This window comes from Bacillus rossius, chromosome 14 (genome assembly GCF_032445375.1).
Source record: "Bacillus rossius redtenbacheri isolate Brsri chromosome 14, Brsri_v3, whole genome shotgun sequence".
In the NCBI taxonomy this organism is placed as follows: Eukaryota; Metazoa; Arthropoda; class Insecta; order Phasmatodea; family Bacillidae; genus Bacillus; species Bacillus rossius.
This window is the reverse complement of record NC_086341.1, coordinates 34,412,792-34,484,880: the sequence shown is the minus strand read 5'-3', so window position 1 is coordinate 34,484,880 and position 72,089 is coordinate 34,412,792. Positions and strand designations below refer to the sequence as shown.

Sequence of the window (72,089 nt, the reverse complement as noted above, 5' to 3'; positions counted from 1 at the left end):
TTGAAATTTTTGAATGAAAGGTAAAAAGGTTTTTTATTTTGTTTGTTTAAAACAAAGTTTTGAGCTTCCAATTAAAAAATTTTTCGGAAAATTTAATTCAAACATTTGAATAATTTATGCTAATATAAGATTTGGTGTGACAAATTACTGTGCTGTTACATGACTGACCCACGCACAGAAAGTGTATTGTTTTTATTATAAATAACATGTTTTTTTATTATTATTATTTGTTTAAATGTTAATGTTTTGCTCTATTGTTGTGTATTTGGACATATCTACGACGACCATACTCTTGGCGTAGCCCAAGTGACTTTGAACCTCAATTAGCAAGACCCCTCTATGGAGAAATTGACTGAAACGGCAAATTGAACCTTTTATACGTAATTTGCATAACAAAACTTTCATTGTTGAAAAATCAAGTTTTAAATTTAAGACATTTCAGCATATTAAGTTGTATTGTTAAGTGTCTGTATTTTGTTTTGATGTGGTAATTAAGTCAACGATCTTTGTGTCTCGGCCAATGAGAGGCCATGTTACTTAAGATAGGCGTCATTACTGAAATTAAGAAAAAAGTCTTGAAATGACGACGGCGTTGGCTAGACAGCCTGGGTTTCAATCCCCTTAAAAATCTGAAATATCCACGAGCTAATTAGATCATCCCATTACTAGGATGTTTTCAATCGTCGTTTGAATATAAATTACATGTTATTTAAATAGGGCACGTCCTATATGACGTGTAATTAAGAGTGAATTGCCGTGAGTAAAATACTGACTCATGATGCTATCCTGAATGAACTGTCTTTCTGCATACACGTATTTTAATATTGCCAACGGACATATAAACATTGAGTTTTGTGCTGAACACATTAAAGCCCTACTGAGATAAACATTTGCTAAAGCCAATTACCATTCTGATCTACACTTTAAATAGTTCTAACCCAGAGGTGAAATGAGACGGAGCTCTAATGATACTCTAACACATCTATACACTGAATTCAGCCGCGGTACACTAAATTAAATTAAATTACGAAGATAATAAAAAGTATTTTTTTCACACTAAAATTCGATCCTAGATTGAGAGTAACAGACACAATTAATTTGAACTTATGAACTTTTGTTGTGTTTTATCATGTGTGCGACATATCTCCTGTTATTTAAGAAAACATAATAGTATACCACTGGTCCAACCATTAATTATCTATATTTTATCTGAATAAAGATTATTTGTTTAATACTATGTTACCCTGTTATTATTTTACTTTGTATATGTTTGTTTTCTTAATGACCTTAATTTACATGTTGTCAATCTCATGCCAATTCTTGATTTGAAGTGTGAAATTATTTCCTTTTTCTCTTATGTACCACACTACACTAGCCATATCCTGGTAACGAAGCTAAGTTGTACATAAGGGTGGCGCCCAGATATATATTTAAAATAACCCAAGAGTCTATACTCGACAGTGTATTAATAATCAGAGTAATTAATATCCAGAGAGAGAACTATTAATATTCAGTATTTACATTTATTATTTATTATTATTTCTGACAACAGTTTAGTGCAGATAATAGTTCAGAGCTGATTTAGTTCATAGACTATACTCTGCTTTAGTTAGTTACCTACTTTCTGTTTTACAGTATTTTTTCACTTATGGAAATGGTTTAATACACTTAAAAGTAGTAAACATTTTTTTAACAATAACTGAAAAGTGTTTCTGACATATTATATTACAAACAATGTATTACCAGGCGTTCATAAAAATAAAAATAAAAATAAAATAAAAAACTTAACTTTAGCTTACACACGTACCTTAACACAGACCCTACAGATCAATCACATCTTGAGGTTGAAGCAACAGTCTGTTTACTACAACCCATAAAAGGTACACCGAAAAGAATAAAAAGTTTGAATTATCATTTAAGAAACCAAATTATTTCAATTTACATTACTTAAATATAAAAATACAAGTTATAATTGGCACAATGAGGGACAACATAAAAAACATTATTTTATTCTAATTGTTTCGTTTATGTCTACATTATTATTTAAACTTTACCACTCAGAACATGGGTACTTGTGTAGATTTGTTTTTGCCTCAAGTTAAGTAAAAGGTTCTAATGATGTTAGTAAAAGATAAGAGATATGTGCTCATTTATAATGAGAAACAGATATAAAATACCAATCAGAGAATGAGGTCACAAAAAACATACACATTTTTATTGATAAACTGTGTTCTTGCAGTTAAATTTTATGTCTAGACTGCAACCCGGTTTAAACTTTGTATTCTGTACAATGTTGAAGTGGTAATGGGTTAGTATGCAAATATACATTGAACGGAAATAAACAGTGGTAGTTCAAAAACTGAAAATTATGAATGTTTTTTATATTGTAGAAATCTATAACATCCTTATTAGATAACACTTAAAATTTATAGCGACCTCAATTCAGCATTATAAGCCACGCGTTTTATTATATTTCGATATAACAGACACGCCTGTGAAATAAACTAAGTTCAGTGCTATCAAATGTTTTGTTGCTGTACTTTAAACTTGTCTTACGATAAACGCCTGTAAATGAAATAAGCTTCAGCATGAGATAAAAATGTAACAAACTTAATTTCTTGTTATTAAATTAACCATTACTTTGAATGTTCGATATCAAAATAGGTATTTGACGCCCTAACAGCCCTAGTGTAACGCATAAATGGTAAAGATTTTAGCGTTAGATGTGAAACTACTACCTTTAGCTGTTCAGATATTATATTTAGCTGTGAAGATATTACTTTATGCTGTGAAAGATACGCCTCCGACGAAATAAAAGACAATGTAATGCCAAAAGCTTAATAGCATGACGTGACTGATACAATTTATCAGCCAATCGCGTTCGACGCATCTGTAAACGCCAGCGCGGTAAAATTAGCAGTTTTGACAGTCTTTATACAATTAGAACAATTTTCTATTTTCATAGCTTCGCGGACGTGACGTTACTGAAATAAGCGTGAGAATTGTAGCTATGTGAAGATGGTTTAACTGGGGCATTGTTAATACTATTAAAATCGTGTTTTATAGCAAGGTTTGTTTAATATAATTATCTATGAAATCCTTGAAATGTGTACATGAACAGTGACTGTTTTCCGAATAATTCTTAAATATGAATTAAATACATTTTACATTGAAATGCCGAATTAATGTAAAATAAGATAAGCATTTACGGTTGTTTAACATCTTTAATAACTATAAAAAATTTATATGTAATTTTATTTTTTTATTTTTTGAAGTGATAACGTCTTATAAATCGATGAACACCGGCTGCACACACAAACAATTGTCACGTTCCGCCTGAGCCGAGCGTGCAAGAACCGGCCAACCACCGTACGAGAAAGTCTTCTATAATACAAACAGGTTAAGGCAGGCTTTTTAACTAACTAATTGTTCTTGATAATATTTAAACAAATTATTTAAATTAAATTTGCAGAAATTGTAAATAATATTTGAAAATTAAAAAGTATGCAATTTTTCATCAATATTTTCTTATGACGTTATCACGTAAAATTATCGTCCGTAAACCGACTTTACAGGCAATCCCGTTTTTTTTAACCCCCACGAGGTACACAACACAACAATAATTTTTCGTGTTTCGCGTCACGCTTGTCGCGTTATTATGATCCCAGCGTAGTGCGGAAGATTTGAAACAAAGCGGGAACAAAGAGCTCTCGGAGGGTGATGAAGGCCAGGGAAAAGTGGCGAACTAAGAAACGAAAGAGAAGTGCGCAGAGATTATGATAGATCGCCTCGTGCTCCCCTTTGTCCCAGCAACAGAGCTTCCTCCCAAGAAGAAAACATAACCACTTCCAAGAGAACACGTGAAGCAATAAAGTGAAGGTTTGAGTTTGGTTTCCACTGGCAAAAAAAAATCTCTTGCTTAATGTGTCGTATTCTTGGCTTTCAAAGTCTCATAGCTCTAGTCCAATGTTCACACTATCATCAATTATATTCTGTTTACATCGTTCGTGCCAAATAATGTAATAATTGGCGAAGTCAACTATAGGAAATACGTGCAGCTTAAATAAATTAATACAGATTTACTATAAAAAATATAGCTTGAGTAGCCTAACATTTAAATACCTATTTTATGTAGTTCTCTTGAGAAACATTGCTTATAAAATATTTTTAAAATTGCATATTTTAAGATAAAAAACCGTCCAAACTGTTTATGAATTGGTGTTTTCAGCTAAATAAGCGCTAATATTAAATAATAAAAAATATCCCTTTATTAAATTCTTTGCGATTGCATGATCATTCATATTTTGATATTAAATTTAATTGAATATATTTAGCGAAAAATAAGAATTTAAGATATAACGAATTGGTATCAAAAAAATAGTACCTACTAATGGGCATAAATGGTTTTTATATCAAAATATTTCACCCAAATTATTACAATTGAAACATTTTTGCTTATTTAGAGAATGCTTTTTTTTTCTGTTTGTATGACGTACCTAAAAGAAATTTTTCTTTATTAATTCACTTACTTACGCTTATTTTTTTTATTTCAAAAAATGTACAATCCTTAGTTTAATAAAAAAGTTTTACTTTCTCTTCAGTATTGTATCTTTCTCAGAAACGTAACAATAATTAGATAAAATCTTTGTTTGTATTTTTTTCTATGTACGTACAGAAAATATGACAAGAATAAGTAGCAAGGTAAAACGTACATGGTACTTGGTCAACGGGAATTGTCATAATATTAATTACTTCTTGTTGTTCATAGGTTTTATTTTATTGCATGGCACAAAAACCACAGTGTTAAGCTTAAAACCTTCTTTGAAGTCAACATTCGTTACCCACTCGTGAAATAATGAGCATTATAATTTCTTCTTTGTTTACATGCTGAAATCTGTTCAATAATCCCAGATGGCAACAGCGTAAATCAGGTTTGAAAAGATATTATTTTTGACGTCTAATATCTTAGCTCTTCCATACGACATCTGGTGGGAGTAATTTCCTGAATGTCACGGCAGTCTTGAAACATACATGTGTAACAACTACGGCGTTGCCATCTGTGGCGGATGACGTAAAAAAAACAAAGAGAAAGTTTATAGTATACTAGCTGCAATACCCGGCGTTGCCCGGGCTGAACACAGGGTGAATGGGGCCTTTTTCGAAATCAGATGTAGTTAGTAATTGTCTTCTTAATTTGAATGTCAAGTGTGAAAATTAATTTATATCTCTTTCAGATAACGACATACGTTGTCCTGCCAGTTTATAGTTGTTTACCTGTTCTGTATATAATTTAGACTTTATAAAGCAATATAGAAAAAAGCTGAAAAATAAGAGATTACTAGTATTGAAAAGATTCCATTAATGCTCGGCCTGCATTGCAATGCCTCATTCAGTTTTGGTTTGTAATATGTTTGAAGTAGTTCCACATATACAAATCATCTATCCATCTCTCTGTATATATTTATCTCTATCTACATCTATATACATTTATGTATCTCTCTATCTCTATTTATCTCTTTATATCTACGTGTATAATTCCCGCTATCTCTAAATCTTGTATATATAAGTCTCTATATAGCTTTATACATATATAGGTATATCTCTTTATCTAACCCATTTCATTCTCTATACCTTGCTCTATCTCAATTTATCTCTCCATCTCTATCTCACTCTCTATATATATCACTCTATCTCTGTCTCTCTTTTATATTTAAATAAATTGTGTCATGCGTGCTCACTTATACAACAAAAGCAGACGAAGTGCCGCTATATAAAATGAAATAAACACATTTTTTGACACAATTCGTGCTCCAACTATTGAAAAATAGTTATACCGTTTCAGTAACCTTCATGGGTATGCGCTTAACAAATCACCAAAATTTCATCGCAACCGGATGAATGGTATATGAACGCAAACGGCACAAACAAACGAAAATTAAAGACATGACAAACGCATCAAACGATCGTGCGTTTAAAATTCAAGGCAACTCTATCTATTGACGAAGTTAAGATCAAAACTGTTTTTAGCGCCTTTATTTGCTAGCCGCTGCGAGCTCTACTAAGCGGACTGGTCTCACCAAGGAGAAAAATATTAATTTGCCAGACCTTAGGTACTATGTGTATGATCGTGTGTCAGACATAGATAAATGACACTCACTCACTATTTGTATGTCTATGACCTATGATTTTTGACGTCTAATAAATCGATGAACACCGGCGGCACGCACGAAAAAGTGTCCCACTACGGATGTCTTACTACGGATGTGTCCTTTATGCTCATTGTATGCATGCGTGGCATCTCTCTTCATGCTCATTGTACGCATGCGTGGCATCTCTCTTCATGCTCATTGTACGCATGCGTGGCATCTCTCTTCCACTCGATTGGAATAACTATCGATTTGACTTTTCAATCATATTTTCGTCGTTTGAATTATTAATATTGTGTATTTTAACGATCGTCCACCATTTTCAGCACAATCGGTAGGGTTATTTAAAAGTAATGTTGAAAATTCAAATACGTTTTGAACCAACAATGGTGTTTTACAGTTACACATTATAATTCAAATTACACCCAGGATCTTTTCCACGACGTTTTAAAAAATATTGTGACACATTATCAATAAGTTTGGTGTATTTGGGATGCGTATTTGTTATCAAATCGTGTTACAAAAACGAAATAATATTATTCCCCTATCGTGAACAAAATTTTTATAAATCTATATATAACATCTGAAACTACAATTTTTGAAGTATGGACTCGTGGGCTTGCGGTTAGCGTAGCTTACTCTAAATCAAAAGGTTATCGGTTCGAATCCCGGCAGCTCCAAGGTTTTTTTTTGTACATGTAAAAATAAAAAATGCCCACGCAACATTTTAAAAGTAATAAATATATTTGAATTAATGAATACAAATAAAAGTAAATTTATTAATTAAATTGTACATTTCATTTCAATCCTTTGTATCCATACAAAATAATTATAATTCAATAAAAATTATTCAATTTTATTCATAAAAGTATGCAGAGGTAGATTTTATCATACAAAAGATAGAAAAAATAAAAAAAATTCTTCCTCAAAGAATATAATTTTAATGCCTAAATGGTTTGGTTGCAAAAACCTATTACGGCTCAGTCTCAGGCCGTATATGATATTTCCTTTTCTTCTGGATCAATCATTTCATCAATGTTTTGTTATGACGTCACGTTAAACTATCGTCCGTAAACCGACTTTACAGACAACCAGTTTTTTCTGTTATAAAATGAAATTATCACTTTTTCACTCCCTTAGGGATGGAATTTCATATTAATAAGGGGTCTTTTTGTTAATCCAGGATATAAGTTAGCTGTAGGCCAAAATTCATTCAAATCCATTTAGTAGTTTTTACGTGAAAGAGTAATAAACATCCATCCATCCATACTTACAAACTTTCGTGTTTATAATATTAGTGGAATTAATTTTTCAATGAAATTTAACATAATGGGCAGCATTTTAATATAATTCATTGGAAAAAATAATTAGATCCAAAGCCGGGGTTTAGTATTTTTTTATATATTTTTCTCTTTGGTCGCTCTGAAAATCGAATGATTCGATAGTAAACGTAGCTGATACGGCTGCAAATTCTAGTAGCGGGTAAGGAATCTACGTGCGATTAGCATTCAGAAATGAAGTTTAAAACACAATTTGTCTATATTTAACACGCTAGGCAATATTTTAAAGAATTACACATTACATTTTGTGTCCGAGGCCGAGTTTCATATTATAATATATATTATTTGCAACTGAGAGCAAATGAATTTCCTTGTTACGAGTTAAGATGTTACATACAAGACTCGCTCAAATTTTTTGTTGTTATTTTATCTCACAAACATTTATGAAGTTTCAACAGAATATAAAACAAAACTTTTTCAACTAAGTTTACCCAATGAGAGTCACAAAAATATAACAACTCCTCTCAGATACAACAGTACGATACGAATCAAATTTCTATCAAATAAACTTAAACATATTTAAATAAATATTATAAATATAATTTTATGAATAAGGAACTAGAAACTTAATTAATAAGAAAACGGATGTAATATTATAAACGACTAATAAAAATTTATTTCAAAAACAAAAAAAAATTGCATTACTTTAATTTTAACTGAAAAAACATTAATTTTCGTTCCTTTTCCATTAAAAAATAACAATTAACTAAATATTCTTAAGACAATGACACATTCTCTAATAAACTAACATAAACTAACGTTCAAGTATGTGTTTGTGAACACAGGAGTTTATAAAATACCTAAATATTGTTTTCAAATACATCGTATTACTACTGTTAGAGGGAAGGAATTAGAATTAGATATAAACTTTCCAATTTTAAAATATTGAGTTATATTCTATCTTAGGGCTTGGTCGCACTCCCCTGGTTGACAGATTAATTTTCCTATGGTTTTGCCGTAAATTGTGTCTCCAGATACCAACCGAAAATTAATTGTGTTATTCATTCATGATAATCATAAAAATACCTACAATAAATTTTTTAAGCTGTATCTAATATGTACTATTAAACGAGAAATTCTTGCAGCATATACATACATACACACTTTGGCATCTCGGAAACAGTTATAACTATTTGGAAGAAAATTTTTAGTTTTACAAAGTTTGGCTCATCAAGTTTATCTATATAGGTGTCTTCCCTTGAAAAAAGGCGATTTTAAACAATTTTTTTCTAAATGTTGTTCCTAATAGCTAGATAGCATTTACTTCAAGAGTTAACTTGGCTAAGATATCTAACACCAACTCCCTTACTTCCTACCACCATGTTTTCAAAACTTTTCTGCCGCCAAAGATATATAAAGAGAGCACTTACGAGTCCAGGTTTGAATTGCCAAATAAATTTCACTTCTACACATGCACTGAGTTACACGTGCTAATTTTGACTAATTTTTAAAATTTATTATTTTTATCATATTAAAAAAACGCGCGTATAGGAATACAGCTTTGGGTAAAAATTTCAAACGAATCGGTAAAGAAATTTTGGAGATTAGCTATTTTTTAAAAAAAAATAATTTTTTTATATAAAATGTGTTGAACAATCAACGTGTCGTGTTATCTATGTGTTATATCTAATTTATTTTTCGATAATGTGTGCACTTCTAAATGCTTTGGAAACCTTTAAGAAAAACAATTTAACTTTAATCAAACTTCACGCAACCAAGACTCATCTCAAGAAAATCTAGAAGAAAATCATCCCAAACAAGGTTTATCGAACTTCTTCCAGTCAAGAATCATCTTAAAAAATCCTCGATGAAAATCATCCCAACAAGGTTTCACGAAATTTTTCCAGTCAAGACTCATTTAAAGAAAACCTTGTTAAAATCAACTTAATCAGGTTTATTTCTAGAAACGCTGATATTAGCTCGACCCACGCGTGCTGCAAAAGTAAGATGCGGATACAAGATAAATTTTAAGATATAGTGATCCATAAAAAAGAAAACCAAAAGAAGAATAAATCAAGGCGAGTGAGACCAAGGTGTTAGAAATGAAAAACAACCGAAGCTTACTTTTTCTTAGTTCTGCCAGTACATATTTACGTGTTTCTCTAGCTTATGACGGTTATAATTGTTGTAATTTTAAGTTATAAAAGTTTTATATTATATGTTATTCTCAGATTTGATTTTCCCTAGTTGTGTGGTTTGGCGTTTTGTGTTTTCAGGTTACATGTAATCAAGTAAAAACCCATTTTTAGATGTGTGCTTGTAAGTTGTAATATTTCTAAGTTTTTTTTTTTTACAATATTTTAAGTTATGAATGTTCTGAGACCGTTGTAAGCACGTTTGGATCTCAGTGAGACATAGGAAAAACCGAACCTGTAATCATTGCTTACTTTGTTACGATGCGTTCAAACCGATGATCTCACCCGCCCTGGTTTGCACCAATGAGCTTCATCATGCGTGGGTCACCTTGACGCTTCAACGCACCGGCGAGCGGCTGACGCCCCGAAGGCCTGCAAGTGACAGTTATTGTCTTGCCCTCGCCCGGGCGTTAAGGCTTCAGTAGACCTTTCCCCGAGCGGACTCCTCCGTTGATGGGAAACGCTGTTGTCTCTGCGAAACGCGCTCCGGTGAGCCCGACAGCTCTTCGTCAACCGTAAAGGGGAGGGGAGGGGAGGTATATGAAAGTTCCCAGGCTTATATCAGCTGTGAACTTTGGGAAGCTGTTTAGAACAGTTACTGTGCTGCTTGTCCTATACCCTCAGGGATATCCGAAATCCAGCCTGGTGACAGATTGAAAAACCAAAACTCTGTAGGAAAATGAAGTAAAATTACTATACGTAAACATTTGTTATTTATTTTTTAGATTAAAATTATATGCAGATTATTTATAAGGCTTTATAAGAGTCATTTTGTCTCACAGCTGCTGTGTAAGTGATTTTATCAGTAAGCAACATTATACTCAAGTTCTAAGCAAAGTTGAAACAATTTACGTAAGAATTGAAAAATTAATTTTTTATTTGTGGGTTTTCTTTTTGATATAAATTTTTTATTACTATAGATTTATTTACTAATTCACTGTGTTTAATTATTTTAAGGTCATTTTTAATTTCAACCGTAGAAGGAAATGCTGTAAGTGCTAATAGTTGTTCAGAATAATTCCAGCCTGCCAAGACCCTGTCATGATTAGGTAGACCGATTCGCATAAAAAAATAGTTATCTACTTTTGGAATATTTTCGAACATGTTGCCAAATTATTTTTTTTAAATTATTTTTCTCAATATAAAAAACTTGGCGGCATAAATTTCTAAGCATGATAATGTGAACTATTTAAAGTTAAGCTTATTAAACCAAATTCTAAATAATTTAGCTAAAAATAATGTTTTTTGTAACAGAAAAAACTCCAAAAATGACAATATATTCCATACTTAACTTGAGGTTTCCACATAAAACACTTTAAAAGACGCAGCTGAAAAAAAAACAGTGACTTTCACGAAACCAACCAAGTGATTACTTTTTTATTTGAAAACTTTTAAACTATGTACTTGTATGCCGAATTATTTTCTTTCAGCCTAGTAGGTGCTCTCATGTTAAACTACTTGTTCTTATATGATGTAAAATGCAATCTGTGCAAGGAAGATTATATTTAATTAAAAATTTTTGGTGTTGTTCAAAGGAATGACCGTCAGAAGTCAATTGAAATACATTCAGTTTATGTAACCTAAGTTCACCACTATTTCTATCGAAAACAACTGACAGCTGTGATAGAATTTTCTTACAAGTTGTTTTATATTTACGTACCAAAAAAAAATTTCACATTGAGTCTTTCAGTTCATGCCAGTGATGTGTAACATCTAATTACAGCAATGAGAAATTTAATGAGTTCTCATGTTGCAAACACACTTACAGTAAACTCGGGGCTCGAACAAGAATTTTTAACATAAGAATATCTTTAAATAATGCCGAACGTGATCAATTTACGAAAATTGTGTTTTCAGCTACATTTCTGGACAAGAATCATACGCAGTTTCCGCACCCACTGCTAAAATTCGCTGCCGCCGGATTAGCTTAGTCAACTATCGAATATTGCGATTTGCAGAGCGAAAGTTTAAAATATATAATGAAAATATTCCGATAAAAACGAAAAATACTTTAAAAAATACTAAACACCGGTTTTACCTGATTTTTTACAAGGAATTATACTAACATACAGTCGATTTTAGTAAAATACATTTAAAAGATAATACTTTAAATTTTCTCTTTGAAATTGTGAACTCTGACTGGCGCCATCCACCACAGAAGCAGCGCAGATATTACCCGTTTCCGTTCCTTGAATTCCGTCTCTTTACTCCCACCAAATCCGCACGAGCTATGGCTATTAAATAACCCGACTGATGTCGTAACTTTTTTTATTCGTCACAAATTACAGCAGAAGATTTATCGCCTTCAATGTACTCCCCTTGGCGATCCATACACCGCTTCATACGACGTTTCTATTGTTGAAAGCAGTACTGGAATTTCTCTTTTTTGTCAGCTGGTTGAAAACCTCCGTAGGTTTTGCTTTAACCGCTTCCACACTTTAAAATCTTGTCCTCTTCAGCACCGACCTGACCTTGGGAAATAGAAAAAAAATTCATAGGGGGCAAGGCCGGGCGAGTACGGTGGATGTTCCAACACGGTGATGCCGTATTTTTCGAGGAACGCTTTCACAGACAAGGCAGAATGGGCTGGTGCATTGTCTTGGTAAAGGATCCAGGACTTGGTCTTCCACAAATCGGGGTTTCGTCGTCTCACATGCTCACGTAGGTCCGTCAGAACCTCGATGTAGAAATGTGATTGATCGTCTGACCCTCGGGTACCCAGTGAACGTAGACAATGCCACGAATGTCGAAAAAGACAACCATCAATTCTTTTAATTTGAATTTGCTCATTCTGGCCTTTTTTGCCTTGGCGAGCTTGGGCTCTCCCAAATCATGGATTGCCTGTTAGTTTCGGGATCGTAAGTAAAAACCACGATACATCACAAGTAATCACCTTGTCTAACAAATCTGTTTTTGGGGCGATGTCGTTTAGGATATCAGTACAAATGTTCTGTCTTGATTCCTTTTGATCGGGAGTGAAGAGTTTCGGCACCATTTTTGCGCAAACCCTACGCATGTTAAATGATTCTTGCAAAATCTTTCGGACATTTTCTTTGTTGATTGCTATCATTTCAGCAAACCCGCGGATGCTCAGACGATGTTCAGCACGGATTATTTTACCAATTTGTTTAATGTTTTCGTCTGTTTTTGACGTTCAGGGCTGGGACCCAAACGTTTCGGTCGTTTCATGCTCTTATTTAAACCTTTAAAACCACTCAAAAACTTGTGTGCAGGATAAACATTCATTCCCTTAGACCTCTTTCAGCATTGCATAAGCTTCTGTGGCAGTTTATCCTAGTTTAATAAGAAACTTGAGGTTAACCCGTTGCTCCGTCTGACCACTTGACATTTTTCCGACGCGTCACTTGTGGGTAGGTTAATTTAATTAACTGCTACAGTCAAACTGAGCGATCTGCTGGCTTGTCTAGTGGGCTCAGGGTGAGGGAAGGACCATCAGACACAGTAATGTTGAAACATGTCGTGGCACGCTCGCAATTTTCTGGGAGCAACATCAGTCCGGTTATTTAATTGTCATACCTCGTACATCAAGAGCTTAGTTGTTACAAATAAACAATTCTTTTTAGCATTCACCTTATGTATACCTTTCTAACAAAATAAACACGCAAATTTAAAGTGTAATATCTTTGGGTACCAATACAACACACAACTACTAGCATCTGTTTTCTTCCGCATTATTTTACTACTGCCGTGGAGTATGAAACCGATATCTACGAATTAATAGTCCAATGTTTGCTTGATTGTGTGCAAAAAAGCATATATACAAGTATTTAACGAGTGAGTATTTCATCATTAAAGTTGTTACGATTCCAAAATGTGAAATACATACCATGAGTATTTCCAGTGTATCTCGGCTTCAACTAACGAGTAAAACAACTCATGCCATTCATTTAATTCCTGAACTCAATTAATTCTTTTGTTTTTTTCTTTCTGTGTGTGTTTGGGAATTGAAATATACAATTTGTAGTTTTCGTCTCCTTTTCAGATATGCTATGAGCTTTTTCTGGCGCATAAACAAATTCTGAGGGCGTTCTAAAATTAATATGTTTATTTAAGTTTGCCCATTACGAATTTTACTTATCATGTAGGTTTTTTATCTTAAAATAAATATACATAGCTATTGGTATACATCTACACACACGCAACAAAAAAAGTCATTTTTGTATTTGGTATATTTTTATTTGTTAGGGTTTACCTTTTTAACTGAAACTTTTAAACAGCAGGCCCGGTAGGTCGAGACTATAAAAAATCAGAGCGCAACGAAAAGTGTAACGCTCAAGAGTGGAGAGTTCGATGGTGGATAGGGACATAAAAATAACGAATTATTAGGGAGTCAGACCACAACAAAATTTATTTTAAGTTTTTGTGCCACCATTTTTGTTACAGTTGTGTGCCACTCATGTTAACGTCCATTGTGCACGAAATGATTTACTTTTATCGCTAAAGAGAAACATTATTTATTTAATTTGTAATCTTTCAAGTTGATTTTCGAAGGGTAAAAGTTTTACTTACAACACACAATTTTTTTTTTCGTATGAAATATTCGTATGAAGTTTTATACATAAGACATTTAGAAGAATATCTCCTCTTCAAGGCGTCTTACGAGGTTCCGCAAAATTGCAGGTAGGAGTTGCTGAAATGGACCAAGTGAGTGCAATAAAGAATAAAAATAAATGTATATGGCTATGAAACGAAAAATGTGTGTATTCAGTAGCTTTCAGTGGGCCTCTGAACATTGTCGTGGTGTCCTCTATAGGCTATCGAGCTGAAAGCATTTTTATCCTGTGCAGTAACCTACAGAAGACGGATACGAAAAGAAACTATTCCTGAATCAACTACACTACAAAATACACTGAATGAACGGTTTTGTGTTCCACGAAATAGTTTTGTCAATACAGACCCTACAATATACAGTGTTCAAATAAAAATGTAATCTATAAACAATTACATTAATCGAAAGGTCATTCCGAGATTTTTACATTGTTTTATTTTTGAAGTTAAATGTTTTTTTATTTAACTGTTAGCAGTTTAGATAATTGAATTCAATCTTACGTTAAAAATAATTATTTTTCTGTGTACAAAATTAAGTAAAATATAATTAAGCTATTAAAGTTAAATATATATATTAGATTGTAGCCACAGGATAAATTTAGTATTTATTTTATTAAATATCTGAAACGGTTCCATATACATATTAAGAACTATTAATTAATGTTTTGACTGTTAAGCTAAGAATTTACGATTGATTTGTAAACACTAAAAAATCCGATTATATAGCATTGAAAAATATATGAAGATAGATTTGTATGTTTTGTGGATGAATTTCGGGAATAACTTTAGAAGTTGTGTTAATTTTTAGAAATCTTTTAATTTATTATTAAAATTCTTTACATTTTATCGTCAGCTTTGGAGAGGTTAGCTCTTTGATCCTATATATCTACCATGTTTACGAGTAAGTGATTCCACTAAATAGTTTGTAATTGCTCTCAAACATTAAATCTAAAATATATTTAAAAGGGATATTAAATGAAACTTCAGTTGTATTTGACAAACTGTTAAATCACTCAAGTATGTATATATATGTTTAACATACATACAACTATTCTAAGAAATCATAAAATGACTGATATTCCTTATCTATAAAAAAACGCAATAGGTCTATAACTTACAAAAAATACTAATTTTTAGTAATCAATTTGTTTATGATGAGATTTTTAATGATGAATAATAATGATGCATTTATTGTTACCTAGAGTAAACGAAAGTTTTGCAATTTTTATTAACGCAATATAATTATACTAATTTCCCACACTTACTGATATAGATAGAAAACATACAGTTTTCGATGGGAAAATTATTCTTTTATCAGATAAACCGCAATATATTTGTAGGTTTAACCCTAAGATTTTTTGACGGCGATCGCAAAGATAATTTTAAATGGAAATTGTAGTCACTTAAATTGAAAACGGGAGTAACTGTTACTTAGTGATTTGATATTTAATTATTTTCACAATGATAAAGCATTCTGTCACTGGCCACAATAGTGATTGACATAGGGAGCAGTTTACTTTCAATGTTTAAGGTTTCAATAAAATTTTTATGTGGATATTGCCTACATTTTATAACAAGGTTTTCGTGTATTTTGACCCAGCGTAAGCTTGCAAAGCTCTGGTTTTAGTTAAAAATATTTTTCAAATTAAGAAACCATAATATTTGGGGGGAAAATTAAAAAGAAACTTATTGTATGTCCATTTTCTTACCTCCAAGAATAAATAAGTACTAATAAAATAGGCAACGAAAATGAGTTTAATATCCACTGAATTTATATCCTCACTTCCATGTCTCTTTTGTATTAATTATTTTTTTTCTTGTTATGCATGTCTTATAGATTGATATACATACATCAAAATTTTAATCACTGCATTTTAAATTAAAATTAAACATTATAAATTTTTAAATATTTTAAATTAAATTAACCCCTAACTAGTGATGTGCAGCTTTGTAACATAAACAATGTTGTTGGGTCCCTGGGGGCCCGATTTAAAAAAAAATCCTAAATAATATTACTTTATTTTAAAAAATTCCAGTTGCATCTCTCAAACATTCTCCACATTCTTAGGGTTACAAAAAATACAATTGAGTAATTTTTAATTCATGTACACATTAGCAAAACATATTTTTACTGACCATCATGTGAAAAGTTAATGAATTGTTAAGCTAACTATTTATTTGTGCTAATATAATAATTAGTTGGGCTATACTCTATAGATTCACGATTTGTAGTATGAGAAAGTACTTAAAATATAAATTTGAGTAAATTTTGTAAAACTAATAAATTTCAACTATATATTATTAATGTTTTTTTTTCAGCCAAAAAACATTAGATATCACAATTTCCAGTCAGGCCTTAAATTATTTATTGCATGCAAATTTATTTTTTAATGACCGAAATATGTTATATTAAAAGATTATGAACAAGAAAAATCAGTTAATAAATAAAGCTACAGTCACAGTAAATAAAAGCAATAAAAAAAACTGAATTGGCATGTGCTCTGTTCATAATTGAAATGTACGTACACCTTTATGTTTGTTTAAATAAACATTCTTGAGTAATTACAAAATAGGCAGTCTTTATGTGGCAGAAGTGTTGTTGATTCACAAATAAATTTCTTGAAAAGGCTGGAAATATGTCATGCAAATAAAAACAGTATCGTTATCTTTCAAAACACAATTGGGTAAGGAAAGAAGAAGATACTACAGTTCTTGAACAATGCTAGAAGCAAAGAAATATAATGTTTCAGCTTATTCATCACCAGAAACTTCTGCACAGCTTGGGCAGACCTTCTTGGTCCATTGAAGACAAACTGGAATTCTACACGATGCACAAATATATGTTGTTTTCTTTCTGTTAGAAGCAGGGCAGGACTGACATATTTTCCGACTTTCTCATGGCTAGTCTCTCTTCTCTTTGCCTCAGTGAACGAGGTAGCCGAGTATTCACAACTCAAAAGTTTCAGGTAGGGCTCAATTAGCTGTTTTGCTAATGCTTTCATGAAGTCCGCTCGTTCCATTACCTTTCTCTTCTTGTAGGATTGGTTAAGAATAAATCCATTGAGATAGCACTCATATCAAGTATTCTAAAGAAAACAGCCACTGTCCATCGCCTTGTTCGCCGACTGCTGGAGTAGTTTGCGCACATCTGATCTACTGTATCAACTCCACCTTTAGTGTTGTTGTAGAAACTGATAATTTCAGGCTTGTTGGAGGATGTGTCATCTTCTTTGCTGTGATGCATAGATGATACTAGTAGCACTGCTTTCCCTTTATTTGGTACGTGTGAAAGTAGTGTCATTTTATTTGTGAACCCATATACGGACGATCCGACTTCCCGCTCTCTTGATGGTAAGAACTGTTTTGGTATTTGAGGTTTGTTTTTCTTCAGAGTGCCAACAAAAGTAAACCCATTTTCTAGGAATGTCTCTACTAGTTCAATTGATGAATACTAATTGTCTGCTGTGACCTTTCTATTAGTTTGAAGAATAGGCTGGCAGAGACGGAGGGCCGCTTGAGTTGGAATGGAAAATTTCTTTCCTCGGCAGAAAGTCCTCTTCCATCACTGCCTTTCCCACAATATAAATAAGTGTTGTAAACATAATGGTTTCTTGCATCTGTTAGGCACTGAACTTTTTAAGCCCATATTTCACTGGCTTGCTGGGCATGTAGCCTACATTTAAAAAAGACATCGACCCCTGAATGAAACTAGCATCTCATCGATAGTAGCATATGCACCTATACAAAAAGCCACTTGCGAGTTGCGGTTAAATTGCTCAAAAAATGCAGATACAGCACATGTTGGATCATTTTTCTTTTTTTTCTCCCCTTTCTACGGTATCATCAAATCTTAGGCACACCAAAAGAAAATGGAATCTTTGAGCTGACATTGCCATTCTAAATATTTATCTGCTGGTTCCATCCGTTGCAAAATTTGTACTTACATTTTCATGGTTAGACTTGAACACAGCTGTCCAAGAAATGCTCTCATTTCAGTAGTGTCACAATCTCTCAGTTCGGTCCTGTCTTCATTTTTGTATTTTTCTCGTGCTCCCCGAATTTTTACATTGGTCCATTTGACTATGTCAGTGACCATATCATCAGTAAAACTGTAACTCCGTTCGGTGATCGGGTAAACTTCACTTTCTTTCTGCTGAGGACCTCATAATCCGTGAAGTCTCACTATGTTATGAGCAAGTACTCTAACATTTCTCTGGCTCTTCTGCCGACCATTTAAATTTATTCTTACCATAAAAAGCCTTAACCTGTTTATTTTCACATTCGTCGACATATTCTTCACCACATTCCTGAGAATCAGTGTCACGTTCACTTTCTATAACATAGTCGCTTTCCTCGCGAGAGTCTTCAACACTTCAAATGTCACTGTCTATCTAATTCAACCACCCTGTCACTACACTCGAAAAATTTGGGTTATCTCCTCTTATTTTATTAAAAATTTATACCGTTCGGACATCGTTATTTAGATCAAAAACATCCATTAAAAAAATTATCTCAGAATGGAAAAAAGTCACCTTATTTGTGTTGTGCGGTCCCACGGGGCCAATGGCACACAGAGCACAAAGAAGGACACTAGTGTTGGACTAGCCACGTCGGGTGAGCATTCCAGAGCAACTGATGGGAAGGTACCAAGAAGGCCAGCCGCCTCAACGGAAACAGAGATAAAATAACAGGAAACAAACATCTACCCTGCCCCCACGACAGCAGTTAAGGGTTAAGGTCTAATTCCACATGGAATCATGTAATTATAAAAATGAAATAATTATTGAAATCGGTAGAGTTGTTTGCCAGTTTACTTCGGAGAAACAAACAAACAAACTTACAATCTCTCTTTATAATAAAAGTATAGATTATCAAACTGTTGCTGTAATTATTGTTCTAAATAGCCTGTGTAAGTTATTCCTTACACTTTAAAGAAGCTGTGGGAACAAAAAGTGTTTCCCTAATTGCTTATTAGAAACAGTAAGCTCTAATTTTCAGTATTTAAAAAAAGTTTTGTAATGACAACCAATTTTTTTTTGGTTTCAAATCAAATAATTGGTGAATTTTTTATAGTTAAAATATTTATTGGTGGCCAATAGAATATTTTGAATATGAAAAAGAACACAGAACACGGGTAATTCAGAACCAGTACGACAACCACCACTGCGGCTGCCTCTAGCAAAACAGGAAGAATCATAGAAGTTTATCGTGGTTATGATGGAGGGTGGTGTAATAGAACTATTAGCGAGTCCTTGGGTTTTCCCTGTTGTCTTATTTGCGAAGAAAGATGGCCAACTGAAGTTCTGTGTGGACTACCAGAAGCTGAATTACATCACCAAAAAGGACAACTACCACCTCCCACGTATCGCTGACACACTTGATACACACTCTGGCACCAGGTGGTTCTCTACATTGGACCCGAAGAGTAGTTACTGGCAAGTGGAGCTGAACCCCGAGGATAAGGAGAATACTGCTTTCACGACATGTAGTGGGCTGTTCCAGTTCACTGTTACCATTTTGGTTATGTAATGCTCCTGCAAATTTGAAAATATTTATGGATCTTGTACTGCATGGCTTGACTTGGTAAACATGCCTAGTATACCTGGAAGACATTATGGTGGTGGGAAATACAGTGAAGGAACATTTACGAAATCTCCAGGATGTATTCGACAGGCTTCGCCATGCCCAACTTAAGTTAAGTCCTAAGAAGTGCTTCTTGTTCCAGCATGAGGTAACATTCCTGGGGAATATTGTATCGCATGATTGAGTGCGAACAGAGCCTGAGAAGATACATTCTGTTAAGGAGTGGCCTCAACTTAAGAGAAAGCATGACGTAAGATGTTACTTGGGACACTGTACCTCCTATAGGCGGTTTTTACCTGGGTTCTCGACAATTGCAATAACATTGCACCAGCTGACCGAGGACAAGAGACAATTTATATGAACTTCAGCATGTGAAACTGCCTTTTATGGCCTTAAGGAATCCCTGTGTATTAGTCCCATTCTTGCCTACCTCCATCAACATAGTATGTTCATCTTCGACACTGATTTAAGTTGAGATGGGTTAGGTACTGTACTTTCCCAGGTTAAAGATGGAAATCAATGAGTAATAGCATACTACAGCAAAGTCTTGTCTAAGCTTGAGTGCAACTTTTGTGTCACAAGACAATAAATCTTGGCTGTGTGGAAGTATATGCAAACAATTTTATGGGAGAACATTCCTTTTATACACTGACCATGCCCCACTTAAGTGGCTACTACAGTTCAAGCATCCAGAAGGACAACTTGCTAGGTGGATTGGACAGATACAGCAATATGATTGTCGGATAGAAAACAGGAAAGGCCGAATTCACAGCAATGCCGACATCCTCTCCCGAAGGCCTTGCAAGGTAGACTGTAACCATTGCAATAGGGCGGATAAAAATGAGGGGATCGAAGATGTTCGGCGAACAGAAATAACTAATGGAGAATAAAAATGGAATAATGCCAGTTTGAAAGCAGCGATGCGACAAGATCCTGATCTAGCACATAATATAAGCTGTCTAGAGAATTTTACTGGATGTCCAATATGGCATGTGATTTCCTGTAAAAAAAGGGCTGTTGAATATTATTGGGCACTGTGAGATTTCTTGAGGATGGTGAATTGGATGCTATTGAACGCATGTGATAGTACAAATGCAAAAGTAGTTACCATGTAATTACTGATTCCAAAGAGTATAGCGGTAGAGGTGTTGAAAGAAATCCTCTATGGTACCTCTGGTGCACATCTAGGTGTGAACAAAACTCTGGCCATTGACCCAGCTGGACCACTTCCAAAGACTAAAGATAGTAACCAGCATATTCTGGTAGCAATTGATTACTTCAGTAAGAGGCCAGAGACTTATGCACTTCCTAACCAAGAAGCCACTACCATTGCAGATGCAAAAGTCAAAAACTTCATTTGCAGATTTGGGGTACTCCGACCAAGGCCGCAACTTCGAGTCGACAATATTTTAGGACGTTTGTTGGTTGCTGGGAATAATTAAAACAGCACCACAGCCGGAAATCTTGAGGAAAACCTTGCCAAGATTGCGGGGATAAACACATCCAGTTATTCCTAATTGCATATATGTCTGCCATCCATTAATCCAGTGGACAGATCCCTGCAAGTATTGTGTTTGGACAGGAGTTGAGGTTGCCCTGTGACATCAAGTTCGGTAGTCCTCGCAGAAAGCTTACCAGCACCACTGATTAAGTTAATCTTTTAGAGGAGCGAATAGTGCTTATACATGGAGAAGCCCACAAAAATTTTCGATTAGCGACGAATATAATTAAGACGAGGTGCGACCTGAAGTCTAATTAAACCGTATTTCATAAGGGCGATATAGTGTGGCTGTAGAACCCGCAACGAAGGAAGCGAAGGTGCCCTAAGCTTCAGGCAGTATGGTAAGGCTCATATGACGTCTTGAAGCGGCTAATTGATGTGGTATATTGCATCCAAAGAGGAACGAGGTCGCGGATGAAAGTAGTATGTTTGGATCAGTTGAGGGAATATGCTGGAAGGGATGCGTTACCTGTTCGGGATGAACAGATTTAAGGAGGGGATAGTGTTTCTAACGCTGTATCGCATTACATGTCAGGTTCGGAGCTGGCTAGTGGCTCTGCACGGCCACTGGAGTCACGCACCGTGCCATATGCTGTACACTGACGCAAGGTATGCCACACATGTTTGGTTGAATTTCAAGGGTCATCGCTACCCCCTCCCCTTCCGCACCACGCACATAGTCCTGCCTCGATACTGTTATCTATCGCTGAAAGGCCTTGGGAATTCCGTGGCCACCCCACGAAGTAGTGCGGATGTTTGCCGCTCTGCTGGACTGTTCGGGCGTCAGGTAGCCCAGAATGACGCGACTCGTCACTGCCACTCTCGTCGGTTCGAGCATGGGCACCTTCAAGTAATTAAGCAGCGACGCCGGCCTCCTCGGGAGTTCTGAAAGGATTCGGAGCGAAGGGAAGCGGGACATCGGTGAAGAGGGTGAGAGAAACCCCCGAGAGTGGCGTGACGTGGAGTTTGACTGCACCGGGAGAGTGCGGTGACTGAGTGGAGCGAGACTGTGTGTGTGTGTTGGAATGGGGTAAGGGGCGAACAACTGTTGAGCCTAGCTCCAGTGGGTAGTGCGAACTGCGGAACTTGACAGACATTGAGGATAAACATTTTTAAGTGCCAGTGATTTGCGATTTGACATTTTCAAGTACAATTATTTATTATTAATGTTAAATTTAGTAATAAATTTAACAGTGAAGAAAACCTACTTGACTATCCCATACGAACATACATCTCCCCACATTATAGTAACAATATCTTTTACGGTCAAAATTAAACTATATAAATTAAGGTTCGTGATAAATCAATCATTTATTTAATCAATACTTCCTTTCATATGTTAGTTTTTACATCCTTTACTAAGCAGTCCTTTTTAGTACATATCTAATATATCACTATCATATCCATTTATTTTGCTATTGTTTTATAAATTTCTATCACAAACTAAGTTATTAACTAAAAGTTTTTATTTTAATTATAAATAAGTTCCAGACTTTTCATTGTTAAAGAAAATAAGCTAAATGTGGGTAATGAATGTGAAATAACTTTTTAGCGGGTAAAATTGAAAATATTTATTAAAGTAATTATTTACTTTTATTTGTAAAATGTAAACGGTCCTGAAGTGACCAAGTGGTCAGTAAAGTTTTCTTTAAATAGACTTTTTAGAAATGCAGCATATTTAAGTAAGAAAAGCCATTTCCGACAGAAGTACATAATTTTTGCACGTGCGATTTTGTTTGTGGTATCCAAATGAAAGTTGCACAAGTCAATTAAAGTTTGCTTATTATTGATACTATACACGTAGGGCAAAAAAAAAACATTTTGCTTAAATCACTTGTTTTTTCTTTAATTATTATTTTTTATTGAAAACAAATCTTTTAAGAATAATGATATTCATACTATAAATATTTAGAATTTGAACTGCTTTCCAAGACTTAAATGAATATATAAAACATAGTGCTTTCAAGCAAATATCATAACCACTAGGTACGATAGTTACTGGAACGGGTGAGCTATTTTCGACCAAAATAGAGAGTGAATTTTAAGGCGAAGTAATTTTATTTGTAAGGGTGGTACCGAGCCTGTAAGGTCGGGCTTATAAACTACGCAAGTCGCAGTATGCAAAATGTTCAGAAGTCACAATTTGAAGTGCCGGTTTACGAACTACGTAAGGCGCAATAGCGCAATGCCAGTTTGTTTAGCTTCCAAATTTTATTGGGAAATGGCTAGCGTTTTCGACGGTCATTTTGAGGTGTTCCGAAAACTTTTAAAGGCTCTTATTTTATGTGTATAGAAACCCACAGTATTATTTTTCCTATATAAATCATGTTTACACTGTTAATACATTCCCATATTTATTGAAAATAATTTGTTTAATCAATTACTAACATTTTTTAGTTGTACGTGTGGTAACATTTTGCGACTTTCTTGCTTTATAAACGACTGTGAGTTTCTTGCGTCGGTTGCGTGTTACGCTGTTGCGTCGTTACGTTTCTGGCGTAGTTCATGAACCTGGCTTAAAACCACGTAGGGGGTTGCGTTGGAATATTTCTTCCCTCTTCTTTGGAGGGGTCGCGGGGGAATCCCAACGCGCATAACTCCAATCTCGCCTGCGTCAATTATTCAGCAATGAAACCCACACGAAACCTGCGATTTCTCAGCGTTCTCTCTTTCTGGGAAGCCGTGAACCACCCCCCCCCCCCCCTTTCCCGTAAGACCCACGCACACTCCATGGGCAAAGCCTGCTTCGCGATTGTGTGGCACGAAGCAATGCGGAGCGCCCGAATTCAGCAGCCGACCGACAAATTTAAAAATATTAAATGATTTTAATTTTTCTATGTGTAACATCTTAGCTCTCGGTATCGGCATTTGCTAGGAGTAATTTTGTGAATGGTTCGGAAGTCGTTTGAAATATAAATGTGCAACCACGGTGCTGCCATTTGTAGCGGATGGTGCAAAGCAAAGTTCACAGTTACAAAGGGACACATTAAAATATTATTTGTTTAGTGAATGTTGACAGGGTAAGCAGTATTTTAATAAAATTAGTATTTTTTTCAATTTTTTTTTTCGCTTTCATCGCAGCTGTTTATTTAAATAGTCGATATGGCTGCTCCGGCAGCCAATTCTAGTGTCAGATGCGGAGACTATGAGTTATTCGGTTCAAGAAATGTAATTTAAAAAAAAACTATTTGCGTACGTTTATCACGCTCGGTATTACTTACAAAAATTCTAATTTAAATTTCGTGTATGAGTTTAGATTTTAGGTGCATTCACAATATGAAAACACATGTATTTGTTCGGTACCTAGGTTTACATGTACACATATATGGACAAGATAAGATAAGATTCGCTCACAGTGTATTTTTATTGAAATGAAACTTATTTACAGACTGTAGAGTAAATCTTATCTATGACGTCATCATAGAGTGTAACGCCTAGAGGCGCAATGAAAAATTCCACTATCAAGAGTGGGGATAAGCCCCCCTGTGCTCGATTGTTGGAGAGGGGTGAGGAGGGGCTTAAGAGTGGGGTGCTCGATGGAATTTTTTATTATAGTGACCTTGTTTATTTGAGCACTTGCATACTTACTCACTTCAATACTTACTTTCATACAAGCACAAATTACTTTACATTATAGATATATCAATGAATTTTCAGTTGTAACGCACTCCAGTGAAAGAAATTTATTTCGTTTATTTGTCATTTCATTTATTTAGGACCTCTTTTATAAAAATTTTACTCCATAACTCACTTGCTATTCTATATGTCGCAAATTTTTTAAATGGATATTCTCTTACTGTAATATCATGGGGGTAAAAAGTCACTAAAGTTATGACAGTTACGCAGATTAGTGCGCCTTTTTACACCCATGATAAGACACTAAGTGACTATCTGTTGAGAAACAGAAACGACAAATACAAGAAAGGAATTGTGTTGTGATTGAAGAAAAAGTTGTTAAAAAAAAGCGACAATAAAACAAAAGAAAAAAATACACGATGTTCCAGACTGGAAATATAAAATGCTTTGAGCTTAACGTCCTAACGCTTCACGGCAATCTCCTTCACGTTTCCTACACTGTTAAAAATTTTCACCTTCAATTTACGAAGAACGTTGGTTTCGAATGGCTGAATATGATATTTCCTTTTCTTCTGGATCAATAATTTCATCAATGTTTTGTTATAACGTTGTCACGTTAAACTATCATCCGTAAACCGACTTTACAGACAACCAATTTTTTTTCAGTCCAACTAATTTTTTAAAATCTTACAATCATACGGCTATATTCATAAATTTACAGCCCCAACATATACTTGCATTGTACAGGTTATTCTCGGTACATTAACAGAAACATTCAAAAACTGGTTAAGTCTACATTAAGAACATTCACATTTAGTCCCTTTTTGTTTAAAACGAAGCATACAAATCAGAAATTTTAATACTCCGTGGTATCTAGGAAGATTCATTTGTTTGAAATTAAGAAGGACATTTTGTTTATTTTATTGTACTTAAATTTACTGTAATTTCTAACAGTGTACAAGAGAAAAATATATCTTCAACCCAGCAAGGGACTCAGGGAGAAAGCTGGTTTAAAATTACCTGATGTCTTTGTTTTTTACTGTTGTTTTAGTAAATTTGTGGATACTTAGAAACGATCTCACAGGATTCTCGTTGAAGTATGAAAAAAAAAAAAAATTGTTTATTCAAAACCAATTATACCCTAGCTACTACAATAACAGAAGTGGGCAGTTGGCATCCAGCGAGGTATTTTCGATCTACTTCACTGGAACAACGAAGAATTCTATTTTATATTTGCAATACATTGTTCGTTGACAACATAATTCACTTTAATTTCTGACAGCATGTTATAAACATTTTAACAGTCCAAATCATCCCGTTAAAAAAATATGTAATCACAAACAAAAATATTTTTTTTTTGAAACTTTTTTTTTCAAAGTTTCAGAATTATTCTTTCTGGATCCAAAATTAGAAGAAACTTAACAAAACTGAAAATGATTGTAGATAAAACCAAACCAATTAATTTGGTGTAATCCCACAACACAGTTACTATTTATATCTTAATCTCGAATGTTTGCAGTATTATGGTTGCTAATTCGTTGATTTGAGATTTTTAGGCATTTCACTAACGTTAAAATTTTCAGAGTCCAATCATCAAATCATGGTGAAAGGTAATCACCCTATATGGGGAAGGTGGGCAGATGTATAACCTTAGGAGAACACAAAAAAAGTATTTTCATTTTCTTGTGGAGTAAATTTAGCGGCATGGAGTTAAGGGCACGATAATTCCTTGCCAAAGAGATGAAAGCTGGCAATAGTTGATTATATCTTGCAAGAAGAAAAATAAATTTGGTGGGAGCTAATTAAATTTCCTTCGTGGCCATTATTTTTCATGCCCATTAATCTACTTACATTTCCATACGAAAGGTATTAGGTATTCTTGCACACTAGAAAAGCTAACCAAATTTTTATCACTTATTTATCTTTTTAAACTTTTTAAATAATTAAACAATATTTACAATAAATAAAATTAAATATGAAACAATAATTATCTTGTAAATGCTTCTAGCGTAATTCAAAATTTTTAAAGTGTGTTCATAGTATAAAAAATGACATTCAAACGACGCAAATATATATTTATCCAGAGGCATTCTTGGTAAATGTGTTTAGTTTATTTATATTTATTACTTAATTTATCGATAATATATTTATTATTTATAAAGATACTTTGGCGTTGTAGTTTTAAATGGTAATTTACGCGAATAAGCCATCGGAATTTACTGGTGGCGCGCGAATCCACGCAAGTTTGGACTTGGTTGCACAATCCGAGGGTCGCGGTGTTTTCACTGACGTCACAAATACAGAAGTCAGTCATACGTGCAAGTGTGTACTGCACTGATTTCCGAAGAGAAAGTTGCTGTCTGACTGCTGCGACGTTAGGCTGATTCTTGCGCGTGGAACCACGTCAGCTATGCCGCAAGTTGACTGCGGATAAATTTGAGTTTCGCACGACCATAACGGACCAGGCTGGCTTGAAGGAACACACCAGCCTTAAGGGACATTTGGCTAAAGTTGTGATTACTAAGCCATACAGGACTTATTGCTAGTTTAGTGTTGCGCGAATATTCTCTACAAACTGCAATTTTTATTTACTCCATTTGATTCCCTCATGATGATTGTTTTTTTTAAGCCCCTGCTGTGTTCAAAATAAACATTCATAACTGGATTCGTCATGAAATTTAGTAGCTGTGAGCTTAAACCCCTTTTAAACAAACGGCACACCAGAAATTAAAAATTACATTTTGGGAGGGCAATATTCAGTAACACAACACGCTATTATGGTAAAATGCAACCTGTAGTCAATGCTTGTTGAGAAGCTGTCAGCGCCTTTAGACATTTGAACTGTGAAAGTAATTTTTTTAATAATGCACACGTAAATTATTTCTAAATAACTTCTACGAGTGATTTAACTATTTTACAACCTGACTACAGTCGGTACGTCGTTATGCCCGCAAAAGGAAAGTGGCTCTGTGCAAACGAGAGTATTAAATTTATATCCCAACCAGAACTGATTTCGAGATAAACCTAATTTATTAATCATGTTATGTATTTCACTTTAAATGAACTTTCTATTATACTTTTATTTTTAATTGCTCTAAATGTTCGGACACCTGCACGAAAGTTAGTTTGTTGTAAAAGTGGGACTGCCTGATATTTTATTTGACATTTACATATCCAGGCATTATATTATTAATTTTTTTAATAACTCATTTATTTTTTTGTATATTTTACACACTTGTTAAATATTAATAATTTGGAATATCACTTCAGCAAGTCACATCAATATAGGTTGTCACCAATATTTTCTGATACAAATAAAATTTAAATATATAAGTCAAACTTTAGGCTTTACTTTAAGGCTTTTATTAACTCTCCTGGTTATTTCCAATATTTGGAATTTTTCGGAATTTTACAATATTTTTTGAAGTGGAACTCCAACTTGGAAGTAACGAGGTTGTTTGCTCGAGTTGGGTGTGCTGAGAATGTAAAATCATTAAAAATTAATAAAAGTATTTTAGATTACACAAAAAATTTCCTTTTTTAAACAAATCTCATGCTACGTTAAATTATCCATCGTTATATCAATGATACTATTAGTTGAAAATTATTTAAAATAATTATTTAAATCCTTGAACGCCGGCTGCACGCACAAAAAATTGTCACGTCCCACCTGAGCTGAGCGTGCAAGAACCGGCCAACTACCGTGCGAGAAAATATTCTATAATATCAAAAAGGTTAAGGCGGGCTTTTTAACTAATTGTTCGTGATTATAATTAAACAAATTAATTTAATTATATTTGCAAAAACTGTAAATAATATTTAAAAATTAAATGTATGAAATTTTTCATCAATGATAAAAATTATCGTCCGTAAACCGACTTTACAGACTAACCCCTTTTTTGCAGTAGGCCTATATACAAGTTGAGTTGTGACGAAGAATTGCACAATAATTAGCCGCTCACTAACACTGTTATAATGGCCACCGGCCTTCACAGTAGATGTTCGAACATACCACCGTCAGCGGCAGTGCGTTTGACTGCACTCATGTGAACTGCGCGCGTTGCGTCGCTTTCCCCTTGTCACCACTGCTGCTGCTGCTGCTGCCAACCGTTCAACGCTGCGGGCGCGCTCGCTTTACATTGGAGCGTATTGGCGCAACAACATCAAAACATACGTATTTAAAATACACATCGTGTTATGGTGAAATTTACTATGCTAATTACGTTAGCTATAAGCTCATTCATTTCCTTCACTTAGTCACCTCTAAGGTCATACAAATATTTAAAAAAAGGTAACCAATGGAGTTATCTAGTATTTAAACTTTGATTACTAATTTGTATCAAAATGACATTAAAAATGTAGCTGTCAACTAATTCCATTATATAAATATTTCCTTAAATTATTTTGCAAATGTTACTGTTAAATACTTATATCTTACTAATTGTAGAAACTAGACAGACTGCCAAAATAAAACTATTTATGTGTATGATAAACTAGTTTAAAATACTAAATAAATAATGCACATTTTATCCCAATAGTATTCCAGCTTAACAAAGCTTTGAAACATGTTCCTAACTTTAGTAAATAAAATCTAACTTTTAAAATAATAAGTTTTTTTATTCATGTATTTGTTTAATGTTTTCTAAATCGAATCCGATGTAAGCAATTGAATTTTGTTTTCGCTAAACATTATTTTTTTCTATTTAACTTAATTTTTTTTCACTTATAATTATAATTTCTTAATACATCTTAAATAAAAGTGTTAATTTTTTTGATAATATGTTCCTAATAAAAAGTTTTATTATTAACTCCAAAAAATAAGATTTTTACGTGAAATGCGTATCAGTGAACAATAAATTAGGATTCAGATGAACTGTTTCTTTTATAATTATGTAATTACTGTTGACCAAAAGTATACTTACTTAAACTTATTAAATAACAGTTACTGAGACCAAAATATCAAAAAAAAAATATTTACACTGTAAAACAGAATCGGAATGAAATTACATATTAATAATAGGATTCGCGGAAAATAGGCTTATTTATCATAATAATAAAAATTTGTTTTACAATTTCAAAAATAAAAATAAAAAGTTGGACGATGGTACTATTAATTGGTTTTCTAAAGACGCTATTGTGCGTACTCCAACATGGATCTCCTCTAGGCAGTAACGGAACGTTGCGTGTCAAATGCTGAAGTTTCTGTATTCGTGCGGGGAACGGATCACATTCCAAGTGTCGGCACAGCATTAGCAGAGACCGCCTCGTCTGGGATCTGAGATTGCTGCAGTGAACGACATGGTTTCCAATATAACATGATCGATGTCCGGTCGTAGTACGTTACATAAAAAGTACTGATTTCGCATTTTTCTTGATTCGCATTTTCAATATTCATGCGAATATTTTCCGAATATAAATAAAAGTATATATATTTTAATGCGAAATCATCATTTAAAAAGACAAAAAATATAAATTTATTAACGATTTTATTAGACTTTTTTTACTCCAGTTTAAAAAAATATATTTTTAAAATAAAATCTTAAGGATAATATTTTTATAACACTTTTTTTTAACAATAAGTAATAGGCAACAAAGCTTTAGAATTGGTATTATAAATAATAAAATTTTCGTTAGAAAATGAAAAAGTATATAATTTAAAAAAATAATAATTTTTTTCTCTTTAACTTTTATCAGTATTATTTTAAAAATTATTTAAAATTTTTGCTTTCACTGATTTTGTAATGTGACGTGAACTTCTGGTAAATTTTTATTGGTGCTTGGTACACACGGTTCTATACTGGTACGAATACCACGATGATGGTTCGTCCAACAACACCGGCTGGGATATTGACCATGCAAGTTCCGTGATTGTTCGAGTGTAGCTCATGGTACACAATTCCCAGTAATGTACGCGTACCATGATAATGGTATGTCCAACAACACCGGTGGGGATAATGACCCCAGCAACGATGAATGAGACGTGTTATTTGCGTGCTGCGGCTGATTAGTTCGTCATCTAAACACTGGAGTGCGCTCATCTCTGCGGCTTCCGCCTCTTTCAATATTTTTTTTAATCCCCCATTATCTCCACACGTCGATGAAATCCTCTTTACGCCATATCACAACGGTTCGACAACAATGGCACGACAGCTGTGAGATCTGCGGCCACTAATGACAAATGGAGATTTTCATTTCTCTTATTCGGAGCTCGCTTAACAAACACAAGTTCGCCAAGCGATGCCTTCCGACCGATGAACATTTTTTTTTAATGGCTTCGAATGTGCGGGTGCGGTTTGGTTTGAAAACAACACACTCGTTTGCTGACCACTCGAAACCAATCACCCTATGTGATTAAGTTTCCGAGTGTATGTGGTTGCAAACTACTTTAAGGCTTCCCAAATCCAGGGAATATTTTGTATTCTACCGGCCGATAGAATCCCAAAAATTAATTCCCTGTTGTTTTTTAACACTGAAATTGATAAAGTAAGTGAATCCCTTCTGAAACAAACTTTTTTATGAGTTATATAACAATAAATAAATGAAATTTTATTTCTGTTTCTTTAAAACTAATTTTTACGTTTTATTATATATAAAACAATATTTTATAATTAATGTATAGTAATCATATGTTTAGTTATGTTTAAAATGTCACATAAATAGTTTTTTACAATAATATAATATTATTAAATTTAGTAAACGTACAGTTTGCACAATAGCAAGATAAAACAACATGTTATATAATTTGAAAATGTCTTTCTATCAAATAATTAGTTTCCAGTTTATCTATGAAATAAAAATATTAAATATTATTGATAAGACGTAATATATCAGGAAAAAATGCGTTTCCAATGTTTAAATATTAAACACTATTTGGCTAACATAGTCACACACCTTTTATCAAAGGAACTTAACCTTTTTCGTAGGTTGCATGCCTTCATGAGATTTCTTGAGTCACCACTTCCTTAACGTTTATTAAATTATCTCGTTTGCTTGTATATTAAATATTTAACCTCAGTAGGGAAATTTTAATACATAGTTAAAACAAATACTTCCATTTTTCTTTAGCAATGTGTAGTCCCAAAAAATTACAGTAAATAATATATGGATTGGGTATTAGGTCGAAAAATGAATTTTCATTTTAATGATAACGCGAAAACACAAATAAATGGAAAGTTTTATCCTAAAACTTTCTACTAAAGATTTGTGCATTGTTTGGTTTCAGGTATTGGTACAAAGCATGATCAAAAATAATTTTTGACCACATCTGAAACAATGAATGTATGATGTACAAAAAACAAACAACTAAACATGCAGCAAAATTTCTCACAGTAAATGCACTTCGTTCGCTTAAAATTAAAGAAAATGGTTAATTTTTGAAGTATTTTAATCACAAGTAACTAATACATTTTTTTTTGGTAACTTTGCATGGATATGAGGAAACTATTAGCTTCATGACTGAATAAGTATTGCTACAGTGAACGTGTTAAAAAATAATTAGTTATGTATAAATAATCATTAGTTACTACTTAAATTTTCCATTTATCGCTAAAAAATTATTTTTATAAAATTCAGTTTGAGTGAAAGGTAAACTTTTTTCTGCCATAAAAAATTAAATAATTTTTCAAAAACATATTTACTTACTTTTCATGCTCACATTATAACCGGTTTTTATTCCCGTAAATAAATAATTGAAAAAAGTCTTTTATAATTAAGCTACTAATCAATAATTTAGTTTATTGTAAGAAAGCTTCTGAAAAAATCTTATTTTTGAAGATGGTTAAAATACGTATATATGAAATTTTTTTTTGCAGATTTTAAAGAGGTATAAAATGTACACAATGTTTTCTTTTGCGAATGAATTCGAAACTAAATTTTCTGGAAGGAATTCTAATATAGATTTTAATAATTTCTTAAGTCAAGGGTTATTGTTGCAGACTTAAACAATACACATTTAAACTTCTAGTTTAAGGCATGGAGTAACTTCGCAAGAAACGCAACAGCTTAAAGATTCAAAATGAACGTTTGAAAACAACAAAGCTCAAAAATAGCAAAATATCACCAAACCTAATATGATAAGATAAACATAAAAAAAATGTATCCAAGAAATTAAAAAAATGTAAATAACCCTTAGAATTTTCTATGATTTGAATCATCATCATTATTTTCTTTCGTTGTCGGAAATTTTAACTATTGAAAAATTGATGCATGCGTTAAAAAAATCGCACCTTTCTTTACACATAGGTAACATCCGCATCTTTCAAAATCTTCGGAATGCTTCACTCCAAATATAATAGGCGAAACGCAAGCCGAAATGCTAGGCACAATTTTCATTTTATTTGCGTCTTGCGTTAATTACAATTATAAATGTGTTCTAGAATACGGCTATTTTATTTCTTACATGTGTTATTTCTTTCGGTTTTTGAGTTACTGGCGTAGATTAATGAACCCATTATGAGAAGCATTAGTCATTGCCAGATTGAATGTCTTTAACTTTAAACCAAGATAGCAGTAGAAATTTATGATTATTTTTTATGGCGTCAAATGACACAGGGAATTGCTTTGAAAACATTTTAAACTAAATGTTTGTGGAAAAAATTCGACTTTAACGACTTCTTCAATCAGCTATGTAATTTTCCATGTGTTCCAGGCGTAGGACCTGTTAACGAACTTGCGATTATGACATGGTGTCAATGCTTTGGCACATGTGAATCATTCCCTCTTAAAGCTAAAATGTTTGATTAAAACCATTTAAAATTATTAAACTTTAAACTAAAAGTGTGATGTACGCTTTCTTTACGATCTCTCGGAAACACTTCCCTAATTTCCGAACGAATCTCTATATTTTAAGCTCTTACATTTCAGTACGTTTTACGTCTCATGGAATATTTCAAGTGTATTTTTTTTAAACATCAAACACATTTTGAATACCCGAAAACATTTTCGTAGAACCTACGTATGAGTGGTTTAAAATTTTCGTAAATATAAAAAAAAATTATTTATAGCTTGATTTTGGCACATTTTAAGGGTTATATTAATGTTTTAATAAAATTTTCATCTAAGATTTAAATTTTTTTATAAAATTTACTTGGCAATGTGAATTCAACTATGGTTTTCTTTGTATTTTCTGAATGTCCTAAAGCTTGTTTATACATTCTGTCACAATATAATAACTACTAAGTAGCTTTAATTTTTTTTCCATTTTTTATGATCATAATGTTTTGACTGTACTTAACTACTTCAGATTTGAGTCACAAAGTTAAATAAAACATATCGTTTGACGTAGTCATCGACTGTGCGTCAAAGTGTTTCGGTAGTATGTGGAGATTGCCACGCGTCGACGTGAGTGTTAGTTACAATCCCGGTGAAAGTTGTCGGTGCTTCCACGCATTGGTCCCCCGGTGTGTAAGGGGGTGGAGGAGGGGGGAGGCGGTCTTCGTAGCGAGAACTTGAGAGACCGGACGTACCTACTTCATCCATCCGGCCTAGCGCGCTTGGAGCAGGAGTGTTTTTATTATTCACTACGCGAGACGCCATGTCGAGCAGACACCCCGTCCGGAACGAAAGGGGATCCACAGAAAAAAAAATTAAAAACGTCTTAATTAAGAAACCCTCAATTTAGAGCTATTATAACTTAGAAAAAAACACGTAACTTAAAAACACACTTCTCCGAACCACACATATTTGAATAGTAAAAACTTAGAAACACACAACCAAGCACCATCGTAACTTAGAAAAACACAAATTAACACAATGGTAACTTAGAACTGTCGAGTGTTATAACCACAAAAATTATAACAGGCATTGTGGAGATATTTCTAGGAATCATTTGTGCTTTAAATTTATTTGTTTCTTATTTATAAAGGAGGCAAATACTGGCAACAATGCATCCTGAATTTTTTAATACACGTTAAAACTGTAGGTAGCTTACATATACAGGACGTGTAGATGAGGGAAGTAGCTCAGTGAAAATATCACGGACCTTAAACTACTTATGGACATTTGGGACATGACCACGTCCAAGGGAACGATAATGCGCCCGACGTTTCGGCTTTCCATGTCACAGCCATCTTCTAGAGCAATCGACTGAATGCCTGCTATTCCGGCAGAGTATTATAAGTATGGCAATCCGCAGCCGAGCGGGGTTTGGTCCCTGTGGATATCAATGATTGGATGACGGTTTGGCCAATGAGAATGTGTCTGCAAAGTAGGTGGTCCATTTATCCAGTTGGCTCATATAAGCCTCTACCTTCTAGACTAAAACCTTGTTTGCAGGCTTTCGCTGAATTAGAGGTAGTTAAATCTCTCGCCGGGAAAGTCTGCGATCAAGATATCATAAATTTACTGGAAAAAGCTGTTAATAACGTGGAGACGCCACCCAGGTTTCAACAATTCTTTAGGCCAAAATATAGTTTATCATTTCATGTTTCAAAATTGAAAGCATCTATATAATTAAGTTATTTAAATCTCTTAAGTTAAAAGTAACTTGTTTCAACAAATTATTGATTTGACGTCTAATAAATCGATAAACGCCAGCTGCATGCCCGGAAAAGTGTCCCGTTACGAACATTGTCCCGTTACGCTGTGTCCCGTTACGCTCATTGTACGCTTGCGCCGCATCTATCTCTCTTCCACTCGATTGGAACAACCATCGATTTGACTTTTTCGAGGCACATTAAACTTGAAACACTCCCATTCGTTTCCTACTTTTCCTATTATCATCCTATCCTTAACAGAATAAAACAGATTGGAAGAAATTAAACAGAAAACATGTATAAAAGTTAAAGTTAAAATAATCTGTTCGTTAAAGTAATAAACATATTTGAATTAATGAGTGCAAATAAAAGTAAATTTATCAATTAAATTGTAGGTTTCATTTCACTCCTTCTATGTATTCATACAAAATAGTGATAATTCAATAAAAATGATACAACTTTTACTTATAAAAGTATGTAAACTTTCATCAATGTTTTGTTATGACGTTGTCACGTTAAACTATCATCCGTAAATCGACTTTAAAGACAACTAAATTTTTCCCCCCGTGAATTCATTGCTATTTATGTGAATTAATTTTCAATGACTTCAAATGACTGCAACAACACTGTCAGCAGGTGCCATATATCTTATATCTTTAAACGATAAATTCTTATATAGGTACATATATATATTAACATAAATATATATATATAATCTGAATCTCGGAAAAGGCTCCAACGATTTTCATGAAATTTAGAATGCAGGGGTTTCGGGTACAATAAATCGATCTAGCTAGGATTCATTTTTAGAAAAAGTCATTTTATTCGTGTTTTCAATAATCAACTTAAACATAAATGACTCTTCCTGACTTCTATTTGCGAGTAATAATACTTTTTTTTTTTAAATTGGGAGCAACTAACTGACTGGAAAACGATACAGAGTCAAATGCACGGCTTTTACCGGTATTGTTTCCATATTATTGCCTAATTGACGGACTTCTCATAAAACTTTTGGACTAAAAGTACCACTGACACCAGATTCAGCCACAAGTATTAAACCTAACTCTTCTAAAGCTAGACAATAAGCAGAAATAGATATTTTTCTTATGGATGTAGCTCCGATGCTTCCAAAATATGGTTTGCAGAACATTGATCAAATTTTACGATCCATTAGAAATTCGGATCTCCCTTTCAGTAGAAAAGCAATAGTACTAGGGGGAGATTTTCACCAATGTCTGCCTGTACATCCACGTGTGAATAAAACTGAGTTATTAGATCTTTCTATCAAGCGATGCTTCTTATGGTCCGTTTTTAAGACTTTTAAACTAGAAGAAAATATGCGCGTTGATATAGAGCAACGACAATTTGCTAATTATTTGATAAAATTAGGCAAAGGCAAACTGACCCTAAATACTATGGAAGGAATTGAACTGCCACAGAATATCATTTCAAGCAACAATCTTATTGATGAAGTATTTGGTAACTGCTTAGCCAATGGAAATTATGAGGGGATGAAAGACAGGGCAATACTCGCTTATCTTAACAAAGATGTTGAAAATTTAATGATTATATGGTTGCCAAACTTCCCGGAGGGTACAACATCTACTAAATCCATGACTCAATGAAAGATCAACCTGAAGGAGCAGTTGAATTTACAACAGAATTTCTCAATTGTGTGAACATTTCAGACTTGCCACCACACGAACTAAAATTGAAAAAAAAAAGCGTTAATAATGTTTTTTCGTAATTTAGACGTATCAGAAGGACTATGCAATGGTGTAAGACTCATGGTAACAAGTCTGTGCAATCACATAATAAAGGCAAAAATTGTTTCTGGTGAACAATCCGGCAAAGAAGTACATATACCAAGGATAACCCTTGACTCATCAAAAGGACAACTGGGATGCACCATGCAGCTTCATAAAAATTCCCGTTAGATCTGTATTTGCCATGACTGTCCATAAATACCAAGGGAAAACTTTCGAATCTGTTGGGATTGACTTAAAGTCAAGTCCGGTCTTAATGCATGGCATCTTATGTGGCATTTTCTAGAGTTAAGCGACCAATTACGTTAAAAGTCCATCTTCCAATGAAAATCCTCGACATACCCGCAATATAGTATGAAAGGAAGTATTAGATTAAGACCCGATTTCAAAATTAAAACTGTGATAACATATATATATATATATATATATATATATATATATACTTACGTAGTTGATTGATTAACTGTAAAAATGAAGTATTTGTTTCTAATAAAATATTAAACAAAGTGCACTCGTGATAATTATTTAAATAACCAGACCGGAAAATATTATTCATGTTTCATCATTTCATCAGTATGTAATTCGCATTTTAATACAATTTCTAAAAAACAGAATTTACAGAAAAAAAAATTGGTTGTCTGTAAAGTTGGTTTACGGACGATAGTTTAACGTGACAACGTCATATAAAACATTGATGAAATAATGGCATAGTTTTATGAATAAAATTGAATAATTTTTATTTAATTATCACTATTTTGTATGGATACAAAGGAGTGAAATTAAATCTACAATTTAATTGATAAATTTACGTTTATTTGCACTCATTAATTCAAATATGTTTATTACTTTAACGAAGATATTATTTTAACTATAACTTTTATACATGTATTCTATTTAACTTCTTCCAATCTGTGTTATTCTGTTAAGGATAGGACGATGATAGGAAAAGTAAGAAACGAATGGGAGTGTTTCAAGTTTAATGTGCCTCGAAAAAGTCAAATCGATGGTCGTTCCAATCGAGTGGAAGAGAGATAGATGCGGCGCAAGAGTACAAGGAGCGTAACGGGACACAGCGTAACGGGACAATGTGTGCAACGGGACAATGAGTCATCCTTTTTCGTGCGTGCAGCTGGCGTTCATCGATTTATTAGACGTTGTTACGTCAAAAAATACCGAGCAAAGCTCGGTAATCCAGGTACTGTATGTGTTATGTTTGCCAAACGTAGCAAAATGTATAATTTTCAACATTAAGGGTTTATCATGCCATAGAAACTGTTGAAATTGATGTAGCGTCAATTGATTATTATTTACTTGTTTACCAGAAATTGGTAAGTCCATGTTTTTCTGTAAAGAGTAAGACAAAATAGAATTTGCAAAAGTCTTAAATGTCTAAAAAAGACATAACTCTGATTTCTTACCTATTTATAACTAATATTTATTTTGGTATGATAAAGACCAGATTTCACGAACATGGACTTAACATTTTTATCTACTTCCCTCGCAAATTTCAGACGAATCCAATGTGGCATTTTTTACTATTAACTATTTTATATTAATTTGCTTACGTGTGCAACACCTTTTTTAACCAGGTTTTTTTAAGTCTTTCTCATTTTTTTCAAACATCGATTAAAACCACGTAAAATATTTACTTTCATATGCAGGACCTAAAGAGGAGGCACATTGTTAACAGCTATAGGTCAGGAAATTCATTTCTTTAGCGCTATGCCAATAACAGCTTACACAAGAAAAATTCCCTTAATATTATTAAAACAACCTATGTAAGGTCAAGTGTGATACAGTGTTACTTACATGCTAGTGTTTGTAAATATTGTTGGATAAGGGAAAAAAAATTTACTTCCACCGACTACGCAATAATCTTTGTAAATAAAACTTTATTATAATAAGTATAGCAGCAACTGATAATTTTATGGACACAATAGTTAAATTATTAGGATTTTCTCTTAAAATTATTGGAGTAATACAATTTAACTAATCAAACTTTATAAGTGTCAATTTTTTCATGTATTCTTTTTTTAAAAATAATAAATGCAGGGCTGTTTAAAATTGTTTATATGAAACTAATAACAATGATTTCAGCAAATACACTGGTAGTAAAATATATTTGAGCTCATGATAATTACATTCTTATCGTTTTTCGCTGATATGTCTGATGCTAACCACTAAAAAGCGTACACATGTAAACACAGTGACTCTTTGTGTGGTTTACAGCGAGTTTAACAACCAAAAAAATAAAAAAAATAAATGCAATTGTAATTTATCGTTAACTTCTGAACTAGTTCCAAGTGCGAATGGTGAATTTTTTTTTTTTAAATATCAACCATTTCATACCTGGGAAAACGCATTTACGCATCCAAGCAGTCAAAACTAAGTCTCGCGGTCGTTTCGGAATTCAAACGAGCCATATCTGACGCACAATGGTTTTCTACTTCAGAGATCCTTTCCCATTGAAACTCAATGACGGAGATCGTTTCAGCCGGGATAGGCTGTCGCAGACGAGCCTGAGAGCCTATTACGATTCAGCAGACTTTCTAAACACCGATCTCATGCTGAACGCGCAAGGCTATATACATTCTTTTTCCTTTCATCGTGCTTTCTGTTCAACCTTGTCTGGCTGTTTATGCATCGCTGGGTGCGGCTTTGTGCAAACTTTCGCTTGTCTTCGCGTTCGAGCGTATTGTCGCGTATTCGCCGGGAATAGAAAAAAATTTGCCATTAATGAGCTCTTTATTTCCCCTTCCCCTCTACCTCTCGGAATATTCCATTACAACAGCAGCGACTGATCACTTAATCGATGTACCTCCCGTAGACATAAAACGCATCGCCGCCTACGCGTCTATTGTTTTCGTTATCTGCTCGTGTTTTCTTCGACAAGCGGAAGACGTGCCTGTTGGGTAGGAGCGCCTAAGGATATGAGGGTGGCATTTACACGAGAGGATGACAGGATTTCTCATCATAGCACATGTGTTTCTCTTCCACCCCCTTCCTCCTTCATCTTCATCCACAACAACCTCTTTTCCCCTACGGAGGCACGCGTTTCAAAGCAAACGAATCCTTCGTGCACTCCGGAAGGAAACGGAGAAAGGCGAAAGGAGTAAAAAAAAAAAAAAAAAAGGAATAATCTGGGGGTGGAACGTAACGAAAGCCGCTGGAAAAAAGAGGAGACGAGAAAAAAAAATTACCAAGCAGATAGCGGGAGGGAGAAATCTCGCCGACACGGTAAACACTGGAATTTTATTACAGCTGATTTAAAATATGGTAATCACATAAAAAAAGCCACATTTTTTTTACATCTGCCACCACGAAGCAAAGACCTTCAGTAAAATCACGCGTTTAAAAAAAACTTTTTTTTTCTCTCAGTAATAAGAGTACATTTTGTTAGCATCTGGAATATATTTGCTGGCAATTATAAACGTTGAAGATACGGCAAAAAAAAAAAATTAGTTTCAACTCCTAATGAATTTTTTTGTCCACGTGAAAGTGATAACTTAGGAAGAATTCCGGAATAAAACAGCTGCGACACAAAAGTCTGCATGTGTAAATAAATTATTATTCACGCAATTAAAAAATAATTAATAAAAGTAGTTTGCTCAACATTTTTGTCACAACTTTTAAGTTTGTTTGGTAACAAAAATAAATTTCCTGTGTAAGAAAAACGTTATTTGAGAATCATCAAGTATCTAGAGGTATAAAGCATATATGTTCTGACCTGTGATATTTTTATAACTACCAAAATATTATCTTTATTGAAGCAGGGTTAATATAAGTTTAAAGGACAAAATTAAGCTTCAAGTTCATTAGACAAAAAAAATTGAAACCATGATCCAAAGTGTTTTCAACAGTTGCTATACACCAAACACCAAGTTATTTTGAACTGAACCACTTTTTTTTTGCACTAAATAGAGAAGTTATTTAAGATGCTATACTAAATGTATGTTTTATGTTTAGCTAAGTGTCACAAAAACTTAAAAATTGTCATTGTCTTAGAATTATTCTGATAAATCAATTGGGGGCAAGAAAACATCATAAAAAAGGTGTGTGTACGTAGAACACGAATAAGGAGTAACACATATAATTGATTTGTAAAATTAACTGTTTTAATGAAATTGTTTCAAAAATTAATGAAAATTTGGCTACATAAATATTGCAAGAGAAAAATAATTTACATCGCATAGGATATAGAGTTATATGTATACATACATATAAACTGAAGTACCCAGCATTTACATGCCTTAAACAATGAAATGAGACTTCTTTCATTATACAGTTATTCGAAAACAAAAATTTTATGTTTTATTAAAAAAAACTGCTAGTAGCTGGAGAATGGAAGTAGTATTATTAATCAAAATAAATTATATTGATAGTAATTTTCGTCTTCTTTACATTTTAGATGTGCCAAATTTCATCACATAAAACTAAATGTTTTTAAGGGGAGGGAGGAGCGAAAGGTACATGAGGTGGTTTTAGGAAGTATTATGTAATCAGTTATCCTAGTTTTTGAAACATATGTAGACTGTAACTTTCATTTCCTTTATTCGTCAGTTGATCAAAATATTATCCAGAAGTACCCAATATTCTCCATTATGGGATTGTAAAAGGAGATTGTGGGGTAATTTTGTCTTTATGGGGTGGAAAAGGGTGGTTAGGTTTTGTTTGGAAATTTCATATAGATGACGAAATTCCTGTTATTTTCTAAATAAGATGTGGATAGTAATTTTTCTCTTATTTTGTAAATCAACTGTTTAATCTTTTATTAGGAAGTACAAAAATTTTACTTTAAAATTTTTGAGAAGGGGTTTGAAATGTTATTTATTTATTCTTATTTAAAAAATTATATTTCTCTATTTTTACAAGCGAAATGTGCATAATACATCAAGCACGGATAAAAACTGTGGATTGGAGATTCAATTTTATTATAAATAAAACATGAAGGTTATAAACCTACCTAGTGTAAAATAACCAAACAAACGGTGTGAGAAACGTAGTTAAATTTACTATAGCAAATGATTGAACAAATAACAAATATCGTTATAATTTTCTTAACGGTGTTAAAAATGCATTAATAAAAGAAGAAAATAATGAAGTATATTGTTAGCGGCAGAACTCAAACATTGGTATCTTTATTTAAGAATTCCGTATTTATCCTATTTATTTCTATTAAAACAAATGAGTGGCACACTGGCAAGTTGGACAGTCACCAGTGAGCCGATCATGCCAACCTTTTTATTAATTTATTTTTTATGTAACCCCGAATTATTTGTAGTTATGGTGGTTTTCGTAGTTGTTGGTGTATTGGCGAGTGACCAGGAGATTATAAAGACAACAAAAATTACTCAATGTCTTGCCCGGGATTAGAACGCAGTGCGTTACCGACTATGCCAAACTGGCCAAACAGGCCAAACAGGCCCAAATCCACGATTCATCACAAGTAATCACATGGTCTAACAAATCTGGATTAGTGGCGATGTTGTTTAGGATGTCAGTACAAATGTTCTGCCTTGAGTCCTTTCGCTCGGGAGTGAGGTGTTTTGGTACCATTTTTGCTCAAACCATCCGCATGTTAAATGATTCATGCAAAATCTATCCAAAACATTCTTTGTAGATTCCTGTCATTTCAGCAAGCCATCGGATCAATTTGTTCAATGTTATCGTCTATTTTTGACGTTGAGGGCCGTCCTGGACACTGATAGTCTTCGGTCTTTTCACACCCTTCTTTAAAAGCGTTTATTATTGCATAGAAACTGTTGAAATTGATGTAGCATCCTTTGATTAGTATCTACTCCTTCACCAGAAAAAGGTAAGTTAAGTTTTTCTTAAAAAATTAAGACAAAAAGAAGTTGAAAAATTGTTAATGTCTGAAAAAAGAACAAGTTATATGTTCAGCTTTCTCTGATTTACCATCCACTCAAAATAAATTTTTATAATATTATCATAAACACTAGATTTAACGAACATTGACTTACAATTTTTTCTACTTGCCTTGCAAAATTTCAGACGAAGCCTGTGCGCCTTTTTTACCATTAACTATTTTTATATTAATATTCTTATGTTTGCTACACCAGTTTGAACAGGGTATTTTTTAGTCTTTCTATTTTTTTTCAAACATCGATTAAAATACACGTAAAATATTTACTTCCTTTTACAGGACCTAAAGAGGAGGGACGATTGTTAACATCTATACTTCAGGAAATGTATTTGTTTATCGCTATACTAGTAACCCCTTACGATGAGATACATTGGAAGCATAACACTAGCCAAATTTTTTTTAACATAATAAAAATCACCTATTAAAAGTCAAGCGTGATACAGTGCGCAAAAAATGTTCTTTGTCCATGGCACTGTTTGTACATATATAGAACCACTAATCAGAACATTCCAAACGGGGTTAACAGGAAAAAGCATTGAAGACTATCGGATTATCTGCAGTGTCTATGCCGATATAATTTGTGTAACATGGGAAAATAAATAAATACCAGTTACAGAAATAACACTGTCCAGTCCTAGCAGTGTCTATACAGCCCACGCCAACCCAGTAAAGAGGAAAATATTAGACATCAAGATGGCCCCTAACACACTGCTCAAGGTGCGACCCTACACTAGAACGGAATCACTCCAAACATTAGGGATCATATTCATGCAGAATACAAGACCAATGGACGAAGTTAACTGGGACTCTGTGGTGAACAATATACGAGGAAGCCTTGTAGCAGCATGACTTAGAAATGTCAACGTTTTATGACTGGTCCATCTTATATATATATACATTCTCTCTTAACTATGGTATGTAGCACAGCTGATACCAATATCAAGTGTAACTGAGGCTCAAATACTTCAATACGTAGGTTGGTTCCTCTGGCGTAAATTTTTCTCAAGCACCAGTCGAGACTGATAACACTGAAACCTGAGCACGGTGGATTATGCCTGGTTTCCCATAAACTCAAACCCAAAGCCCTATTTGAAGAGACTATTGTGCAACGATTACTGACCAACGACAGAGACGTTGCTGCATTACATCATGGAGTGTGGACGAATGAGAGAATTCTTCAGCAGAAATATGTACTGGCGGTGCTAGAGTTGCGTCGGACAGTCAGTGACTTGCCCGACGGGGAGTTTGTATCTACCCGGCTGTTATGTAACAAATATTGCCAAACAGTCAACATTATTCCAAGAATACAAGTTGAATGCAGATACTTCAACTGGACACGTATTTGGAATAACATAGCGGACGTCAAGTCTTCGACAATCCTCCAAGCGTCGGCATATACATTCATCAACGATCTCATTCCCACAAGAATAAGAAAACATCACATTTCCATGTAGAATCATAATCGCAGTAATATCTATGGACGTGGTGAAACAGCATTTCACCGAGTCATGAAAGGTGTATACGAGGTGTGGCTATTAAATAACCAAACTGATGCTGCTCCCAGCAAACTGCAAGCATGCCACAACACGTTTGAATACATGGGGAGGAAACTGGAATAGGAAATTGTTGCACAGGCTTTTTTTTATGATGGACCCTTTTTTTTTGTTATTTCGTCATTCGCCATGACACAGATGACCGCGCTAAAATCAATATCACACAATCACACTAAAAACTCCAACACGTATAGCATAGCTACTTGTACTTGTAACGAAGTTTCTACATCAATTTTTAAAATTATTCAGTATTATAATAAAAATAATTTGCTTTGAAAATACTACGTTAAAATAAGTAGGATATTTATTTGACTCGCATGGTTGTAACTGCTGGCGCCATGTTGTGTTTAGTGGTAAACAACTTGCAGCTGGTAAATTAGAAATAATTTTAAAATATTTTGTTAGCAAGAAAACGTTAAAAGATAAAAATGTCTGGACGATATGCCTATGAGCGAAAATGTGCAGAAGACAAAACCAGAAGAGCAACGAATTTTTCTAATGAGTTTAGTGAAAAAGTTTATAAAATAGTGCATGACCAACTCCGTGTTCATCAGATTATTAATAATAATGTGTACAATACAGCCTCCATTTCTGGCACAACCTATACATCATCTTCTATTTTCATATTTCCTGTAACTAAAATGGAGTTATTGTCAGTAGTTCATAAATCAAAAGGTAAACGTTCATCAGGTTTAGATGCTGTACCTGATTTTATTATTAAGACTTGTATTGATTATATAGTTAACCCATTGTTATATCTTTATAATGAATCTTTTATGCAAGGTTATTTTCCTACCTTATGGAAGTGTTCGAAAGTTATTCCCTTGCATAAAAAAGGTCCTCGTGACGCCTGTCAGAATTATAGGCCAATATCTCTTCTGTCCTCATTCTCAAAAATATTATAATTATTTATGTTTAATAGATTAATGTCATTTTTTGAAAAAAATAAAATTTTAGTGAACAGTCAACATGGATTCAGGCGTTGTAAATCGACGATAACTGCACTTTATAAATTTATCAGCATTATAACTATGGACCTACACAGAAGGAATCATCCTGTTGGGCTATTTTGTGACCTAAGTAAGGCTTTTGATAGTGTTAACCATAAAATATTAATTAAAAAGTTAAGCACATATGGTGTAAGAGATACAGTGCTTAATTGGTTAACATCTTACTTGTATCAGCGTTCAAAAGTAGTCGTAATACAACATATAGATCCCTTAACCAAAATAAAATATAATGTTCATTCAGATAGGCAAAACATATCTGTTGGTGTTCCTCAGGGTTCTGTACTAGGACCTTTGCTTTTTCTTATATACGTTAACGATTTGCCTAAAAATGTTAAGAGTGGGAAAATTGTATTATATGCCGATGACACTAATATATATAGGCCTATACATGAAGATAACCTTTTAAGTTATTTGCAAATCTTAAAATTTTAACTAGGGACATCATATATTGGTTTAAGGCTAATGAATTAATAACACAAAAACAACGTGGCTGCATTTTAAACTTAATTAACTTACACAATTTGCAAGACCCAACTGTATAGATTAATGGTGATAATATATCTCAATAAAATTCAACCAAAATACTATTTATATATACTGACAAGAACTTTAATTTGAAATCTCATATTGCTCATTTAACTAAAAAAATTAGCTCAATATTATTTGCTATGAGAAAATTTTCAAAACTGACTAATCTAAATGCTTTAAATATTATTTTCTTTGGTTATGTTGAACCTCACTTACGATATGGAAAAAATATTTTGGGGTAATTCCACGGACTCATAAAATTTTTCAAATACAGAAAAGATTTGTACGTATAATAATGCATGTAAATTATCGTACCTCATGCAGACAACTTTTCAAAAGCTTAGGTGTCTTGACATTACCATCGTTATACAATTATGAATTACTTATATTTGCTCATTCACAATTGAATGAACTGCAGAATTTCAATTAACATAATTATTCGACTAAGAAAAAAAAATAATTTTCATATTTTACAACATCGTACAAAATGTTTTGCAAATAGTCTGAGATACTCTGCTATATGTTTAAAAAAAAAAAACCACTACATTTAAAATCAGAAAACCAACTTTGTGTATTTAAAAAAAACTGAAAGATTTGCTGTTGGAATGCAGTTTTTATTCTATTAACAATTTTATGGAAGCAAAACTATGCTAAAAATGTATTATTATTATATAATGTACATTATTTGTTTTTTTCTATTATTTACGTTTATGTGTATATGATTGTACTTAAATGTATATTTATAAGGTATAATATTCTTGACGAGTCATATACTACATGTACAATAAAATTGTATATTTTTGTAGTCGACTTTTTCGACATTTAAAAAAATAAATAAAATAAAATAAAAACTTTTCTTCTTCTCGCCGCTGAAGAGTGTAAACATTTCTTCATATATTGGTTGATTTTTTGCTCATCATGATATTTAATTTATAAAATTCACTTGTCCAATATATTTGTAAAAAATTGTACTCTGAAATGATCTGGCGGATGTAATAAACTAATTAGTAGAGTAAATTATGTTGTTTGACTCAGGTAAACTAGTAATACATATAAATAGCCTATTCAGGTTACCTTTGCATGAACTATATTCTGCATTTGAAAATAATCTGGCCCAAGTAGGTCATAACTTGACTTTGGAGCTTTCAGTATACCCTGTGACAGTTATGGCACTACAGCGCCACAAAAATGAGTGGGTGAAACCCTAACAACTGGAAAAATTACCTTGGTACATATTTATACTATTATACAGCATGGTTTGTTGTAACAGTGTTGTTTTTGATTGTTGAAATATAATTTTAACATTAACTTTGTAAATATAGGAAAACGAGACAACTATATTTGCAAATTTTATTGGCACCAGTAAACATGGGTTTAGGTTTTGTGTCTTGTGAACAGTGAACCTTTTAATTTGTGATCTTGAATGAAATTTAAATATATTGGTATAACATGTCTGAAGATACATTTTTTATTTACAGCAAATTCAATTTCCCCTTTCCTTTTTTCAGAACGTATGGCACATAAATGAGACATTCATTAATTCATTCATTGAAATAGGTTTCATATCAAACATCAGAGTGATCATGGTTAACTGTTTTTGCCAACTTTTGGAAAGTTGTTTTGACAGCTTGATCTACTAGGGCTCCCAGAAGCCAGATTTTTGCAAAACAGAGTACACAGCGTTATTGATCCGTCTGGATAAATGTATGCTCATAACTTAGGCAAAAACTGCTTTATTTAATTATTCTGCTTTAGTTATCTATATTATGATTAAAAACCTGAATATTTCAATAAATATTAACAGTGTTGATTATGTGTTACTGTTAGCCTACATTATATCCCAACCTTCAACATGCTTCTTATTCTGCAAAAAAATATTCTGAGAAGTGGCGACTGGCAATGCAGTGCAACAGCGTAATTTCACTGAGTAGTTTGTAAAGTATAAACATGTTCTCGCTTCTCAATATGTTAATGTATAGTCTGTATGGCTACACTGCTTCTCCGCCTGAAAGATAGTTTACCTACCTAGCTACTGCTGCCTTGTGAGGACCTGCCAAGCAGGGGTTTGGTCGGGCTTGCAGTGTGCAGAAAGATGTCATGGTCTGTAGGAACGCCATATAGTTTGTGGTGAAACTCTCCCTCCCACCTCCTTGCGAAGCCAGCTGTATGCGCTGGCCAACATTTAAGGCCCATTCTATAAGTGAGAATCTATTACAAAATGCAATTTTGGCTTATTTGTGTACCATGTAATTAAGCATTTTGAGGTGATATGTTATTAATGTTTAACTCTGTATAAAACTACAGAAGGGGGGGGGGGTTTAAACTGTAAACCCAGTTGTGATAAAATTGGTTTTAATGGTAACAAAGTAGGATTTAGTCAGGCCTACAGGAGAAAAAACTTTAGTAACGAACATGATAAATAGATTCATTTCATAACAGAACCTTCCTGACCTATGTGTCAAAAGTGTAATTAAATGTATTCACACCTGGGTTAGAGGCCTGTATGTTTTTAAAATATAGGTACGTTTTATACATGCGCATGGTAACTTAAACCAAACAAAATGCTCACGAAAGTGGTTCCATTCTGGCAATATATTTATTATGGTTAACATGAGAGATGTCGGGATTTCATATGGTACAAACCAGATAATATCATGCACCTTGAACAAGATTATTAGCCTTTCTTTGCAATTGAAAGCTTTAAGAAGGTCAATTATTTAACGAGTGTAACTTTTAGAAATAAACATGCAGAGATGCAATAGGTCCGAGTTACGCATGTTTAGATTTAGTACAAAATTATTTGCCGAAAAAATTAATTACAAGTGTTTTATAAGGCAATATCAAAGTAATTGACCAATCTAGTTTCGAAAATAATAAAAAGTAACAACCTTTGTGAATAAAGTATTGCTTCTCTGCATCTTTGTTTACAAACAAATCGTTAGTTTTCTGTATGGCGGGAAAAACAAGCACGTGACAGATAAAAAAAGGGGCTCCTAATGCGCATGCGCCACACGCTCGTTAGTTCAGGTTTTGCCACGACACACATGGTATCGCTGCGGTCGCTCCATAGCAGTCTGCTTATTGTGAAACGCATTTAACATGGAAGTTACCACTCTTTCCGTAGGAGTAATGCTGTGTCTGATGGTCCTTCCCCCACCCTGAGCTCGTTAGACAACCCAACAGGTCGCACAGTTTTACTGTAGCAGTTGATTGTATTAGATTACGCACTAGTGACGCTTCGGAAAAATGCCAAGTGTTTAGATGGGGCAATGGGTTAACCTCAAGTTTCTTGTTAAAATAGGGAATACTGCCACAGAAGTTTATGCGATGTTGAAAGAAGACATGGAAATTAATTTTTATACTGCGCACAAGTTTTTGAGTGGTTTAATGTTTAATATTATACATTTTACTTTGATTGGCAAATATACCACATACATATATTTTCGAGGACTTCAACCTTGTGCCTGTTGACAGTGTTGCAGTGATTTGCAGTCATTTCCAAACATTAATTTACCTAAATAGCAATGACTTCACGAAAAAAAAAAACATTATTTGTTATATTAAGTTACCTTTTACATAAGAGATTTCAATAATTATATAAATGCTTTAAATTATTGTACATAAATTATAACATTTATTTTGGCATAAAGAATTGTTGAAACCAAGGTGGCGTCTTCCCGTTTCTAACAGATTTTTCCAGTCACTCTATGTTTTCACGGCAAGAGTTTTATCTAACCATTTTATTCTACAAGGTTTTAGTCGAGAAGATAGTGGCTTATTTTAGCCAACTGGATAAATTGACTACCTACCTACTTTGCAGACACATCCTCATTGGCCACACCCTAATTTAATCATTGCCATCCACAGGAACCAAACCCCGCTCTGCCGGAACCGCAGGCATTTAGTTTATTGCTGTCGAAGATGGCTGCGACATGGCAAGCCGAAACTGCGGGCACATCATCGTTCCCTTAGACGTGGTCATGACCTAAATTTCCATAAGTAGTTTAAGACCCGCAAATGCTCACTGACTTACTTGCCTCCTCTACACATCGTGTATCTGTAGGCTACCTACAGTTTTAAAGTGTAATTGCCTTCTTCATAACGAACAAAACACATAACTGTAAAGCACAAAATATACCTTGAATTGTCTCCACAATGCCCATTCTAATTTTGTGGTTATAACTTGCGATAAATTCTACTTTATCATAGTGTTAATTTGTATTTTTCTAAGTTACGATAGTGCTTGGATGTGTGTTTCTATGTTTTTACTATTCAAAGTTGTGTCGTTCGGAGAAGTTTTTTTTAAGTTAAATGTTTTTTACATTTATGGTAGTTGAAACTAATTTTTTTCTAAGTTAAAATATCTCTAAATTGCGAATTTCTAAGTTAAGAAGTTTTTAAATTTTTTTGTCGATCCCCTTTCCTTCCGGGGTGTCTGCTCGACATGGCGACTAGCGTAGTGAATAATAAAAACACGCCTGCTCCAAGCGCGCTAGGCCGGATGGATGAAGTAGGTACATCCGGTCTCTATAGTTCTTGCTACGAAGACCCCCTCTCCCCCTCCCCCACTTACACGCGGGCGGACCAATGGGTGGGAGCCCCGACAACTGCTTTGGCCGGGATTGTAACTAACACTCACGTCGACGCGTGGCAATATCCACGCACTACCAAAACACTTTGTCGCTTCTGAAGTATTTATGCACAGTCAAAACATAACTAACAAGTGAAAAAAATAAAGCTACTTAATTAAATATGTGACTGAATGTATCAACAAGCTATAGGACATTTACATAAAAAAAGGAAACCATAGTTGAACTCACATTACCAAGTCAATTTTATAAAAGAAATTTATTAGCTAGATATAATTTTTCCTTTAAAACTTTTATATATTTCTTAAAATATGTGTCAAAATTAAGCTATTTATATATATATATATATATATTACAATAATATTGTCCGATATTCAAAATATATCGGACGTTTAAAAAAAAACTACACGATAAATATTTCATTGGACATAAAAACTATTGAAAGGTAATATCTATAGAAATTCGTTTGGAAATGACGGAAGCGTTTTCAAGAGATCGTAAAGAATGCATACATTACACTTTCAGTTTTCAGTTTAGTGATGTGAAATAGTTTTAACCAAAAATTTTAGCGTAAGAGGGAATGTTTTTCATGTGCTAAAACAATTATTTTTTTATTTTTTTATTTGTGTTCCATTGAGCCTTCTTTTGGTAAAAAACAATAAGGCTATGGAACATGTCATTTACATATTTACAGTTATGTATGTACATACAGTTTTACATACACAGTTTTAAATACACATACATATTAGTTTTACATACATATACCTTTGAAGTAAAAACAAACATTGATAAAAAATTTTCAGATAATCTGAATTACAAACATTGACACCTTGTTATAATCGGAAATTCGTTAACATGTCCTAAGCCTCAAGACCCGGAATATTTCAATGAAAATGTCGTTAAAGTCAAAATTTGTCTACAAATATTCAGTTTACAATGTTTTTAAAGCAATTTCCTGTGTCATTTGACGCCAAAAAAAGTATCGGGTATCTCTACTCCAATCATGGAATGTGTCAAAAATATGGCGAAATCACACGTGGAAACATAAACCCATATACGTTAAATTCATAAGTTTAAGGGAACATAACAAACATTTTGGTGTGTCAATTCAAACAACATGAAACAACATGAGTTTTCTCGTTACTGAGGTTAGATGTTTACACATTATTGGCAAGCGCAGAATGTTTCCATCATTTTTTTTCTTCAGGAAATTAGCTTTCCTTTCGTCTAGGATATCGAATCTTTCATAAAGTGTTAGATGATTTAGTTACGCGCACATAAAGTACCTCTAAATCCTGAAAACAATATCTCGCAAAATCTGTTTTCATTATTCGTGCCACGAAGTTGCACGAATGAGCAATGAACATTGGCTATGTTCGTGGACTGATCGGGGCGTTTGTTAAACGTGGCCTTCCCAGGTAACGTCCCAGGTAACCTAGGGAGACCACACAACCACTTGCATTAATGCGGTGACGCCAGATAATGATAGGCCTGGTTGAAAAATAAATCATTTGCGAATTTCGCATACAAACGCGGTCAAGTTTAAGGTACCTCCTGAGTGATCTCGAAACATTAAATCTGAACCTTTCTTGAAGGGCGACTGATTTGATAATAAAATATATTGAAAGTCTTCTTTTTTTAAGCAAAAAGCATATGTGTTTACATTTCTGCCTATATTTTATGTCTGTCTACTCGGTAAATACATTCCCCCCTCCTTCTGAAACTAAAGGTATAAGGCTATTTAAAAAAAAAAATTATGCTTCTAGATTTTAAACTTGTATATATTTTCGATGTTTTAACTATTTTCTTAAAACATAAAATATAAACTACGCCATAATTAAAAAAGCACTTCACCAATATAAATATGGAGACAAAATTTTACTATCATAACAAAATTCTGTATTTATAAAATATTTGAACTACATGCCAGAATTTCATAAATTTCTCTGTATATTTTGATTATTTGTTTAAGATTGTTTAAATCAATTAAGCCCAAATTACACTTAAATTACGCCCTAAATGCACACAAATTTAAACATATAACTCTTCACCGGGCCATAAAATAATAAAATCCCGCAATAATTAAAAAACTATGCTTCCCGCCAAAAAACATTTTAACAAAAAATTGTAAATATTAATTCCATATCAGATGTTATGTTTATAAGGATTTGAACAATTGGTCCCTTTTTATCTATTAATGTACGTATGTTACAGCTCGTATTATCTACGTTTTCAATACTGACATTACCAAATGGGGAATTCACTTCCCTAGGCATAGGAGAAAATAATGATTTAGAACATGCTAATTTGGTAACAAATATTGCGGAATATGGTTATTGTTTAAAGTACTAACTTTTACATATATGCATCAACTCTGCTGTTAGCGTAATTTATACTACACCTGATAATTCGCTCGTAGTATTGACTATCGCAATATTTTATCAACGCAAGTGTAAATAGATTTTATCACTAATGCTAAGACTGTGATAGAACTGTTGTCTCAACAACGTTTTAAGTAGACTCTAACATATAGTTCAGGTAAAATAAATATGTTCAAAACTATTATAAGAAAACGCTGTTTATTAATTATTTTTACAAACGTTTTAGTTTTTATGTGTTTATATTTTTGGATACTCAATTTCTGCAATAATTCCGAAAGAGAAATTATTATTAATCTGTAAGGACAACAACTAAACAATTATTTGAAGAAAAAAAATTTAACTACAAGATTATCTTATTTAATATTGATCAAACAGCCTCTAATAAAACACGTGACTAGCAAGTCGGAGTTAGGACAAAATTGTATGTTGAGCTAACCTTGATAAAGAGTTATCTAATGCACACATCGCAAAAGAACAGAGATACATGCAAAGGTTAAATTTCAGGACCAGCTCACTGATGTGTTTTTTCTTTGCTTTGTTTCAACCGCTTGGTATCTTCAAGTGCTAAGGTTATACTTGCTCATTAATACGTTCACACACTCAAACGCTGAACTAGATATAATCTTTGCATAGCCTATAATAATTATTCAAAGGCGGTTTGGTTGCGCTGTTTATGTACGCAGTTCCAATAGGTTCGCCTAATCCACTGGATTGCCAAATCACCCTTTTGAAAAGACCCGTTCTTCCGACTAACCTTGCCATAGGATGTATAAAAGGCCCGCGTACAACTCGGGCAAAATACTAGGTGTACTTTGCAAAGGAACGATGGCTCTGCAATACCGAAAATTTTTCTTCTTACTTCTGGTAAGTTCACAATCACCACTATTCACATAAATAATTTGCATACTAAACAAATTATTATTTTTTAATTTGTACATTATTTACTTAAATTGCCTGTCCTTTCTCAAAAATTAAATGAAAGACCTTCAATACTTAATAGTTGATAAGAATAGTTCCTTCATTAGGAAATAAAATTAATGTATTTTACTTAAATTAAGACATTGTTTACAAATACAAACCAAAAACAGTTTTTGGCACAGATTCATGTAAACTGTATAGAGACGTGAACTTACTCCAAGTACACATGGTGCACAATACATTAGGAATTATCAATAATAAACTTTAAATAAAATAAGTCAAGGTATTACAAAAAGTAAATAAAAAAATAGTATATTATCAACAATATTGATAAATATTATAAATAAAGTTAATTTAAACAATATATATATTTACGCCGTAATATGTCGTAAGTTGAGGAAATGCGTCACCAAAATGGCTGCCGTGATATCACAATCCAAGATGGCAGTCGGCATTACAGACACCACAGCATTAAATCACGTTTTTGTACAGAAATTTACATAGTACTATTAATATACTAACAACTAAAATTTAAGTAATGAAATTTATTTTATATTGAGAATTCGATGTATGTTGACTCTAAATTTCAGTCACCATGGATAAAATATCATTCAAATTTGAAAAATTAAATCGTTTTAACTATAACTAATAATCTTTCATGGAAAATACGAAGAATACAAAAATTTAGTTCGTGATTCGATTTTCTTTATTCTTGACTCTAATTGCTAGGTAATTTTTTTGTATTCAACACTAAACATTAATCAAATCGTACCTACAGCTACCTAAGACTTAGGACTGCTTTGTGGTTTTTGTCAAGTATCAGTTGCAACAGAAAAATATTCGACATACTTAAATCAATAAAATAGCATTAAATACAATTCAATGTTCAAACAAGCTAGCGTTTAGCTAAATTTCTATCGAATAAGCATAAATGTCAGAAACAAACATACTTACACAAACATAAAATAGTCATTAAGCAACCCCTCCCAACTGGTATTGGGGAGGTGCGGCAAACCAGCCACCCAGCTAGGAGTAATGTCTGCCCCTAGCTGAATGTAGTGATTTTGTGGTTTGCGTCAAACGAAAATTAGCTGATTTAAAACTAATTCTGTCGACTATATGCAAACAAGCTGTATCAATTTTAATTCTGCCTACGCAAAAAAATTACTTAACTTCATACTTATAAATATATTCCTGAACATTTAGTCTATCTAACAACACAAATAAGGTCCCAAAATTTAAATAAATCTAAATACATATACTAAACTCAATGAAAGTTCTCTAAAATTTAAGTTCCAAAAAAATGTGCGTGGACGCGATTAACGTTCAACCCGCAGCAAAACAAACACAAACGACTCGCAAAGATGACTCCTAGCCCACCCACTGCTCATGGGCAGCTGCATTGCGATGTAACAGCATTAAACTCTGCAGTTATCGGCGGCGATGCGCTCCAGGGATGAACAGCGCGCAGCTCAAGATTTGACCTCGATGCACACAGTACCTTTACACTACAGTGCTCATTCATAAAAGTCCTCCCGTGATTATTATAGCAACATAACAGTGGACATAGACAATTCCACGTGCCGTTGCTTTGTTTCTGCAGTAAAATCAGCTCGCCAAAAGTCTCAAACTTTATTTCACATAGTGTACAGGTGCACTTAGATACCTCACTTTTTTCTCAATGTTTAGTATGGTTTTCTCCTACTAACTAGAAGATATGTATCTAAAATACCTATAAAAAAAGGCAACTATAACCAAAATCCCGTATCAAATTTAATGTCTGCATCACCAAACCAAACAACAGCGCATTTTTTATACGAAATACGTGCAAACAGTTAATTTGAGCTGCATCCAAAAACTATTTCCGCATCCTACACGTCAGGCTACTCATTACATTCATCACAGTTCAAATGCCATGTAAAGCATAGAAAACTATCTCTCAAGCAACGAAAGTTAACGCCTGAAAGTTTCACCCGAAACAAAACATCGGGAGGGCAAGATAGAATCAAGCTCACTTTAGGAAGTTCTTGTAGGCGTAGGCTGCCCTCTCGGTGCCGTATTGCTTGGGACCGTCGCTCTGACACAGTCTACACTGCTACCCGCGCCTCGCTGTACACTTCGACTCACCCTAGCACAGCCATGCGGCGCTCGCTCGAAGCACACCACCAAGTACTTCTGTTGTACCCACAGGGGCGACCCAAAGTCCTACCTTGCCCTCTTAGTTACTACTTCCAAGTTAAACTAGTTACATTTCCTAAAGTAAACAACGTAAAATAAAATTAAGAAAATATACTGAGGCGGGCACGCTTCTATTAGTCAACAAAATGTTTTTTTTTTGTTTTTATGTAATACAAATATTTTTATTTATATTTGTGCAAATGGTCATGCTGCTCACAAAGGATATTTTGCCAATTGGGAAACGTGGCAGGGCGTGGCTGAGGTTAGGAGGTTTTGGTGGTTTTCTCAAGGTACTCCCGTTTTCCCCACACATTCATTCTGTCAATGCTCCAGTAGCTTTTCATCAACTTTCGTCGTTTCTAATGAAATCGATGTCTAAACTTTTATCGAATTTAAAATAAGCCTAGCCAGAAAATACTTATTCGGCATATCAAGATGGTAAACTATTTTTAATATTTTATAATTTGTTATAACATTACTATTATAAAAATAAAATGTATACTTACCAACATTTTGGCGTAAATCAACAAATACTTTTATATAGCCTAACAGAACGTCGAATATCTTCCCACCAGTGATAAGCTAGCCGATTAGAGTTAAAGATCGATTCATTTTAAGGTAATTTAATGCCAAGGACATGTGATTGCAAGCATATGTTTGAGCACAGTAAAGAGAAGAGAGATTATGGTAATCGCAAAGGGATTAACCCTCTGATGCATACCCTAAAATTTATCACTTATTACATACCCTGGGTCTCTCAGGCCCTCATACAAAATAATTACATTTAGATAGGATTTTGTATACTTTTTACTTACTATTTAAGCATACTTTATTTTACATGAACTATTAATAATTTATATACATCTGTATGAATGATTTTATAGATTCATAAAATTTATCTGCCTTATTTATGATATTGTCAAAAATTCAATTTTGTAATAGTACATTTTTATGAAAGAAAGTGTACTCAAATAACTTAGAAGCCTCATTTTTTCACACTTTATATTTACATAATATATTTATATTCAACATACCAGTATATGAATGCACACATTTACAATAAATGAGATATTGTATCTGTACAACTTCTAACTTCAACACCTCCATTTGAAGCTTTCATGTTACACAAGGATAAGTTTTGGTTCAAAACATTATTCATTGTTCTAAATGTATTTTTGGCACACAATAAGCTATGTTCCTTGCAAACATTGGTGGTGCATTTGCAGCAAATCATAGCACACTTCCTGTCTTTTGATGAAGGGCAAATGGAACTCCTTCTCCTTTTCGATGAACTAGATGCAGCAGTTACATTACTAGGTGCGTAAACTTTTCCATATCTTGTTGAATGTATTTCTGAAGAAATGGGTTGGCTGCACGTTTAGTCATGTGTGTATCATTTCCAATAAACAGTCTCCTTTGGTGTGTGACTCCTTGGTGGTAATAAGGATGTTGAATTCTGAACAAAATGTAGGCATTGCGTGTGTCAACGTCCAGTATGTTACTCCAAATAACAACAGGCCATCTCTTTGTCTTGCGTTTACAAGTATACAGGCGTACTTTTTGGTCCATCAAGTCAACACCACCTTTTGTAGAATTGTAATACTTTATAATTTCTAGTTTCTTCTTCGGATGCGATTGGTCAATGGCATTGTCATGGTGCATTGTACTCAACAAAAGCACACAATTGTTTTTTTTCGGGATGAAACTAACCTTTGTCAAATCATCTTTGAATGCAAATTTTGAATTGTACAAAGGTTGATTTTTACACTCTTTCAGTTCAATTGGAACATCTCGCTTATTTTGTCACAAAGTTCCTTCAGTTGTCAAGTTTTTTCTAGAAAGTATTCTGCTAGTGGAACACTGGTAAAGAAATTATCAGTTATAATATTTATTGATGTATAATGAAGGGGCACAACTAACTGGTTTACTATATTGAGAGCCAAATTCTTCGTTGGCTTTTCTCCTTGTAATTTACCAGCATAAATGCATCCATCAACAGCATAGCCAGTATCAGATTCGCACATCCAAAAAAACTTATCACATATATACTTCCCAGGTTTGCTGGGCATGTATTGCAACAAGCTGCTATGCCCTCTGAATGAACCTAATTGTTCATCAATTGTTACACACTCTGATGGTATTACTGTATTTTTGCACTGTGATATAAAGAGATCCCATACATACCGAACTGGGTCCAACTTATCTGTTTGCAGCCTGGATTCACGTGTGTGTTTGACATCAAACCTCAAACTTTTTCTTATTGTTTCAAATCGGTTTACAGACATTGTTGCTCTGTAAATAGGGTTTGCATATTTTATCTAAAAATAGTTCACGAGCAGCAACATCCCAACCCTTTGTAATAACTACTTACTTAATACATTTCTAAAAAATGAAAACTGTACTTGTTAGATGTGAATACTGAAACCAACTGGTTTCTCATGTATGTGTAGCAAGCTACTGCAATCTGGTGGCAAGCGATGAACCAACTACTTAGTTCACAAAATAAACCACAGATGACTGGTGGTATGTTTATCCAGATAGCTGTGCGCATAACAATATGAAAAAAGTTATGAATTTTTACTTTTATTACCACTGCAATAATTACAAAATAGAAAACATAATAATCGAATACTAGTGAGATTCATATATTTTGTCACGAGTATTAAAATTTGCATCTAATTATTGTATGTAATAAAAACAGTTACATCAAAGTAGTACAGCATAATTTCACTAGAAGGGTTTATTTTGTGTTTACATATGAATAAATAACTTGTACAATAATTCAAGACTAGAAAATAAATTCATCCAATAGTTTGATATATTGATTTATTTTATAAAAATTAATGTGTTGTCAATATGTTGTAATTGATCAGAAGAGTTAGCTAAAGTAATTTTTGTTAACCAAATAAAAATACATCAACATTAATTAATATTACATGTCAAAGAAAATTAATTTTACACAGGGCCTGCGGGACCCAGGGTATGTAAAAACGGCGTACAGACATAAATTATTTTTTCCTAAAAAAAATATTGTGCTAATTTTTGTTGTAAGTACATGAAAACTAATGAAAAGCATCAATCGAGGATTACATAAATTCACAAATATATTGCTTTTCAAATATAACTGAAATATCCACAGTAATAACTCAATGGGCCTCCAAGACCCAGGGTATGCATCACAGGGTTAAGTTGTTGAATTTTATTCAATCCTTAAATTTATCGTTTTCCTGTCATTCTGTCATTCCGTCTCTTTCGGCCTTGTTTTTCTATATTTCATAAGAAAGCACGTAGAAACTTTATAAATGATTACTCTGTATCTAATGCAGCTAGAGCAGATGTCTAATTTTGGTAAAACTTGCAGCGATGAATGTTCCAAAACTGGTGCAATTCGGCCAGTGAAACATCACACTGTTTGCTGTGCAATCACCCCTAGCAATAGTGCTTGTTTCAAAAATCGTAGTACATACTTTAAGAAGCGATAGAACACAACTACAAGAGCACAAGTTACCAGATATTGCACACTTGGAACTTAATAAGTGAAGAGCTAGAGAGTTTTTAATAAATGGGTGTTCTCTCTTTCAGTAACTTTTTGCAAAAAGAAGCACGAACCTTCCTCTAAGAGGTTCATCGGTTGAGTTTAGAGCATATGTGGTTTAATGAAATTAGATGATACTTCAATTCAATTTCTGGTTAGCATTTAGAGAGGTTGAAATTCTTTATTAAGAAAAAAAAATTACGTTTAAACATCCTGTGAATTTCTGAATGGTGACTTAAGTAATTGCTTTACCAACGCCATTACACCCAAACTAAACATTCATAACCACTCAGTGCATCACCACTGTATGATATTACAATGCTCCTTAAACCCGATTGAAATAAAGGTTTTGATGAATATCTCGCATCACAAGCATGAACCAAATTTCAAGATATTTTGAAATGCCTTTGTTGGAATAAGAATCAACCAATGATCAAATAATTATTTTATTATAGGTTATTATAAATTTGCGATGGTGATAATGCATAGGCTCAAGAAAAGAGATAAAACCCTGAGGGTTCTTGTTTAAATTCCATAAACTTATGTGCGTTGGTTTTTGTGTAGTCAAACTTGGATTAATCTATTAATGATTTGGGTTTATAGAATTTAAGGTGTTTTCAGAATAATGTATAAACTTAGATGTTTCTGTATGTAGCCATGCATATGTTTCAATACTAGTCGGTGTAAGGTATATTTTTATAAGCAAAATTAACAGTTATATTTTATGGTTGTATTCATGATTGTAATTGGCTTCAGCATATTACTGTGGAAATTTGCTAGACCCCTTTGGAAAATAGCCCATTTAGAAAGGTTTAGGTGTAAGGAAGAACATTGGTGTTCAGAAATGTATCGTATGGTGTGTCTTTTTTAGCTGGTTGTTTTGTGACGTCCATTTAAGTGCCAATATTAGTATACCAGCACTAAGACTGATAATTCAAAAAAGTTCAACTTCCTAAACTATTGGTTAAGTGGCAATAACATGGGGTTTATAGGAACCTGATGTCACTGGGTTCCAAAGCAAGGGATTCTGTGCTGAAAAATTAACAATGTATTCAAAGGGGAAATATGAAAGTTGCCATAACAGCCGCTTTGCTATGACCAGCATTCGTAGCATCCGAGCTGAGAAGTGTGTTTGGTGTATGCCTACACAATGATTGAAATTCTGATGAGTTATTTATTGACGAGTATATTACTGATTAGTTAATTACTGACGAAAGGTGAGATGTATTCTTTCAACATGATGGATGTAAGGAGGTTCAGGTTTGATAAATAATCGAACCCGGGGGAGGGGGGATGTTAAAAATGTGTTAAGCTCATGGGATTTTATCACAGGATAAGAAATCTCAATTTTTTAACCATCCAAGGATTATATTCCCCTTCTCTGGAGATATAGATACAACTACCAGCTCCTATCTCTGGGATCTAGTACTACACGTTGTAGGCTGGTAAGTGGAGATAAATGTCTGGATTATGTGAGCAAGGGCAATAACTTCAGTACAATTTTTGGTGTTTATAACTCATCATAATGTGATGTAATGGGCCACAAAGTGTCAAAATATCTTGGAGTAATATTTGCCGAATCCTTTGAGGATCTCTAGGAATAAACAAAATCTGATATTGATTTGATTCGTGGTGATTGTAAAGGTCATCTTCGTTTGCTGAAGTAAGCCTGCTAAGCATTTCTCTGGACTAAGAAGGGGTTTCTGAGAATGGTGACATTGTTCCAGCGTTGCACTGTATAGAGGTAAGGAATGAGGGTTCTAATGCAGTAAGACCAGAGGTAACATCTGATGGTTGTGGATCTTAGTACTTTGTACAATGTTACCATACATTCTTGTCTGTTAAAATGTTGTGTTAGCCAGAATTGCTTCGCACAGTGCATGAAAATTTGAAATGTAACATAAGAACAAGTTCGGGATAATTGGCAGCGTGGTAATAATTCCTTCAGGCTGCAAGTATGAAACGGAGAAATAGGCAGATAATTGTCATTCTAATGGATGCAACTTTGTACAAATGCGAAGCTGAACTATTAATATCTGAGAAATATTAAGTTAGAATTAAAACTAGTTATATGTTTAAGAAAGAATACTATATAATATTTGGGATGGTACAACGCCAAAACATCTGTCCAGCTACGCCAACCACGTGGCTATCAGCAGGAGCTGTCATGTTTGTTTGTGTGTACACCCCTGGGGCTAGAATGCAGAACCCTCCAGGAGTCCTGATAGCCCGGATGCCTAGAGGATTATCTTCCCTTCTCCTGTGTGTTGCCATGCCTGTGAGAGAAAAGAATAATCAGTCCTGGTCTGCCTTTTATCAGGAGTAGGCGGAGTCACTCGCTGTAGATAAATGTAACTTTGTTAGCGCACCCGACAGCGCAAATAAATAATGTGCAATAGTATAGTTAATGTTTAATTTAGCGTGGTTTACCTACCACCCCAGAATAATTAGTACCCTCATGGCTACAATGGTGACCCTGACGTAATGGGGCAAGGCTAGTATGTTTTGCATAACATAAGCAAGAATTCACACCGCACATCACCAACATTGCACGTCACCCACGTCGCACGTCATCCGCGCCGCACGTCCCGCGCACCGCATGTCATCCTCGCCACGGGATTGCAACACTGGCTGCGGAAGTAGGGGGAATGCACGTGTTCTGTGACACTTCCAACACATACATCGGACTTCCGCGACTCATTGTGACATGTAGGTAGGTGTTAAGATGATGTTTGGTGACACAGTCCTGACAATTGTATCGCGCACCACCAGCATATGGTCGCACCTTGTCTTTTAGTGTGTCATTTTCACTCTAGAACACTTCCGCAGGCATTGCTGAACCCCCACCATAAGGCGTGTCGCAGTTCACATTCCACCCTTCTGGTCTCTGGACACAGAAATGTGGTTCGTGCAGGTAGAAAACAAGTTCACCCTAACAGATGTCAAATGTGATGAAACTAAGTTCAAATTGTGACAGGCATTTTTGACTGCAAATATGCGACCGAAGCGCGTGATAAACTAGTCCATCAAACCAACTTAGGACAAATATGGCCGACTAAAAACAGAACTTGTAATGAGATAAGATGCTTCACAGGAATGGAAGACAAAAAAACTGCTGGAACACGATGAGGTCGGTGACCGAATGCCTTCACATATTCTAAGGCATCTCCGCAGTTTGGCAGGAACAGTTGTTTCAGATGTCCTACTCAGGTAATTGTGGCTGGATCGCTTACCGCCACCAACACAAGCGATCTTGGCGACCCAGACAAATTCTTCGTTTGATTAATTAGTCGAGCTTGCAGATGCCATCGTGGGTATAAATCCGAGACCGCAGATGGCAGATGCAGCCTCATTATAAACCATGTTCGAGAAGATATCGATCCTCATAAAAGCCAAAATAACAGAGAGATGGCCACAACATTGCGACAGAAGTTCGCAGCTGTAGCATCCAATACTCATCTTGGCCAGTACGAAAGTCACCGCCTCCGCTCCCTATCTACAGTCTGTGTTCAGCAAACCACGTAGGTTGGCAACGAACAAACTTAAAATTGCAAAGAGGGAGTTTGAATTATTGCTCAAAATTCTCACAGCTCAACCTACTGACGTATCCTGGTCTTCACTTCTGCACTTTCTACCCAAAAAAGAAGAGCGATGGAGACCATGTGGGGACTTTTGGTTGCTCAATGCACACACAAATCCGGATAGATATTATATCCCCCAAATAAGACTTCTCTCACACTCTTTGCGGAAAAAAACAATATTCTCCACTATTGACCTTGTAAGGGTCTACAGACAAATCCCATTTTTACCAGCCGATATTCCAAAATCTGCTATAAAAACACCCTTCGGGCTTTAAGAATTTCCATTCATGTCTTTCGGCCTTTATAACGCTGCTCAGACTTTTCAGAGGTTCTTGGACATAATTCTCAGAGGACTTGACTTCTACTTGTCTTACCTTGATGAAATATTGGCAGCTTTCATCAACGAGGTGAAAAATAGACAGCACCTCGAGGATCTCTTCCATCACTATGGGCTACTAATTATCCCATACAAGTGCATATTTGGCAAACCACAAGTGACATTCTTAGGACATGAGATCTCAGCAGATGGGACCACACCCGTCCCAGAGAAGGTTGATGCTATACTCCACTAAAAACACCAGTTACAGCGAAGCAGCTACGCCAGTTTACAGGAATGCTAAACTTCTACCAGCGCTTCATTCCCAAGGCTGCCGCGTTGCAGGCTCCCCTTCACAAACTTCTAAAGGGTGATGTGAAATGCCAAGCCCTGTTAACATAGACATGTTAACAGGGGCAGTGCCTTTGAGAAGTGCAAAATTACCTTGCTGAAGCCACCCTGCTTGCCCATCCAAGTTCGAATGCACCCTTAACAATAATTGCAGATGCTTCAGATTTTGCAAAGGGAGCATTCCTCCAAAAGATTGTCCAATGAACTTGTCAGTCATTAGCATTCTTCTCCAAGAAATTCAGCCCTGCTCAGTAGAAATATGGTGCCTATGATTGGGGGCTACTAGCCATTGATTTAGGGTTCCATAAATTTTGCCATATGTTCGAAGGGAGACACAGATATAAGTGTAAAGTCTTCGCCAATAAATGTTAATCTCCTGTAACCGGTCGAAAAAGCACCTTGACTTTACGGACAAACTGTACTATATTATCTCTCTGTGAATTTTTATTTTTAAAGCATGTTGTAATGATCATGTATGAATATGATTAATAGTTTTTAAATTTCCAGGCTTACTTCAGCTGTGCTGAGGCGTACACCTGCACCGCCGCCGGACGGTTCGCCGCCACCAGCTGCCACCAGTACTACCTGTGCGTCGCTACATCAAGCGGCTACACCGCCTACCTCTACACCTGCGCCGGTAGCTCCACCTTCAGCTCGGCGACCAAACTCTGCTCCACTGCCAGCACCACCTGCTCTTCTTCGAGCACCACTTCCACCTCGACTACCACGTTAGCTTCCAGCACGACCACTGCCTACCCATGCACCGCCGCCGGACGGTTCGCCGCCACCAGCTGCCGCCAGTACTACCTGTGCGTCTCTACATCAAGCGGCTACACTGCCTACCTCTACACCTGCCCTGGTAATTCCACCTTCAACTCGGCCACCGAACTCTGCTCTACCGCCAGTACTACCTGCTCTACATCCAGCACCACTTCCACCTCGACTACCACGTTAGATTCCACCTCGACCACCACGACGACCGCGGGCTAACCGGCCACTCCTGCGGTGTCACGAACAAAACATCAGCAATCTCGGCAGAAATATTGTAGCAATGAAGTAATCAAATAAAACTATAGTATGGAACCTTAAAACATTTCTAGAGAAGTGTCTTCAATCAGGCCCTCTCGGCACTGCGGCCTTGCCTGATTCGCAATTTTGCCGAACTATGAAACATCATCTTTGTTTAATTGGGAATACCGAATATGAAAATGTGTAGTTAACCCGCTATAAAACCGGTATAAAACAAAGACACGAGCTGTTCGAAAGATGGCAGATTAGAGAATATGCTGAATTATATAATGCCTATTAAAAACTATAAATTGCATAAATATTTAAATAATTTCCTTTTTTTAAAAAACAATTTAGGTTTAGACCAACAATAATGTCTGATTTTTAAAAAAATTTGAAACATAAATTTTACAAAACATTTTTTCGATTAGTAAGGCAATTTAATTAAATATAAATTGACAATTGTTTGCACTTTAATGAACTTTAAACTTTGAGGTTCTAATGAATAATGAATTTATTTCCAAGTGGTATTTTGATACAAACAATTTACCTGTGAAAAGCAAAACATTAATTTATGTAGAGTATTTTCGTTATTTTAAACTTATAAAATTACAGTACCTAAGTATAAAAAGCAAACATTCTAACGAATTAAGAATGAAGTAAACAAAGATTACTTGAAAAAGAAATATTGTTCTTAGTACAAAATAAGATTAATAGATTAAACAATGATTTCCTGATTATATTTTTGAGCGACACAAAAAATTTATTAAAAAATATTATGAGGTAAGAACAAATATTTTGTTCACATGTTTCAATACAACATATAAATACTTTCACTTACATTTTAATTTTTGGGTACCAAGCTTTTATAATTGGTGGACAGACAGTTTCAATTTGCATTATACTTGAACTAAATTATCTACAGAAAATATAAAATTATAAATTAAATAAAAGTTTTTAAGGAATGCATTCATTTTCTATTTGATGAATATATTCTACAAATTTTTACAATTTTATTTCTAAGAAAAATTACGAACAGGATTAAATAATTCAAATAAAATTATCATATGTGAAAATATATTTATTTGTATCATTTGCTTTAAGGAGTTTAAAGGTCAGGAAGATCATAGTTTGAACGGGTATGGCCTCTTAAAGAGAAGACAAGGAGTTGTCAATGACACAGTTTAAATTTCTACGATTTAAACTAAAAAAGGAAAGATTAATTTCTGTAATAATAAATTAGTATTTATATGTGGCCAACTTTCAAAATTGCCCAATTGAAATTTTGTATACAAGTATTAAAAATTAGCTTTATAATATATATTTCAATAAAATTAAAATATGAACATTTGAAAAAAATAATATTAGAGTTAATTACATTGTATTCATTCTAAAATAAATAAAATATTCAGATCAACACCTTCCTTCTCAGTTAAAAATTATATATCAAGTTTTGTTAATAAAGTACTTAACATTAGGTTTTAAGTAGTTTAATATATTAAAAATTATTTGTAAAGCAAAGTTAGTTTAAATTTTAATTTTAAAAGGACTAAAATATAACAGGTACTCAAGCAGACAGCAAGAGATTAGTGTACACGCCAGTGCAAAATACATAACACTTCAATTAATTTTGTTGCGGTTTCAGCTAAACAGGAGAACAACCCAAAGGTCAGGGAAGTTTCAATATGGCAGAAAATTTACATTAGCATCATGTAGGAATGTACGCAGATGGAAATCTACGAGACCTAGGCCTATATGTTTTCTCGTAATTCGCACAATGCAGCCGCCAGGATAGAATGCCTTTAACATCCCCATCAGATTGTTTGCAATTATACATGGCCTGGTATTGTACAATTATATTAATCATTGTGACTGTAAGTCCCTCACCATGATGGATTTTTTCCAATCTTGAATAGCAATGGCGTATGTCCAAAAACTTACATCAAGTCATGAAGAAATCCTTTGAAATTGTGGCTATGAATGTAAATTTAAGGGTGTTACCTAGATGCTAAAACACAGTAAAAGACTACTAGTTCAAAACCTCGAATTAATGATGATATAATTAAAGAACAGTAACCTGACATTTTTTACAAATATCAGACATGTACAATATAGTACTTGGGGACCCAATTTTCTCCTAAACATTAAATGCTATAGTGCAGAAATTGTCCTAAATAAAAAATGCCACGTGGGTGCACAGCGGCCACTGCATTAAGAGTGAAATTTCACCAATTAAGTAACGAATATGTCAAAGAAACTGTTCATGTATGCGAATGCGCAAGTTTGCAAGTGCGTATATACAAAGCAAACAAGCCATCGAAAGCCCCTAATCCTGATCGCTGCAATTTTTACACTCTCAGCGTAACGCTTCTGTGGCCCACTGGAGATGATGTCACCTCAAATGGTTTTAAGAAGTTCCATTTCAAAATATATAGTGCCATGAAATTTAAAAAAAACTCATGCGTATGCGGCTGTAGGGCGAAAATCACTAGCCCGAAAGGTATGAGACAGAAAGTCGTTTAACCAAAGGCACTAGATTAAAAGGCACTAGCCCGAAAGTTATTTAGCCGAAAGACATGAAAGGCACTAGATCAAAAGGCACTAACCCGAAAGTCATTAAGCCAAAAGGAACTAGACCGAAAGGCACGATCCTAAAAGGCACTATACTGAAAGGCACTAGATTAAAAGATACTATACTGAAAGGCACTATACCAAACGGCAAAAAAAAACAAAAATTGAAATTTAAAATTGCTGAGAATATGTTTTAACTCCGCGAATAGGCGGTTAACCGAAAGGCACGAGACATAAAAACTCTACTAGACTGAAAGTCGTTTATCCGAAATGTCGGTCCAATGACTTTCGTTCAAGTGTCTGCTACCCAAGTCCATATGATAGGTGAACAAAAGTTAAACTGACTGAAAATATATGTTAGTCTTTATTCATAATTTCCGTTAAAGCTTAAAATACGAAGCGGGTATTTTTACGTCGGGACTTTGACTATTTTTCTCTCCTTGCGGATTTTATTCCAGCGCAAGCGAAAGCGGTTGATCAGCCGTCCCCACTTGCAGATGGGCGTGGCAGGAATGATCCAACTCTCTCCTGGCACTCGTGCTAATCATGGCGTTATTGACGCCGAGGCAATTAAGCCCGAAGGCCCGGCCCCGCAGGAGCCCGCCGGCCCGCTACCGTTAGGTGTCGACTGGATGACGAAGTGTCAGCGCCGCTGCTAATTACACGCGCGCTGTAATCATTCTTATCGATGACTGCAGAAACGTCGTGCGCCCCGGGCCCCTGTGCGGACATAATGGATAATTAGGGCGAGATTAATTGGCGCACTTCGTTCGTTGCGCATCGAACCCCCCACTCGACGAGATTGGTTCTTTCTCTGTGCTTTGCTATGACCATTACAAATAAAAGAGAGAGGACTTTTATCTTCCTTTCAAATGCCTTAATGCTCTGGATACAACTGCCAATAAAATGGACTCGTGGCACATCAATTGTTCATTTAGCTACAATACCACCCAAAAAAAAGTCTTTGATCGCCGTACACAAAATTAACGTATTTAAATCACCACGAAAAGGGAAAATGGTTACCAGACCAAATAATGTTGTTTGATCACGAGTGTACTGTCTTGCAGCAGGCAACAAAAACAAGTTATGACCACAACTTCTGCGGGGAAACAGACCACTACCTAGGCATTAGGGAGGTAAGTGGTACAGTTTTACAAATAATAATTTCTTTTCATATTTTATGCTTTTTCGTATAATAATTTATAGCACAACTGTGGTAAATAGTTTTGAAATTTAAATTATGAAATTTCAAATTCTGTAGTGTTCATACGATGGATTCTTTTCCAATAATTTTGAGAAACTTTAACACTTTTATCTTGTTAAATACTATTATTAATTGAGAACATGAAATGGTGTAATATACAGTTTTAAACTAGCCGTCTGTATTTTAGATGTAGTTTTAAATTCATTAATTAATTTTAATAAGAAACGTACTTGCGACATTAAGTCCACGGTTAGAACCCGGCGAGGTCATTCGATTAAAAAATGTTGTATCCTTGCTGCACGGAAGCCATCAGTAGACTGACATCCCACCACTTATGCCAAGGCAGATATTAATCCAGCCAATATGTCGTCATGGCAGCCATTTTGGGTACACCATTTTGTTGATGTCTGGTGGAGGTACACATCTTATTTTATTCTGCTATAGGGCGCTGTGGCCATATTAGTATAATTTTTGCCTGATAGAGTGCAGTAGTATTTATTACCATTTCAGCGGCCATCTTGTCAGCTGTGGTGGCTGCCATCTTGAACTAATGTTAATTTCATTAAAAAAATTATCTTGTTTAAATAATGATTAGAGATTTGATATGTGAAAACAAGTTGCGAAATTATGCGAAAATAAATATATGTAAAACTATGAGAAAAAGTGTAAAGGTTTACAAAAGAAATTGAAACTATATGAAATCATACTCTGTTGCCATTAATAACGGGCATAAGTAAACCCGCGCCTTCGAGCAATATTCGTGTATCACTTCATCGAGCGAGCACTCAGCAGCTGTCTTTTTTTTTCCTCCTCCATGGCAGCGTTAAAGTTTTACTAAAACAAATGGTAATGAATGACATCAGGTGCTACGTGAAAGAAACAAAAATAATAAAGACACAAAGTGTTGTTATATTGTAAAAAAAATATATAGTTTTTTGTTTCAATTGGACTAAAAAACTGGGCGTTATTGTCCTCAGAGTGTACGATATCATCCCACTGAAGAGGCTTCCCTAAGAGGTTGATGTATGTAACAATAAAAACATATTTGCTATCAAGTGAGGATCGCTTTATTTTCTGATTCAATTATTGACATGGTGAAATTTGTTCACATTCTATAGCTAACTTTATTACTCCAAGCCTTGGAACTACTGTTTTCTTGACAGTAAGATCACTAGAGATGGACACAAAAAAACCAAACTGTACACGTAAATTAAGAAAAATTAAATTTTGGGTCATGGCCCAAGGAAAAGAATTCACCCCGTTACCAACACGCGGTCATTAAAGGAGAACGCTGAAATTTCCAATTATTATCATTGGACCAAAAAACGAAATAAAATATTGTTTAATAGTAGTCCAAAGGTTTATTTTTCGTTGTATCATCTCTAATGGTTTGTGGTTAGTTTGAATGGACCGGAATAAGTTTTATGTCAATTATAGAGGTAAGCTAAGTAAAATTAAACAGTAGTTTTATCTTCTAATTTTAACAGACTTCAAACATTTTAACTTTTTATCACTAGGCAACAAATTTAATATTGGTGGAAAATTATTACTTAAAAATTAATATGAAAATCGTGAGTATTAAAAAAATATTAATATAAATAATTATGATCGTAAATACGGAATAAAAGTCAATGTATATCCTTGCAGAATGAAAAAGACAAAAATTTGGATTATTAAAATTCATACAGAAATGTTATAAATTTATTGTAGTTGTCTTTACCCTTATAGCTTCATTGTTATTGAGTATGACTACAGTTCATATAAAAAATGGTAGAAATTTATTGTAGTTGTCTTTACCTTTATAGTTGCATTGTTATTGAGTATGACTACAGTTCATATAAAAAATGGAAGAAAAGAAAACATTTGTCTGCAAGCATAATTTGCAATAATAAGAAATTATTATTTTTACATTATTTTTGCGGTTTATTGAGGAAATAATGACAGTATACATAACTTAAACGATTTAATTCTTTAGAATTTAAAGTAAGTGTACGTCTGTTACACAACACATCTAAGCACTGCAGATTTCCAGCCAGGAATCCTTCCAAGACCGAGTTTGACCAGGTAGTTTAAAAAACCCAATATTTTAGCGCTCTATTTACGCTTTTAAGTAAGCTGTGAACTGTTCGTGGCATCTGGTGAAAATACACTACGCCACTTTGGAAAAGTCCTTTTTTATCCCCGGAAAATTCTCCTTTGATCTTCTCTTGGTTAATAACTTTTGTGCATATATATACATATATATACTACAATTGTAAAAAAAATATTACTTTGTAACATGTTTCCTACATTAAAATGATAAATTACGCATGTCAAATATATATATATATATATATAAAATCATATAATTGTGAAATGTGTGAAATCTTGTCTTAAGTATTTCCTTGGGAATCAGCTTGTTTAAAATTTAACACATTACTGTATCAACTATGTTAATATGTTTCTAAGAAAATAATTGTTTGATATTTATTATTTATTTAATTAAAAATTGGCTTAGCTAATTATATTTATAACATATAATGAAATATCCATTTTATTTACATGTAAGTTTTTAAACATTCTTAAATATGTGCACAGGATTTTTATAGATAGTTGAGGAAAATTAAATTATTTGACAAGGCTGTCGGTGTAAATTTATATGCAAAAAAAATGTTTTTAGGATGAATTTGAGCAATTAATGCAATAATTTTCCAATGCTCAGCAATTTTAGTTAGTATACTTTGCGCAAGCAGGAAAAAAACAGCTTTTTTTTTACTACATTGTGGTACTTTGGTATAGATTATTTAAATACTTCGAAGTAAAAGTGCATATATATTAAGTGTGGGTATTTGTGTTTTGTGTATATCTATTAATTTTCGTTTAAAAGATCTTAGTTAAGTTTTAATATACTCTCGTCGTAATCGTAAGATTATTGATACCTGTCTGTCGATGACTCCTTTTTTTTTAAATGAAAAATGGTTGTACGCTGAACTACACAATGGTCTGTTCGAGTCGATAGGTATCAGTCGTTTGTTTCAATAAAACTTGTTTTTTAGAATTGATTTTTTTTTCTTATTTGTAGGAAAATTAAACATGATGGTTGATTAAAATCGAAAAAAAATCTCCAGTTTTCTAAAAAAAACACAAATGAATTTTTAAAAATATGACATTATTAATATATAAAATTAAAAAGTTATGTTTAATAATTTATATTCAAACGGAATATCTGTAATAAATAAATTGTTTTTCCATCACAAATTAAAAATATAGCTGTGTAGTTTCAAATAATCCCATTAAGAGCCATCGTGAGAGGATAAAGATTAATACGGAGTAGTGTTAGGCCTACGGTAACATTTCCTGGCATGTTGGAAATGAGTAGCGCTGGGGGAAGCTGGGAGCAGATGGTTGCGGAATA

At 34.0% G+C, this 72,089-nt stretch overlaps 1 protein-coding gene across 1 annotated transcript; it reads left to right on the top strand.

The window, feature by feature from the left end:
* Nucleotides 1-14,277: 14,277 nt before the first annotated feature.
* On the top strand, nucleotides 14,278-64,902 carry LOC134539046 (uncharacterized). Its single transcript, XM_063380737.1, has 3 exons — nucleotides 14,278-14,286; nucleotides 19,474-19,710; nucleotides 64,420-64,902. Exons 1-3 carry the CDS (start codon nucleotides 14,278-14,280, stop codon nucleotides 64,900-64,902), a joined length of 729 nt encoding a protein of 242 aa, XP_063236807.1.
* The last annotated feature ends 7,187 nt before the right edge of the window (nucleotides 64,903-72,089 follow it).

Excerpts from the sequence above, each read along its gene's own strand:
- LOC134539046 (XM_063380737.1), top strand. Across the intron at positions 19,711-64,419 it reads AGTTCACTGTTACCATTTTG|GCTTACTTCAGCTGTGCTGA; the intron begins GTTATGTAATGC and ends TTAAATTTCCAG.